The sequence below is a fragment of the Ambystoma mexicanum genome, chromosome 2p (assembly GCF_040938575.1).
Source record: "Ambystoma mexicanum isolate Mex_15411 chromosome 2p, UKY_AmexF1_1, whole genome shotgun sequence".
Taxonomy (NCBI): Eukaryota; Metazoa; Chordata; class Amphibia; order Caudata; family Ambystomatidae; genus Ambystoma; species Ambystoma mexicanum.
Genome location: NC_090923.1, coordinates 1,285,415,971 through 1,285,488,059, shown reverse-complemented (window position 1 = coordinate 1,285,488,059; position 72,089 = coordinate 1,285,415,971).

The following is a 72,089-nucleotide window of genomic DNA, read 5'->3' as shown; positions in this document are numbered from 1 at the left end:
ATCCAGTCTAACCTACGGATCTGCCTTGCCTGATGTTTGGTGCCTTTTTGACCTGCTGTTATCGACCCCGGTCTGCTCTACTGATTCCCTTGCCTAACGTCTGTTTCCTCTGGTCTTTGCTGTTGCCAACTCAGACTGCCTTCCGGATTCCACGTTCTCTCCCAGGTACACGTTTAGACCTCTCTGTACCGATTCAGTCCACTCACGGACCTCCTGATTCCTTTCATGTGTTGGGGTTCACGATCCTCGCGTTGTTGCACATCTTGACCCAGCGCTCCTTGCCATACCACGTACCATCAACTTCCTTTATACATCTTCCATTCCTGAATCAAGCACTCCTCCTTTTTGTGCCTACCTTCAACTGAACTCACCTTTGGACTCCACAAAGAGACTTCTTCCCTGAATACTTCAATTGGACTACCTATCAGGAGTAAGTGCATTGAGAGACGCTCTGCAGTTACATGCACCAACCCGGCTGTAGTGCGACGCTCGTGCTGCCCGGGTAACCACCTTACTAACTTCCCTGTTTGTTATTTTCTCCTGTCGTTGTTACCTGAACTCATACACACCTTCCAGTTGCTCTTTTTCTCTTCTGAAGTGCTAAGATTGTATTCCTTTTTCTTGCGTAAACCGTATCCCCCTTCCTAGTGTAAGGGATTCATTCTGGTTATCAATTGCCCCTATAGGAGATCCAAACTCCTCCAAGCCCGCCTTATCTCATCAAGTGGGAAGAAGGTAATTACCAACGGGGTAGAATAGTAAGAAGGAAGTAAAAGTCCATTGCCCATCATTTGACCTTTTGTTTTCTTTCATTACAGCCTGGTCTCTGGCGGTGCGTGTGTTCCCTGCTCTTTTATTTGATTTACTCCTCTATCTGTTTTCACTACCACAGCAGAAGGCATATCATACAAAAGAGCTCCCTCAAGTTGAGGAGGCTTTGGTTTAGGAAACCTCGGCTCGCTGATCTGATACCAAGGACTGTCGGCTCTCTCATCAATCCATCCATTCGGGCTGGTGAGTACCATGAAATGAGGGTTCAGCTTTACAGTAACCCATAAAGGTCAGGGAAGGGTAAGATTGGTCGTCAACAGGAAAAGCGGGATACCATGTCTCGCCTGTGTGCACCCAACTCCCAGGCCCCAAAGGATCCTCCACCCAGGTGATCCTCCCTCACACCTCCACCTCCAGGGGCGGGATCCAAGAGTGATGGCCTTTCCCTGGCCATCTGAGCAGAGGGTCCAGGGGTATCAGGTAATAATGTCCCCATACATAATGTCCCCATACAAAATGTCGCCGGGAAAAGCCATTGGTGACATTATGTATGGGGACGGGTTGAGGGGATGTTCCCTGCTCCCACATGTTCAATGTAATAATGTCTCTGCAAAAAAGGGCTACTTTTTTGTCAGGAGACATTTATGCGGGGACATTATTACATTGAACCTGTCCAGGGGGTTAGAAGTGAGAATCAAGGGAAAAACAGATAGACTATCTTCAAGGCATGGTGCATTCAGATCGTGCAAGTGCGCAGACAGGTTCAGGAGAGGGGAGGGGGGACAGGTGCAGGGGATAGGGGGGAGGGGACCAAGTACACCCAGTCAGTCAGAAGCTGGGGTAACTGCTGAGAGATATCACTCTCAGGGGTCATTGACCAAGTGTAGTAACGATGAGGCAAGTGCAAGGCCCGGAGGCAAGTGCGAGAGGACCTGAGAGACTCTGGGGTACACCAGATGGCCAGTCAGCAGGCTGCATGGAAAAGGAGAAAGAGAGGGATAGAGCGGAGAGAAAGGTTAGCAGGGTAGAGGGAGAGAGAAGGAAGAGGAGAAGAGGAATGTCTTAAGGAGTTTCCAGAACTTAAGCAGATGAGGCTCAAGACGGAGTGCGGCAGGGAGGCTATTCCAGAGGGAGGCCCCTGCAGAGGATAAAGATCTCCCTCCAAATCTCTGCTTGGAGAACCGGCTCACTCGCAGAAGATTGGAGGTAGATGAGCGGAGGGCTTGGGAAGGAAGGACAGTGTTTAGGTAGGCAACATTGCAGCTAGGTAGGTCCCAGGCCCCAGAAAGCCTTGCGGACAATGCAGAGGGTTTTGAACTTGATTCTTGCAGCCATGGGGAGCCCTTGGAGGGATTTCAGCGCCAGAGAGATGATTTCCCTGGGCTTGAGGCCAAGGTTAAGTCTTGCAGTTCTGTTTTGGATGAGTTGCAGAGGGCGCAGAGCAGAGGGAGAGAGATTGAGAAAGAGGCTGTTGCAGTAGTCCAGCCTTGAGAGAACCACGGCTCTGGAGAGACTGAGCCACTGAGGGAAGGTGAGAAAAGGAAGAGTACCTTTAGTGATGTCCAAAATGTGAGTGGAGAAGGAGAGAGTGGAGTCGAAGATGACCGCAAGGTTTTTTGCCTCGCAGGTGTGTGCGGACACAGGGCAAAGGGAGGCCGGCCAGAGTGAGAGTGGGAAAGTGGGAGCAGGAGTCCCAATGCAAACAATCTCAGTCTTACTGCCGCTGAGGCAGAGGTCACTTGCAGCACACCATGACTGAGTTGCAGACAGACAGTCAGATATGAGCGAGGTAGAGGAGGTGGCTGAGTGTAGCCTGAATGAGAGTTGCGTGTCATATGCATAACACTGGAAGTTAGAGATGAAAGTGGCAATCACACGTGCAAGGGCAGCCATGTAGACATTGAAGAACCAGGGGGATAGGTTAGAATTCTGGGGAACGCCACAGGTTGAAAGTGTGATAGTAGAGAGTAAGGAAGCAAGTTCTACCTGGGATGGGCGGTTGCAAAGGAAGGAGGTTAACCAAGCCAGAGCCTGACCTGTGATTCCCAGGGAGTCATAAAGACATGGGATCAGGATGTTGTGGTTTACCATGTCAAAGGCAGAGGAGCAGTCAAGAATAATGAGGACAGAGGGAGTGTTAGTGTTGAGATTTGAGAGCAGGTCTTCACATGTGTTCAGAAGAGCAGTTTCCGTGCCTCTTGAAGCTCTGAAGGCAGACTGATGGTTGTGAAAGCAACCAGCAGTTTCAGTGTGGAGGGTGAGCTGAGAGATAGCCAGCTTCTCCGGGAGTTTGCCCAGGAAAGTGGTGATAGAGATAGGGCGGTAGTCTGCTGGAATGGAGGGGTCAGCAGAGGGTTTCTTAAGTAGATGGTGCACAAGGGTGTACTTAATAGAAGTTGGGAAAACTCCAGTGGCAAAAGAGAGATTGCAAGGCTGGAGCGGGAGACTCAATGTAGGCCTTAATGGTTTTGGAGGGCCAGTGGTCCAACTGTTTGGATGAAGCCTTTGTAGACCAGACTTGTCTGGTGACCTCATCGGGTGTGACGGGAGTGAGAGAAGAGAGGAGCAAAGGATGTCTTGGGTTTTTGCGGTGAAGTGTGCAGGCAAGGCCGAGCAAAGGTCCTGGGTGGGTGTGACAGAAGAGGAGGCTGCTGCAGGATTTGCCAGTTCCTTACACAGTGTATTTCTATACAGCCCATAGTTTTCCAATTAGATGGAAGAAGACTAACTTGTATAACAGAGATTTTACTTCCAGTGTCTAACTAGTCCCAAATTGTTCCACCCTGAAATACCACAGGTATTCTATAATTTGTTCTCTCTCCAGTACAAAACACATTATTTGAGTGATCTCCCTTCCTGTATTTAGACAAGACAACATACTATTTTCAGAGATTGCTTGTTTTCATTCTTCCCATGAATCTTTTAGGACAGTATACCAACCCTGAGGTCTAGATCCATACTCATGCTGCTCTAAACCTCCACATCGCAAAAATACCTTGACTCTGGAGATACATCTTTCTCAGAAAAACCTAGTTCTTTACAATGGGAAGTGTTTTCCTGTGAACATCTAGAATTAGATCTCTGAGATACATCAAAACCTGGAGGTAAGGTTCTATATTTCTCCTCATGTGTGGAAAATGTTTTAGTTACAGAGGAAGAAGCACAGCCATTTGATCTTCAATCACTAAATCTGATAGTCTCCTCAAAAGGGTTAAGGTTTTGCTCTTCTTCACCACTCCAAGCATCACTTGCTTGCTCATGAATAAGAGGTTCAAGTTCCGGGCAACTAGTTTCTTTCTCAAAACAGCATAACATGGTAGTCAGAGAATTTTCATTTTTTGTTTTATACAGTGGTTCAAGGTTAGGGCAAGACTCTCTTTCTTTAGACAATATAACATGGTGTTATGGTGATATTCCTGTTTGGACTTACTAGAAAAAGTGTCATAAAGTTCACAGTTACTAAAACATTTCTAGGGTCATTCACCGCATTTGCAGGTGGATTTTTCTCCTGATGCCATGATTCGCAAGATACATCATACATCAATCAGCTGAATCTATCTCCTCGGTGGATTTCAAGGCTATTGGTTGAAAAATTGAGAACATAAGTCTCAATTCCTTTCCACTAGATATATGAGGATAGATCTTAAATTTGGGTCCTGTCATGGATCAGCCCTGGAGATTCGTTCACTATTGGAAGTACTACTAACATGGCTGCCGGTTCCAAGTCAACGGTCTAGTTTATTTCAAAATGGCCGACGGAACCTATAACATGCAAACCAGACCAGCGCTCTGCGCGTTGTATTGTTTCACGTTACGTGCGCTACCAGTCTCTCAAAGCGACTAGCCTCTCAGCGTATCCCCCTTTTCCCATCTTTTTTCTAGCCTTAGTTCGACTTTCCGCTATCCTTACACTCGCGGTGCCTCTAGGTTTTCAGGTTAGGTGACCGGGATCCTTCTTACTGTACTTTCAGTCACAATGCATTACTTTCCATCAACTACGCGTCTTCCGTGTGTATGTGTCAGACTTCTATGGCTCTTGACCCCGTAGTGTAGCCGTAGAGTCTTCAGAATAATACTCTTCCCGAAAGAACAATATACTAGAACAATCTAGGAAGATTATTAAACAGAAGATGGACCTCAGTCTCGAGTTGGCGCGGAACAGGATGTACAAGACGACTTCCGAGACAAACACCAGAACAGGTCATCCCCTGCAGAAAAACACCAACAATCACTATGCAAAAATAGACTACCCTTGGAACAGGAAACAAGCTGACAGTCACCAACTAACCTGTGGAAAGCGTAAAACTACAGAGGAGCCAAGGTAATGCTGGCGGTTCAATGTAGGAGATGATAACTGCAATAAATATTTCAAAAGGTGAGTATCGAGTGATAGGAAAAGAAAAGAACGATATGTGCATAGAGCAAGTAGACTTACCAAAATCAGAATGCGTAGAAGTCCTTTACCGCACTGTGCTGAAGAAGTAACAAGACCCCTCCGAGGGAACGAGGACGCCTCCCCTGAGGTGGCGAGTCTCTAGTTCCAGGAAAGCCACCGGACCCGACGGCACGAGGACGCCTACCCTGAAGTGGCGAGTCTCTAGTCCCAGGTGCGCCACCGGACCCGACAGCACGAGGACGCCTATTGGAGGGGCTGTAGAGTGGATGACAACACAGAGAGTGGTAAGGTTCTGTTCCAAAGAAGAATTTGTTTAGCTCCTAGAACCAGAGAGTACCAGATACTGTGGCCGCAGACTTGGTGAGCAGAGATCCGTTCAGGCAGACAGATGGATGAAATCTGCTGGCAAAATATCAGGCAAGGGCAAGAACTAGGGAAATCCATGGAGCAAGCTGAGGTCTGGTAACCGGTGAGCAATAGAACCATTTGAGATACAAAAGCAGTCCAGGTAACAAAGCGTAGGTTCAGCAAGAATCAGAGAATAACCAGGACAGACAAGGGCTAGGCAGAAAACAGTAGTCAAAAGGCGTAATCCGTGGTCAAAACAGTAATACACAATCAAGGCACAAAAACCGTCAGATGCTTAATCAAAAGCACCGCGACCCATAAGCCGGCATCTTATGAGGCTGCTGCCACGTGACTTGATAGAGCGTGTCACGTGACCCGGAGATCCTGAACGCCGCATCAGTTTCCATGGCAACTGACTACGTTCCAGGAAACTGGTGCGTGCAGTGAGGAAAACCCTACGGGACATAAGAGCTGTCGAACGCTTTGCTTTCCATGACCGGACATGTAGAATATCATGGCCTCTTCTCAGATTCTTATGTGAGGAGGAAGGAGGAACTGAAGAGTGACAGCTTGCAGGTAGGCGTTTCCTAACAGTACCCTTCCCCAAAGAACGCCCCACTCTCCTGGCAGCCCAGAATTCAGAGATGAGTCTCGGAGCATGGACATTATCCACAGGTTCCCAGGAGCGATCCTCTGGACCATAACCAACCCAGTCAATCAGATATTGTCGTACTCCCCTGGAAACCCTGGTGTCCAATATCCACCGAACTTCGTATTCAGGAGAACCCTGCACCACTCTGGGACAAGGTTGCATAGACAAATGCATCAAAGAAGTACAAGGCTTAATCAAAGACACATGGAAGACAATATGAACATTCCACTGCACTGGAAGCTGTAGACGAACGGTCACAGGGTTAAGCACCTCCGTAACTGGAAAAGGACCCATAAAACGGGGCTGAAGAGTCTTCCGGCCCGGCATCTTCAGATGTTTGGTGGACAACCAGACCTTCAAACTTACTAGATACACGGGAGAAGGAGACCGGTGAGTATCTGCCAAGGCCTTGGCACTGGCCTGTGCGTGTAGTAAGTGTTGTTTGACATCGTCACACAACTTAACCAGGTCACGGATGCAAACAGAAGCTGCAGGAGTGACCAACGGAGGAACGGGCGACAGTGGAAGGGACCGAGGGTGAAAGCCATACAGAGCATGAAAAGGGGATGACTGAGTAGAAGAATGCAGGGTACTATTATAGGCAAATTCTGCCATACCCAGAATTGAAAGCCAGGTGCCATAATATTGCAATGTAAGACAACAAAGGTATTGCTCCAGGGTAGCATTAAGCCGCTCGGTTTGCCCGTCCATTTGTGGATGACAGGCCGTAGAAAATCTGTCATCAATACCCAGAGCAGAAGTGACAGCTCTCCAGAACTTGGAGGTGAATTGCGTTCCCCTATCAGATATTAAAATAGTAGGCAAGCCATAAGAACGCAATACGTTCTGGAGAAACAAATCCGCCAAAACCAGAGCCGAAGGTAGGCCTCAACAAGGCACAAAGCGGGCCATTTTCGTAAAATAATCAATTACGATCCAGAGAGTGTCATAACCCCTAATAGCGGGCAGTTCAACAATAAAATCCATTGAGATCATGGTCCAAGGTACATCAGGAATTGGAAGTGGACGAAGAAGACCCACAGGCTTACTATGGGACGACTTTCCTTGAGCACAGATGGCACAAGAAGTGGCATAGGTATGCACATCTTTGCTCATGGAGGGCCACCAACACCACCCAGTCCTGCAACATTGTTTTCATAGAGGGTTGCAATATACATCCACAGACAACTTGGTGAGGAAGCACAAATTTGCTTTCAACGTCAGTATGTGGATTCAGTTCATGAATACGGGATAAGGCGTCCGCCTTGGAATTCTGCGGGTCTGGACGGTAGGTTATAACAAAATTATAGGTGGAAAAAAATTCATGCCATCTGGCATGGCGGGCAGTATTGCACTTCACTGAACGTAGGGCCACAGGATTTCTGTGGTCAGTAAAGACTTGAACAGGTGAGGAGGTACCCAGTAGATGATGTCGCCAAACAAGGAAAGCATCCTGAACAGCAAGAAGTTCCTTTTCCGTAACAGAATAGTTTTTCTCATAAGAACTCAACTTACGGGAATGGAAAGTGACTGGATGCAGAATACCGGAATCACGACAAGCCTGTGAAAGAATAGCACCGAGTGCTACATCCGAGGCATCAGCCTCCACTATGAAAGGCAGATTGCGATCTGGATGCTGAAGAATCGGAGCAGTGGTGAAGGCTTTCTTCAAAAAGTCAAAAGAATCCTGAGCCGCCTCATCTCACTCGAAACGTCGCTTACTGTTTGTCAAAGCAGTTAATGGGGCAACAATAGTAGAAAAAGAACGTATAAAACGTCTATACAAATTTGAGAATCCTAGGAAGGATTGCAAGGACTTCAGATTTTTCGGAACTGGCCAGTCCAGAACCACCTGAACTTTGGCATTACTCATCCTTATGCCTTTGTTGGTAATAACATATCCCAAGAATTCCACTGAGGAGGTGTGGAAAATACACTTCTCCAGTTTTGCATATAGGCGATTATCCAGAAGTCGCTGCAAAACAGAACGTACATGGTGGACAATGGATTCAAAATCAGGTGAAAATACAAGAATGTCATCTAAATAAATGACCACGAAGACATCCAACATGTCCCTGAAAACGTCATTAATGAAATGTTGGAAAGTTGCAGGAGCATTACATAGCCCAAATGGCATTACACAGTATTCAAATAAGCCATAGCGTGTTTTGAGGGCTGTTTTCCACTCATCCCCTTGGCAAATTCTTACAAGGTTATAAGCCCCTCGTAGATCCAACTTGGTAAAGATCTGTGATGACCCGAGCTGGTCGAGTAGGACAGAGATCAATGGTATCGGGTACTGGTTCCTTACTGTGACTGCATTTAACTCACGGTAATCTATACATGGTCTCAAGTCCCCCTCCTTCTTAGGTACAAAGAACATTGGAGAGGCCGCAGGGGAACTAGAGGGATGAATGAACCCAGATTTCAGAGATTTCTGTATATATTCCTTCAAAAGGGCATCTTCCTTAACTGTAAGCGAATAAACTCGACCTGAGGGCAGTTTAGCTCCCGGAACCAGATCGATAGGGCAATCATAAGGGCGGTGAGGTGGTAATATTTCTGCTCCGATGGGATCAAACACATCTCGATATGAGGCATAGACGTCCGGCAGATCAGTCATGGAAACAGCACCTATCACTGAAGCCGTACTTAGAAGAAGTCGGCACGGGTTAGCAGAGATAGGTGAGAGAGACATACAATTCTCCTCACAATATGTAGAAACAAAAAACACATCTCCAGACTGCCAATTAATATTAGGGTTGTGTTGAACCAACCATGGTAACCCCAGGATGACCCTGAACTGAGGGGCCGCGATGACATCAAATACGATGATTTCGCTGTGACCTGAGTCTGTATTCATATACAAAGGGATTGTTTGTTCAACCACTAACCCGGATAGGAGCGTGGTTCCATCCACAGCGTTAACATGTTCTGGTCTGGATTTAGAGACTAAATGGATACCCAGATTCCGAACATACTGCATATCCAAATAATTTCCTATGGCACCAGGATCGAGCACAGCCTTAACTGTACATGCAGAACCATTAGGCTGTTTCAACTGGACTGGGATGGTATAGGCCACAGAGACCATAGGGTCCTCAGAATTTGAGCACGGCAAGCGGACCCCTTCTATTGCCGGGCTTTCGCGTTTCCCTGTTTCTTTGGTTTTCGAGGACAGAGCCGTAATATATGGTCGGGAGAACCGCAATAAAAACATAGATTGTCTTTTTTGCGTCGCTCCCTCTCATCAAGAGTCAAAGGACCTCGAACTGCACCAATCTGCGTGGGCTCGGAACCTGCAGCTGCAGTAACTGGGATTTGTACTGGCACAGGGACATGAGTTTTCTTTTCCCCTTTCCGCTCGGAACGCCTAGCGTCTATTTGTAAGACCAAATCAAGAAGGTCAGGGAAAGGGGTGGGAAGAACAGGAACCGTGGACAAAATGTCCTTTAAAGAATCGGATAAACACTTGTAAAACAAATAGGACTTCTTCTCTTCCGGCCAGTTTGTTTCGGCCGATAACTGGCTGAACTTGGCTAGATAGGAAAACAAAGGGGCATCCCCTTGAATTCTAAGTCAGTGGCTTGTGACTTGTATATAGTGTCAAAAACTCGACTCATCGCTGACAGGAGCGCGTCACAGTCATACAACATATGACTCCCCTCCTCAAGTAAAGGGTTAGCCCAAGCTGCCGCGGTACCACCAAGATGTGAGAGGACAAATGCGGCCTTGGTTGTTGAATCCGGAAATGAGTTAGGACGACATAAAAAATGTAAACAACATTGATTTACAAACGTCCTAAACACCTTAGGGTCCCCCATGAACCTTTCAGGTGGAGCCAGAGGAAACTGCGCTGTTAAATAAACAAGCCCCTGCCCTGGGCTTATAGGTGCTGGGCCAGGAGTGGCTGCTCCAGATGCCCCAGTGACTGCGGGACTGGTGGTGGGTATGGCTGCCTGAAGTTCGTCCATACGCCGTTGTGTGGCGTTATGAGCTGCAGCCATATTTGTACGTAAATCTGCCACGAGTTGCATGATTCCCGCAAGGTTTCACTGAGGTCCATGGTAAGGCTTCTGATTTTGTCAGACTTCTATGGCTCTTGACCCCGTAGTGTAGCCGTAGAGTCTTCAGAATAACACTCTTTCCGAAAGAACAATATACTAGAACAATCTAGGAAGATTATCAAACAGAAGATGGACCTCAGTGTCACGACTCGCTCCCTTCGCTCCCGTTCCCGCCACTTGGGGGCATGTTTTGGGGCTTATTCCCTGCTGGACATTTCCTCCGAACCTAATGCCACAGTGCTGCAATGAACTGGGAGCGCAAAATCCCTATTTTCCAAACTACTTCCCTTCCGGATCCATTCCAGGTTTTTGGCAGCCAGCATGCTTCTTTAACCAAATGACTGTGCTTCCCAGAATGCCTGGCCCACTGCTCCACCTCCACCCTTGCAGGACAAGGTTGGGTGGAGGATAGGCAACACCTGTGGCTGCAGGTGCAGCAGTCAGCACACCTGAGGCGTGTGCTCGTTAACAGCTTTAAAAGCCTCAGTCTCACTTCAGTCCAGCGCTGGTCATCGTCTGCAGTGTTCCTGTTTTGACTAGTCCCTGGTTCCTTGTTCCTTGCCTTTTGTACCTACTTTCTTGTTCCTGTTTTCTTGTTTCCTCCGCCCTGAATTTCGGATTCATGAGCTAATTGATTTCTGCTCCCTTGATTTCCCTTTTTGTCTTCCTCTGTTTGCAGGCAGCATTTCTCAGTGCTTTCCCCTTTTAGATGCAGCCCAGTTTGTCTGTGTTCTATATTTCTTTGACTCTGTCCTTTGCTGCTGTTACCCATTTACCTTAGCCTTCCTCTTAGTTTAGTTTCCTGTCTTTTCCTTGGAGGGGTAGGGAAAAGTTTGCATTGGTTATTTAGCTTTTTCCCTGCTCCTGATCCTTACTTCTATTGGGATCCATTTCAGGTTTTCCTTAGCTCTTCTGCATTTATTTTCCCTTTTGATTTTAGGTGTGGTGTGCGGTTGTTAGCTAGCTCCTGTGTGAATGCTTATGTTTTCCTCACTATTTGTTATCACTATTTCAACTTAGGTATTTAGTTTTCTGCAGCGGATCACGCTCGGCTGCCTTCCAGCCTTCACCCTTGCCCTGCCGGGCTCCTCACATTACAGCGGATCACGCTCTGCTGCCTTCCAGCCTCCGCCCTTGTCCTCTGGGCTCCCTGCCCTGCAGCCTGCCTCGCTCCGGTTACCTTCAGCCCTTGTCCTCTTGGGCCCCCTGTTCTACAGTCTACCTCTCCCTGGCAACCTACAGCCCTTGCCCTCTTGGGCCCCCTGTTCTACAGTCTACCTCTCCCTGGCAACCTACAGCCCTTGCCCTCTTGGGCCCCCTGTTCTACAGTCTACCTCTCCCTGGCAACCTACAGCCCTTGCCCTCTTGGGCCCCCTGTTCTACAGTCTACCTCTCCCTGGCAACCTACAGCCCTTGCCCTCTTGGGCCCCCTGTTCTACAGTCTACCTCTCCCTGGCAACCTACAGCCCTTGCCCTCTGGACCTTCCTACTTCTCCCATTGCTGTTCTAGCCTCTCGGGGTCCCAGTTTCATCAACAGGATTCGTGGGCTAGCTGACATTCAAGAGGTATATCTCGTCCTTGTGAGTACAGTTCTTTAGTTCCCTTATTTGATTCCATCAGAGTGTTAGTTCACAGATCCTGTCATTGCTTGCCCTCCACGTGGGTTTAGCGCTGTCAGTACCTGTAACAGTAATTGGGGGTAAGGCGCTTGCCGACTTTCCTCGCGGTCAGGTGCTTACCCCACATCCCTTTTCATATATTGGGTTTAAAATCACACTCTGTTTGCACTCCTGGCTTCTGGCATACATGAGTCATTGTTCCTATGTGCACATTTCCCTTGCCATATTCGCTGCCTTAGTATTCGCAGGACTAATCCTGACAGTATCCTGACAGTATGACCAGCCCAAAATTCCCATTGAATATGGCAAGTTTAAGAAAGAAAGGCAGCAAAGCCTCTAACAAGTTAGTACAGAAAGCTTCCCCTACATTTACCTGTGTCAATCAAATCACTAGTCTTGGTTTAAATGAACTCCTTGTCACGAATGGGCATTTACGAGCAAAGTATTTTTCCCATAGGATGGCACATCCTACATTGCCTGATCCTAGTTCGATCTTTTGTTCTGATCCCGATTCTATGTCAGCGCAAGCCTTAGCCGCAGAAAACAACACACTGTTAGACTTATTATCCAAGAGTACCTCTGTGGTTGAACCCCATGATTCCAGTTGTGCTTCATCTCAGATAGAACAGTTCCATGGTACAAACATAACGAATGGAGGGGTTCCTTGCATAACTTCAATTTTCTACTCTCAGCCCAAATACTTCTTTGCACAAGTACATACGGTAGTCCCTAATGTCAAGAGGTCTAAGGTCAATAGATTACTTAAGGGTAACACAGACCAAGTTAGTATGAGAAAGTATAAATCTCAGAACCTGAAAGCAGTTGAGGACAATGCACAATCGGTGCACATCCAGATTGCTAGTGCAGGATCCAGCCCTGATGCCACAATGCCTCCCCCTGTGCCTACTGATAGTGATGTACAGCTAATGCAGGGCATGCTAAGAGCTAAGCTTGAGGAGTTAACACAAGAATTCATTTCTTTACAAGAGGAGAATAAGATCTTGCACGCATTCCTGAATACACCTCAGACTTTATCCATTGATGTTGATGAAGTGAACACAGTTCAGCCCCTGAGTGCAGAGACTTTGGTAAACCATGATAATTGCCAATATGTTAGATCTATTGGAAGTGAAAATCTTTCTTCTAGCACAGCGCTCAATCTGGGCACAGTTTCTAACAATTGTTCTGCTGATTGTCAGGAATTGCAGTTAGCTGAAGATTTACAAGCCACTCCTTTACCTAAAGTTTCCTGTGTAGCAGTCTGTCATAATTCTGAGCTAGCACACATACATACTTCTGATCTCCAAACACAATACACAAAGGTGACATACACAGATTCAGTCACTACAGTAGGCTTAGGTCCTGCTCTTGATACAGCTGCTGAGACTGAAGTAGATGTTAAAGCTGATGTGGAAAACGATCTTACCTCTGGGTTCACTCTTCCTTCTGCCAATCCTGATCAATACGAACAGTCAGAGACAGTACAGATTTCATGTTCTGATGAACTCATTCCACAGTATACAGAACCAAAAGACCAGCAGGCGATTCCTGAACTATTGATTGTTAATCTGCCTCTTTCAGAAGCTAAGACAGAGGAATGGACAATTGACGAAATCCTGATTAACAGAGACTTTACTATGGTGATTCCACTGGTTGATTTTGACTTCCACAAAGAAAGAGACTCTGTGTCACCCACTAAAGAAAAGGTCTGCAAGAGTACAGTTCAGTCCTTGGTTACTGGAGCCAAGGAGTCTAATGCCCTAAAGGTGCCCTCCATTCCTGAGTCACCAATGTGTCTATCAACTTCTGAGACTTCTGGGTGTCCTCCTACAACCATTGACTCTTCTATGATCCAATCCACAGCCCTGCAGTCATCTTTGGTACACGTGTCTTCTATCAATGAACCGCTGCCATGTCTGCCATTTAATCAAGAGCCTCCACCATGCACGGGGTCAGTCCCAAAGACCCTGACATGTTTGGATTCAGCTACCGAGATGGCTCCAACTTGCATGCCTTCAGCTTCAAAGTTTCCTCTGGCCTGCCTGTCTTCAGCTACAGTGACTCATCCAGAAGATCATCCTTCAGCCAGAGAGCCTCCGATAGTCCATCATATGTGCATGTCTTCAGTTCCAGAGTCTATTGCTTGTTTGCCTTCAGTTCATGAGACACCGGTATCCTGCTTAGCCTCGCTTCCAACATCAGAGGTATACCTGTCTACACCATCAGATCCTGCTGTATTTTCTACTGCTCCAGACAGTCCTCCTGAACCCCAAACATCTACTGTCGATGAACGTTTAGATTGCCTTTCTTTTGCTTCAGGAGGAGCACCAGAATGCCTGCCTTTTCCACAAGACGATTCTTCCAACTGCTTCACTTTAGCATCAGAGCTTCCTAAAAATGCAGCATCAGAGTTTGAGACTTTTGCCAGCTCCCGCTTCAGAGTCATCAAGCTGGACCAAGTGGTGAGTCAGAACCACTCACCTGGGTATGCACAGGGGGTGGTGCAGACCGGCGTAGTACCTACAGAACTTGTGCAACAGAATTCCGCCAAGAAGCACCAGTTGGGTGCTAGTAGCCAAAGGAAGGGAATGTCTGCTGCAGTTCAAGATGTGTCTGTTATCGCTCCTTCTGCGAGTGTGCCTGAAGTACCAAGTGCTGTGTCTATCACTCCTATCAGTATGCCAAACGTTCCTGCTGTTGTATCCAACGTGCAACAAAGTAGCTACACGACGGTCACCAGGAGTACCAGCCTTGTACAACCCATTGGACTTCCAGGCATCCAAGGTGTAGAACATGTGCAGTCAAACCTTAATCATTTTCAACCACAAGCTTTTTCCCAGATGGATGACAGAAAAAGATCTGAACCTCTACCTCAGCCGCCACCTTCTCTAATGGCTGAACATGAACATTTCCTGAAGCCAGCAACTTCCTCACCTCCCGCATGTCCGCTCTCGGCAGAAAGGCTAACAGAACTTCTACCATTGTCTAAGGCAAGTTGCACCAGTCTGCCTCCCTCCTCAAAGACTTACAAGGGTCCACTCCCAGTGACTGAGCTTCCTGGACCTTTCAACGTTGCTTCAGGTCTTGCAAGTCCTTCATGCCCTTCTTCGAACCATGAGTCTCTTCCTCACCAGAAACCACCGTTTCCATCAGTATCACCTCCAAAGACAAAGCACTCCTATCATGGAAGCCCATCTGCCTTTGCCCACAAGCCACCATTTCCATCAGTGCCACCTCCAAAGAAAAAGCACTCCCATCATGGAAAGAAGAAGTCTCGTGCGGGTGGCGGGCACCCGAAGAGGGCCGTAGGAGGGGGTATACTGTCACGACTCGCTCCCTTCGCTCCCGTTCCCGCCACTTGGGGGCATGTTTTGGGGCTTATTCCCTGCTGGACATTTCCTCCGAACCTAATGCCACAGTGCTGCAATGAACTGGGAGCGCAAAATCCCTATTTTCCAAACTACTTCCCTTCCGGATCCATTCCAGGTTTTTGGCAGCCAGCATGCTTCTTTAACCAAATGACTGTGCTTCCCAGAATGCCTGGCCCACTGCTCCACCTCCACCCTTGCAGGACAAGGTTGGGTGGAGGATAGGCAACACCTGTGGCTGCAGGTGCAGCAGTCAGCACACCTGAGGCGTGTGCTCGTTAACAGCTTTAAAAGCCTCAGTCTCACTTCAGTCCAGCGCTGGTCATCGTCTGCAGTGTTCCTGTTTTGACTAGTCCCTGGTTCCTTGTTCCTTGCCTTTTGTACCTACTTTCTTGTTCCTGTTTTCTTGTTTCCTCCGCCCTGAATTTCGGATTCATGAGCTAATTGATTTCTGCTCCCTTGATTTCCCTTTTTGTCTTCCTCTGTTTGCAGGCAGCATTTCTCAGTGCTTTCCCCTTTTAGATGCAGCCCAGTTTGTCTGTGTTCTATATTTCTTTGACTCTGTCCTTTGCTGCTGTTACCCATTTACCTTAGCCTTCCTCTTAGTTTAGTTTCCTGTCTTTTCCTTGGAGGGGTAGGGAAAAGTTTGCATTGGTTATTTAGCTTTTTCCCTGCTCCTGATCCTTACTTCTATTGGGATCCATTTCAGGTTTTCCTTAGCTCTTCTGCATTTATTTTCCCTTTTGATTTTAGGTGTGGTGTGCGGTTGTTAGCTAGCTCCTGTGTGAATGCTTATGTTTTCCTCACTATTTGTTATCACTATTTCAACTTAGGTATTTAGTTTTCTGCAGCGGATCACGCTCGGCTGCCTTCCAGCCTTCACCCTTGCCCTGCCGGGCTCCTCACATTACAGCGGATCACGCTCTGCTGCCTTCCAGCCTCCGCCCTTGTCCTCTGGGCTCCCTGCCCTGCAGCCTGCCTCGCTCCGGTTACCTTCAGCCCTTGTCCTCTTGGGCCCCCTGTTCTACAGTCTACCTCTCCCTGGCAACCTACAGCCCTTGCCCTCTTGGGCCCCCTGTTCTACAGTCTACCTCTCCCTGGCAACCTACAGCCCTTGCCCTCTTGGGCCCCCTGTTCTACAGTCTACCTCTCCCTGGCAACCTACAGCCCTTGCCCTCTTGGGCCCCCTGTTCTACAGTCTACCTCTCCCTGGCAACCTACAGCCCTTGCCCTCTTGGGCCCCCTGTTCTACAGTCTACCTCTCCCTGGCAACCTACAGCCCTTGCCCTCTGGACCTTCCTACTTCTCCCATTGCTGTTCTAGCCTCTCGGGGTCCCAGTTTCATCAACAGGATTCGTGGGCTAGCTGACATTCAAGAGGTATATCTCGTCCTTGTGAGTACAGTTCTTTAGTTCCCTTATTTGATTCCATCAGAGTGTTAGTTCACAGATCCTGTCATTGCTTGCCCTCCACGTGGGTTTAGCGCTGTCAGTACCTGTAACAGTAATTGGGGGTAAGGCGCTTGCCGACTTTCCTCGCGGTCAGGTGCTTACCCCACATCCCTTTTCATATATTGGGTTTAAAATCACACTCTGTTTGCACTCCTGGCTTCTGGCATACATGAGTCATTGTTCCTATGTGCACATTTCCCTTGCCATATTCGCTGCCTTAGTATTCGCAGGACTAATCCTGACAGTATCCTGACACTCAGTCTCGAGTTGGCGCGGAACAGGATGTACAAGACGACTTCCGAGACAAACACCAGAACAGGTCATCCCCTGCAGAAAAACACCAACAATCACTATGCAAAAATAGACTACCCTTGGAACAGGAAACAAGCTGACAGTCACCAACTAACCTGTGGAAAGCGTGAAACTACAGAGGAGCCAAGGTAATGCTGGCGGTTCAATGTAGGAGATGATAACTGCAATAAATATTTCAACAGGTGAGTATCGAGTGATAGGAAAAGAAAAGAACGATATGTGCATAGAACAAGTAGACTTACCAAAATCAGAATGCGTAGAAGTCCTTTACCGCACTGTGCTGAAGAAGTAACAAGACCCCTCCGAGGGCACGAGGACACCTCCCCTGAGTTGGCGAGTCTCTAGTTCCAGGAAAGCCACCGGACCCGACGGCACGAGGACGCCTACCCTGAAGTGGCAAGTCTCTAGTCCCAGGTGCGCCACCGGACCCGATGGCACGAGGACGCCTATTGGAGGGGCTGTAGAGTGGATGACAACACAGACAGTGGTAAGGTTCTGTTCCAAAGAAGAATTTGTTTAGCTCCTAGAACCGGAGAGTACTGGATACTGTGGCCGGAGGCTTGGTGAGCAGGGATCCGTTCAGGCAGACAGATGGATGAAATCCGCAGGCAAAATATCAGGCAAGGGCAAGAACTAGGGAAATCCGTGGAGCAAGCCGAGGTCTGGTAACCGGTGAGCAATAGAACCATTTGAGATACAGACGCAGTCCAGGTAACGAAGCGTAGGTTCAGCAAGAATCAGAGAATAACAAGGACAGACAAGGGCTAGGCAGAAAACAGTAGTCAAAAGATGTAATCCGTGGTCAAAACAGTAACACACAATCAAGGCACAAAAACCGTCAGATGCTTAATCAGAAGCACCGCGACCCGTAAGCCGGTGGCTTATGAGGCTGCTACCACGTGACTTGATAGAGCGTGTCACGTGACCTGGAGATCCTGAACGCCGCACCAGTTTCCATGGCAACCGACTACGTTCCACTGGTGCGTGCAGTGAGGAAAACCCTACGGGACATAAGAGCGGTCAAACGCTTTGCTTTCCATGACCGGACACGTAGAATATCATGGCCTCTTCTCAGATTCTTATGTGAGGAGGAAGGAGGAACTGAAGAATGACAGCTTGCAGGTAGGCGTTTCCTAACAGTATGTCTATCTCGGCTACTTCTCTCAGCCTAAGCGATTGACATTAATGTACGCCTTCGCAGTTTGTTCGTTTCTAAGATCTGTACTTACCTGTTTTTTCCTAATACCTCAGTTTCCTTTTCTGTGCTGTTTACCTGTTATCCTGATCGAAACTTCTCACCTTCGTTCCGTTGGGTCACTCTGTTCCTAATTTCCTGTTTGTGGTTCTACCCGGAAGACTGTGAGACCGCACTAACACTTAAGGTCTTAATTCCTTCCTGTCTACCTTACTGGAGGAACAATTAGAACAAGTTGCCGGTTTTCCTCCACACTTCTTCCGTGTTCTGCAGCAGTGGGAATCGTCAGTCCAGACCATCTTGAAACAGCAGGACTCCTTTCCAAAGATGGACTGAATTCAGATTGGGGTTTTTTGCCTGTTGGCTTTTTCCCCGCTTTAGGGCGTGCTCCTCGGGTGTCCCCCGGGTCTGCAGTTATTTCAGATTACAAAGGCCACTGAGGGAGCGCTTCCCTACCTACGTCAAAAAAAAGAGAAGATACCAGGTGAAGGAGTAAAGATCAAGAAGAAGAAGGGTGCAGCCAGGTTGGAGGAAGTACCTGAAGAGACAGGTGAGGAGGAGTTAGGGGAGGAGGAAATTCATTCTGACAGTATACAACGCCCAAGAAAACCCATGGCGTCTCCAGAGCAGATCCAAGAGATGTGTAACGCCATACAGAGCCTTAGAGCGGACATGCAGTCTCTTCACACCGAGAACCTTCTTCTTCGCCAGCAAGCCGCAGCCAGGGAAGCTGGCAGGGATGATCTACCACCAATGCCATTCGCATATAGAAAATATGATGGCAACCCCAAGTCTATTAAGGAATTCCTCGATGCTTGCGCGGTTTACTTTTCCTTTAGGCCTCGAGCCTTTGAGTCCGGAAGGGCTCGAGTTGGGTTTGGCATAGCCAATTTGACTGGAAGCGCCCTGGCATGGGCTACCCCTCTGGTCACAAACCAAGACCCCTTGGTGAATGACTACACTCTATTTGTACGGGGTTTCAAGAACCGGTTTGAGCGTCCAGAGGTACAGTATTCAAAGTATGAGGCCTTTCTCGATGTTAGGCAAGGGAATCAGGACCTGCAAGGTTATATTGCCCAATTCCAAGCGCTGGCGGTGTCAGCTGGATGGCCAGATACGGCACAACAAACCATTTTCCGAAGAGGGTTAAACGAAGATCTTAAGGATGAGCTGGCTAGAGTAGTTCGTCCTAACAGCTTCCAAGAACTGGTTACTCTAGTCCTACAGATAGACTACCGTCTACAGGAAAGACGGGCGGAAAGGAGAAGAGGAAGAGGATCAGCGCCTCGGTACAGCCCCCCTCAAGGACAAAGGGAACTACCCACATTGGAAGAACCTATGCAGATAGGATCTACTGGGGGACCTCTAACCAAGGTCGTAAGGAGAAGAAGACAGGATTTGAACCTTTGTATGTACTGTGGTTCTTCTAAACATACCCTCAAGGATTGTCCTGACATTCCCTCTAAGCAACAGGGAAACAACAGACCCCAGGTGTTTGCAAGGGAGACCATGGGGACGACCGCTCAAACCCTTGCAACCTTACCAGACCCACTAATGAAGGAATAGATGACAATCGTTTGATGGTGTTCCAGGTATCCTTTTCCTACAAGCCGAAGCAGAACCTCTTGGTATTGGCTATGCTCGACTGCGGAGCTGCAGAAAACTTCATCGATGTGACCTGGGCCCAGGAGATTCAGATCCCACTTAGGGAGAAAGATAGACCTGTACCTGTAGAGGGCGTCAATGGTCGTCCGCTCTCATCCGGACCCATTACTATGAAAACGGTTCCTGTAACAGTAGAGATGGATCATAATGTCGAAATCCTCAGCTTTGATGTTATCAGGGCGGCTCATTTCCTGTTAATATTGGGTATTTCATGGTTAAGAAGACGCAATCCCAAGATTGACTGGACTAATAACAAGCTAAGTTTCGACTCAGAATTCTGCGGAGAACACTGCATGAGCACAAGGGGTTCTCAGAGTGAGGTCCAATCCAGTCTAGCAAAAGCTCAGCACAGCCTCTCAGTATCCTCCATACCTGGGCAGTATCGGCCTTTTGCAAGAGTGTTTGAAGAAATGAACCCTAGACTCCTCCCACCTCACCGTAACGAGGACTGTAACATAGACCTCAAGGAGGAGGCCTCTCTTCCATTTGGACGAATGTATCCGTTATCCTTAACTGAAAGGGAAGCATTGAAATAGTATCTCGCAGCTAACTTGGAAAATGGGCTCATTCGACCATCAAAATCATCAGGAGGGGCATCATTGTTTTTCATATCCAAGAAGGACTCTAAAGAACTGCGCCCGTGTATAGATTACAGGGGCTTGAACAGCATAACCATCCGAGACAGATATCCAATGCCGCTTATCAGAGACATTCTCGAAGCAGTCAGAGATTCCAAGGTATTCACCAAACTCGATCTCCGTGGAGCCTATCATTTGTTAAGAATCAAGAACGGGGACGAATGGAAGACCGCATTTAGAACACTGCTGGGATTGTTCGAATATTGCGTGATGCCTTTCGGACTGGTGAACGCCCCAGCGGTGTTCCAGAGATTTGTGGACAGGATCTTCGCTGACATGTTGTGCGTTTCTGTAGTTGTATATCTTGATGATATACTGATCTTGTCCCCTTCCGTGGAGGAACATCGTGTCCATGTGTGCAAGGTTCTCCGTAGGTTATTAGATAATCATCTCTTTGCCAAACCAGAGAAGTGCCTTTTTCGAAGCCTCTGAGGTACCCTACCTGGGATTCATTTTGTCAGCGAAGGGGATTCGTATGGACCCGAACAAGATTCTAGCGATAGACCGATGGCCAGAACCCTCTTCAGTCAAGGAGATTTAACGTTTCCTAGGTTTGGCTAATTTTTATTGCCGGTTCATACCTAAATTCCCTGATCTCGTTTTACCCATCACAGCACTCCTCATGAAGGTTGTGGTTTTCCATTGGGGATCTGCAGCTCAAGAGTCATTTAAGGCCTTGAAAGGACATTTCACCTCTGCCCCAGTTCTGGTCCAGCCGGATTAGAATAGACCTTTTGTTCTGGAGACTGATGCCTCAGGGGGCGCCTTAGGAGCGGTTTTGTTACAAGAAGGAAGTAATGGTGTTGAACAACCTATCGCTTACTACTCTCGCACCTTGACTGGAAGTGAAAGAAAATATTCGGTACTTGAGAGAGAACTATTAGCAATACGAGCTGCTTGTCAAGAATGGAGACATCTTCTACAGGGAGCCTCACATCAGTTCACCATCCGCACAGATCATAGGAACCTGAAGGTTCTCCAACAGATGGAGTGCAGGAACTCAAGGCATGCACGCTGGGCCTACTATTGTTCCAACTTTGATTTCCAGATCACTTACATACCGGGATCTCAAAACAGTGTGGCTGATGCCTTGTCCCGAAGCTGGTTAGAGGAAGATCTATCAGAAGTTAAAAAGTATAAGATTCTACCTATGCACCATTTCCACATGATTGCTAACCTTTTCCTTCAAAGGGTTCAAGGTGAACTTATTAATTGTTCTCAGGAGGAAAAGCAGTCCTGCCAACTGCAGGAACGCGAAGGATTGTGGTTTCATCACTCGGCCCTGTTTCTTCCCACAGCTGCTGTTCGAAGGCAAGCCATCAGTTTTTGTCACGATCTTCCCCTAGCAGGACATAAGGGAGAAAAGGCAACATTCAACCTAGTTTCCAGGAGTTTTTAGTGGCAGTCGATGCGTAGAGACATCACCTCGTATGTGTCTACTTGTCCCACCTGTGCCATTAACAAGACCTCTCGTCACTGACCACTCAGGCTCCTACATCAGGCTAAAGCACCTACATGCTCCTGGGAGGATCTTTCATTGGACTTTATCGTAGTCTCCCAGTTTCTTAAGAGAGAACGGTGATCTTAGTGACGATTGATTCTTTCACTAAATTGGCTCATTTTATAGCCCTACCAGGAGTTCCCTCTGCCTCGGAAACTGCTACTGTCTTCCTCCGCGAGAGAGTAAGGTTACATGGCTTACCACAGACAATTACCTCTGACAGGGGCACGCAATTCACCTCCAAGTTTTGGGACTCACTATGCAACCAATCAGGTATACAGAAGGCTCTGTCCTCTGGGTATCACCCACAATCAAATGGACAGACCGAAAGACTGAATGCCAATTTGGAACAGTACCTTTGCTGTTTTTGCAACAAGGAGCAAGATAATTGGGCCGCCTTGCTACCAATGGCAGAGTTTGCATATAATAATACATATCACACTGCTATCAAGATGAGTCCTTTCAAGTGTACCTATGGATACAACCCACACCACCCACCTGGAGCCTTATCCTTCGGAAGTCAGACCACAACTCCCGCCATAGAAAGGGTGCTAATGGATCTCAAGGTTACACACAAGGAAGCCTTACAAACATTAGAAGACAGCCACCAAAAATATAAGACATGTGCAGATATCAGACGCTGTCCTGCTCGCCTCTGGAAACCAGGTGATTTTGTCTGGTTGTCCACAAGATACCTACCCCACTGGGCTCATATGGGGAAATTTACAGCAAGGTATATAGGTCCATAGCGAATCCTGTCCCAGATCAATCCAGTAGCCTTCAAACTAAAACTACCCCACACCTTGCGGCGAATACACCCTCATTCCTCGTTACTCAAGACGCATCAAGAAGATCCATACAAAAGACCTCAGCGAAGAACCGTTATTACCCCTCTCAAGGAACCTGAGGAATATGAGGTGGACAGAATTGTGGATTCCCGTTACAGGAGAGGAACTCTTCAATATCTGATCCATTGGAAGGGCTACCCTATTGCAGAAAGAACGTGGGAACCAAGATCCCATGTGCATGCTCCCAGACTTGTACAGTGTAGAACTCCTTGTTCCCCCCACAGATGACCATGACCTCAGGTGAAGTTCCATTAACTTCTTTATTTAGTTCCAGTATATTATGATGGTCATATAATGTCAGGTACATCTGGGTTCAGGGCAACATACACCTGCATCCTCACAGGTAGGCTTACATCTCCCAACTGACCATATAGAACCCCAGTCACACATAAACATTCTAACCCTTAACACTCCATTATCAATCAATACACTGACCAAAGGTTCCATTAGGATGCAGGATAATACCAAATCCCTACATATCTCCCTTCCTTAGGGACATAAAAACACAAGTAGATAACTTAACCATAATGGCTAATAACAACACGCACACAAACAACCCCACGTTCAATGCACTTGCCTCATCACTCCTAACTGAGAACATTCTGCTAGTCTCATTACATATTCCAAAATAGTCCACACAGCCGTGGGACACAATTACAATCAATGCCCCTTCCTCTTTCTACCAAGTGAGGAAAAGGTACCCAACTGCTCAAACATCCTTACTAAAACTTTTACAAATAGAGGCACCCATACCTCTCTTCCTAAACTTGACTTCATCGTCCCACAAAAGAACACACACACATCTCCCTCACACCCAACAATGCAAACCGGTATGTACCTAAATACACACCACCTCCAACTAGACTGAGTATCCCAGATACCCGGGTAAATACTTCACTTCTTGTGACACCATTACCCCTAAATTGCCCATGTTGAAAGTATTCCTAAATACAATACAGCTCCCATTAGGGAAAACCACACTTCATTCACACCAGCATCATACCAACATCAATGACTCTACTATAGTCTTTGCTGTATCATCATGAAACTCTGAATGGTTTCTAAACCAAACAACCAAACAAAAAACTTTGTTTGACACTTAGCACTTTAAACTTTAGCATTAAATAAGGTCTTAATACATCTGCATTACAAAAGTCCCACCTGTGGAAATAAAACATTAGTGCACATAACTAAACTTCAGATTCCACATACCAAACTCTAGCAATGTTGTCAATGCAACCTATATTTCATTAAATGTCCATCTGTGGAAGGAAAAGCGTGTTAGTTAAACATGACCGTACCACAATTTTTTCCTTTGCATCATAACATTACCATGTATTTGTTGACAGAGGTAACAGAGGCCACGACTTTTACACACCATCCGTGCACACCTATCAAACATGCTAACTACCACTTGCAAGATACCGCTCATACCAATGTACCTACAACATAAATACCAAATAGCATTTCAGAAAACACTATTACTACGCATATCTCAATCTCTTTCTACTAATATGCAACTTTAACCTACTTAATAAAACCTCACATTTGGATCACTTAATCCCTTGGTTGACTAATTACAAACACCCTTGAGACCTAAATCCAATCTAAAAAACTATAAACTTTGTTCTCTGCTCTTAAGCTTCAACAACTTCCATGAAGTACCCCTATTACAGGACAACTTATCCCACAAGAAACTACACCTGACAACATACAGGTTCACGCTCTCATGCACTCACGCTGTCCAAATGCCATTCAGGCCTCACATGACAACAGATTCTGAATCAATAACTAATTATAACTACTTAACCAATTCAATGAAGGCAAGACCAAATTGCTTCCTTTACTTATGCTCGTGAAAGCATCATCTCTTAACTTAAAAGTACCTATGTTATTCATTCCGGCAATTAAGATCATTCACAACGTAAGCTTTTTGAAAAAAAATTCCAACGGGCGGAAATGCAGCCGCCCGCAACAGAAATGGATTTACCAATCCATCTGCCACACTTCCTTTTGTAAATATCACCTCCCGAAGGGTTCCTTTCCTGGTATGTTCATAATGCTGCTTTTCATTGCTGCCAGCCGCCTGCTATAAAAATTGTACTCCCTTTGCCTCCTACCGCATCTCTCAGTTCTTAAGTAGGCTCCAAGCCCCTCAGGAACTACTGACAACATGCCCTCAAAGATCCTCATCACCTCATATAAGTGATAGCTCCTACATGCACCTCCTTAGCGCTGCTGCAAATGGGCCCTTGCCCCTCCAGGCACTACACATGTTGTCTTGGGCAATATTCTTTCATCTCTGCACATGGGCTCTAAGCCCCTAAGGTGCAGGCACGGGCTACAAGTCTCTTAGGTGCAGGTATGGGCTCCAAGCCCCCTCAAACGCTGGAATGGCCCCCCAGGACCCTCCTCTGCTCCAGGCGCTTTTCACATTCGCCACCAATCTTCTATTTAACATATAGGCGCAGCTTAGGTTCCCAACCTCTTCTATTGCTGCTGCCCCAACTCCAGGCCTCAAGCTGTACAACATCACTCCTCCTTGTTTCTTTTCCAGGCGCAGCTTAGGCTCCAAGCCTCTCCTGTTGCTACTGCCTTGGGCTTATAGCCCTCAGTTGCACAGCATGCCTCCTCATTGCTTAATTTCCAGGCGCAGCTTAGGCTCCAAGCCTCTCCTGTTGCTACTGCCTTGGCTATATCCCTCAGCTGCCCAGCATGGCTTCCTCATAATTTCCAGGCGTAACTAGACCCCAGGCCTCTTCAAATTGCTACTGCCATGGGCACCAAGCCCTCCATGCTGCAGCCAGTGGTCCCAGACCCCTTAAGCCATCAGTCTCTGGGCCCTCAGCCCCTCCTCAGTCTCTTGCTTTCCTCTTTGTCTGACCTGTCTTGCTAGCGACAGGCCATCTGGCCCCTGGCTCTGGCGCAGCCCCTTCCTTTCTGCCCCTGAGCTCCATGCGCTGGGCCCTTCTGCGCCTACAGCTTTAAGCGCTCGCCCTACCTGGGAGGTCTTCTTCTTGGGTTGGGGGGAGGTGTATGTGCCATCTTCAATGCTGTCCCCCCAGCACAGCCAGCATCCTTGTCGCCAATGTAGAACTCCTTGTTCCCCCCACAGATGACCATGACCTCAGGTGAAGTTCCATTAACTTCTTTATTTAGTTCCAGTATATTATGATGGTCATATAATGTCAGGTACATCTGGGTTCAGGGCAACATACACCTGCATCCTCCCAGGTAGGCTTACATCTCCCAACTGACCACATAGAACCCCAGTCACACATAAACATTCTAACCCTTAACACTCCATTGTCAATCAATACACTGACCAAAGGTTCCATTAGGATGCAGGATAATACCAAATCCCTACATACAGCTTTTCCATAGACTATATCCGGGGAAGCCAGGAGGGTGCAGGTATCGAAGGGGGCATACTGTCATGCACTGTCATGCACTAGCTCTGGAGATTCGTTCACCATTGAAGTACTACTAACATGGCTGCCGGTTCCAAGTTAACGGTCTACTTTATTTCTGAATGGCCGACGGAACCTATAACATGCAAACCAGACTGCGCGTTGTATCGCTTCACGTTACGTGCTCTGCCAGTCTCTCATAGCGACTAGCCTCTCAGCGTATCCCCCTTTTCCCATCTTTTTTCTAGCCTTAGTTCGCCTTTCCGCTATCCTTACACTCGCAGTGCCTCTAGGTTTTCAGGTAAGGTGACCGGGATCTTTCTTACTGTACATTCAGTCACGACGCATTACTTTCCAGCAACTACGCGTCTTCCGTGTGTATGTCTATCTCGGCTACTTCTCTCAGCCTAAGCGATTGGCATTAATGTACGCCTTCGGAGTTTGTTCGTTTCTATGATCTGTACTTACCTGTTTTTTCCTAATACCTCTGTTTCCTTTTCTGTGCTGTTTACCTGTTATCCTGGTCGGAACTTCTCACCTTCATTCCGTTGGGTCACTCTGTTCCTAATTTCCTGTTTGTGGTTCTACCTGGAAGACTGTGAGGCCGCACTAACATTTAAGGTCTTAATTCCTTCCTGTCTACCTTACTGGAGGAACAATTAGAACAAGTTGCCGGTTTTCCTCCACACGTCTTCCGTGTTCCCGCAGCAGTGGGAATCGTCAGTCCAGACCATCTTCAAGCAGCAGGACTCCTTTCCAAAGACAGACTGAATTCAGATTGGGGTTTTTTGCCTGTTGGCTTTTTCCCCGCTTTAGGGCGTGTTCCTTGGGTATCCCCCGGGTCTGCAGTTATTTCAGATCACGGAGGCATCCGAGGGAGCGCGTCCCTTCCTACGTGAAAAAAAAGAGAAGATACCAAGTGAAGGAGTAAAGATCAAGAAGAAGAAGGGTGCAGCCAGGTTGGAGGAAGTACCTTAAGAGACAGGTGAGGAGGAGTTAGGGGAGGAGGAGATTCATTCTGACAGGTCCTTGGTCAGGTATAATATAGGCAGATATATGAATGGGAAACTCTACCTCTAGTAGCAAAGACACTATCAATTTGTCCTTTCCTGGTATCACATGATTGTGAGGGAGATATAGATGACACACATTCCCTTCAACATATTTGGTCTCATCACAAGATTGGTGGTAAATTAGCGCAGTTACTGCTGGGTGCAAATAGCGATACTGCCAGGTCATGCGGCGCAATTTGTGCCGTATCACAACCTGCAGTGCATGCGCCCCTGACACCGACGGTAACACTACCAATGCCTTGTGGTAATTGCGCTGGAATAAAGGCTACCGCCAAGGTAGCAGCGCTAATCTGCCACCACTGGCAACCCGTCGCTATTAGCGCCTGTGGAATCTGCGCCATCGTCGGAACGGGAAGCATTGCAGCAGCCATTTTGAAAAACACAATCCATTGAATATCTCCACAACCTGCAAATTTGTCACAGGAGAGGTTACGAGGCCAGGGGGCCGAGCATTGTCTGAGAAAGCTGAAATTTATTGAGGGGGAGCTTGTGGTCCTGATGTCTGATGTCCCAACATCGCCATGAGCGCCTGGCGACAGGAGGAGGCACTGTCAAGCCACTGCTGGCCCTCACCGCCTGGGAGGAGAAATACAGCACAGTGCTGGACCTCGAGGGATAGAGGGAGTCTGCAGTGCAGTGGTGAGAGCCATGAGGCAGGAGGTGAGTGATCCCACCACCCAAACAAAATGCCTGCACAAATGACAACCCAGCATAAGAAGCAACCTCAGCAGACCCCGAAGCTGAGCATGTCGACAGGGTATAGTGACGGGATGGCACATCAACAACCCTCCACAACAGCCATGGGGCATGGCACCTAGGGCACCCCTGAGCGCCACAGCAGCGTGAAGGGCTGGCAAGTGAACAAAACAAATGCCATGCGCACCACACCCCTGCTGGCGCACCCTGTGCCAGTGGGACTGAGGTGCGTGAATTACAATGACACTGTGCAGCAGTCACCCCAGCAAGAAGCTGTCCCAGTAGGTGTGAGGAAATTGGGACTGGTTATGTATCATGGTGCTGTGGGGGATAAAAAGACAGGGAAATGCTGTTCGTGGGCCGTGAGGCCCAAAGGACTTCAACTCCCATGACCACATGGGGGCTTGGAGTGCACGCGTCTGCATGCTGTTTCTTATATAAAGACTCCTCCCGGCCCGTGCAGCTTGTTGGTGATTTTGGGCGTTGCAGGCACGGGCCGGAGGAGAGTATGGCAGTGAACCAGAGGAATGGGGTCTGAAAGAAGTCTGAGGCTGGAGGGTGTTAGACGGGCACGAAAGGACCCTATAGGCACCAGCTTTTGCCTCCAGCCTCCAATGCGTGACGTCGTTGCCATAGCTACGGTTTTACCACCTCTTACAACTTTGGTACTCAGACGGGGTACTCACGGCTCTTCGGACTCTAAGTTCAGACGTGAAGAGGTAAGAGGTGTCCTCCCGGGGGTCCAGAGGCCAGATAATCTGTGCTCTGTGCTCCCCAGGGGGCCGCCCCCTGGGAAACCCTCTTGGGGAAGAAAACCCAGACTCTGCAGGTGTAGAGGAGGATCAGATGCACAATGTCTGTAGTGTCAGGTAGAAGGACGAAGAATATCCCAATCCAATCGGTGCAAAAATGGCTGAAGATTCTTGAATGCAGTAGAATACATGGACGGCTGTAGCAAGAAGGTAAGGAAGGGGGCAGCAGAATAAAGGGACAGAGGAGAGACAGAAGAATGAAAGGAGAGAGAGAAAGACAGCTAGATCCGTGAAGAAGAACAGTTAGGTAAGTCAAAGCTGAGACGGGTGAAAGGTAAGCGCAGAAGGAAGCCGCGAGCGGCTGCAACAACAGAAGCTGCAAGCGGAGGCTAACCGAAGCCAGAGGAAAAGAAATGCCGAGGGCGGCAGAAAAGGTAAGCAATGGAAGTAGCCGCGAACGGCTGGAAAGAACAGGGGCCGCAAGCAGCGGCGAATAGGAGACGGAAGGATAGGATGCCAAGGGCGGCAGTAAAGACAGAGAGCAGATAACAGTGCCGAGAACGGCTAATAGTGGACAGGCTCCTAACAGAGGAGTCGGAAGCGGGATGAAAAGAATAAGAAGAAACCAAAGTGACGGTGACTTGCGAAGGAAGGGAAAAGGAGGAGGAAAGAGGGAGGACTCAGAAGGAGGTCTGAGTGAGAGCAGGTACCAAAAGATACGAGCGAACAACAACAAGGGAGCAATGCTATGAACAGAGTAGCAACGCAGTTACCAGTTTGTTCGCGGGGAATAAGTACGAACAATTGGTAGAAAGAGAAGAAGGACAAAGTGGAAGAAAAAGACTAGACCTGCATTGTTAGTGAATAGAGATGTTATCAAGGAGCCGCCATCTTGGATTCCACTGAGTATATCGTGGTTGATGTAACTTCCAGTGTCTCCATAGGCTTCTAGGAGTTCTTCTAACATACGGACGTCGCCTTTCCGCGTTCCTTGCCGAACTTGCAGTGGAGTTACGAGCACGGTTTGCTCACAGCACACAGCTGACCCTCCTGCCTCACAGGTGTCCGTGTACACCGGAGCTTTACTCTCCGCTTCGCCAGGTACTTCCTAAATCCACTATTCACCGCTAGGTCGTGATTTTGACAGGTCCACTTCATGGCTCATATTCTTTTCTTTTTCTTGTTTCTTTCATTTCCTGTCCCAGAACCACGATTCCAGAACGCCACCATGGGGACTTTTTCCGCTGGAGGACTCTGATGCAGCCTTCATACGGCACAAGATACAGAATATTCTGTTCTTTTTTAAGGCAGGCTAATTTTCCAAACTGTTACACAGCAGAAACGCACACAGGTAATCCCTCAGGGCTACCTCGTTCAGCCGTCTACTTTTACGTGCCCTTTTTCCTGACCAGCTCCAACATGCACTATTACTCATTATCACTCTTTACATGTTGTTTCCTTAGGATTCAGATTATTACATAATTTCTGAACACAGACATCTCTCCTAGTCTTCGACTACTCCCCAACCATTACATCCTATTGGCGGCATGGGAACTGTCCATTCTTCAGCGGTTCCATTTTGCATTACCACATAGGTAAGCAGCTCATTGCCTGATACTACAGAGCATTTTCCAGTTACCTTAGAGACCCCCACCTCCATTTCCTGCACTCCTTCTCCGCCTCCCTCTACTTCCTTGCACCGGTGGGTTGTTAGGAACCGCATAAGGCTATCTGGGACCCAGGTGATTCATAGTTGAAGGGAACAATGTGCCATTATTTTCTTTACCCCACAGGCACTCATCTGAACCTTGTCAGAGAATCCCTGGTTTATAGGTCATTATTACATGGCACCGAGCAGTGCTCTGCAGACATGACCATGGTCTTCGATCTGCACTCAGATGAAAGCACCTTATCTACATCAAAAAATTATTTTTGTATATAATTGTATATAGCTTTCTACACTCCATTTTTCTTGTTAGTACATTATTTTTTACTTTCTCGACACCTTCATAAATCTTCTTTCCTTCCTCCTTTTTTCATAAAACAGGGTCCTGCTACTTATTGCCCTGATGAAGGCGGAACACTCTTTCCAACTGTGAAGATTACTTTTTCCACTTCGTTCTCACCGCCGAAACACATTTTTGATTAAAGGGAACTGGAGGTCCTCCATAAAACACCTTAGCCAGCTTGGACCCAGAACCTGTTCTTCAGTCCTCCATTTCAAAGGACACTCCTCTTTTTTGAAGCCTCTCTTGGGTTCTTATTTTCCCTTGGATGCGTTGGCAGACCCAATCCCAGTTTTTCAATATTTTCATTTTGGGATTTTATTTCTAATCAATATGACCATATATTGGAAACAGGTTTTTGTTACATTTGATGTTTACAATTTGTTGTAACAATACAGTCAGAAATACTGTATTGATTTCCTGAGCAACTTTACTGTATTTTTCTGTTCTGATTTGCATAGGAAGAATTGAATACCTAAGTGATAAGGAATTCTTGTTCATGTCTTTTTGTTTTTCTCTATTTCTCCTAAATTCAACGCTTTTGATATATGGTTTGAAAGATTTTATATCCACTGTTAAGAATGTGTTAACTATCTTGTTAATTGCATGTTTGACTTTATTATATGCACAAACCTTTCTACATTAAATGTGTTTTCAATCTTTACGAATGGTTATGACTCTGTTATATACAATTAGATGTAGTCTTTTATAACCAATGTGGTTACACAGGGATTGAACCGATCAAATGGTATTAATTCATTTACTCCTTTTATGGGCCAACCCTTGACGGACCAGTACTCTCCCTTCTGTTAATATTAGTCTTATTTGCCCCTTACTGGTACGCCACCCCCAGGGCAGACCACTGCCACAATAAAGTGGCTTTTTCCTTTTTTTGGTATATGGGCACGAAAGGAAAGGCAGCCGGTGAATTACATTTTGCTTTCCGCACCGCAGGAGCATGGAACGCTGCTGAGACTCTGAATATGGCAAGTTCAACTTCACCTGGGGTGGTGCCACCGAGCCCTCTCCAGGTCTCAGTTAAGTAGAATGTGTGGCATGAGTGAGGTTGGGGAAGAACAGGAGAACAGAAGGAGACAGTTAACATTATTGGCAACGCAGATTCCAAGATGGCCGCACACTGCTGAGGACGTTGCATCCTGGGCTCCCGACCCGCTAAAGCCTGAAATGCTGCCCGCAACAGCATTAGCCCTCCCCAGCACCTCGGGCATGCGGAGCGGGTCCGCTGGAGCGGGGAGAGACGTCTGGATTCCGGCGTCTGCCTCTGGGGAGGCGGAGCGGGTAGCGGCGTGGGAGCTGTAGCGGCTCTGCCATGGAGGACCCGGGCCTTGTCCGTGTGGTGCAGCGGCCGTTTGCGGGGGGCGCTCCAGGGGATCGCCGTGTGCCGGCAAAGACAGCCTGCAGGGGGGAGACTCGGCGGGCCCCGGTCCAGGGACTGTTGCCTGGTTTGTGGGCCCCCTCTGAGGCCCAAGAAGGAGGGTGTGCGGTCCGCCCCGGCCTGCCGGGGTGGGGAAACGCCCAGTGAGCGCAGCATCGGACGCAACAGGAACGCTGAAGGTACAAAGGGCGCCCTGGTGGAGGGTCAGGAGGAGGTGCGCAGCGCTGGTGGTTTTCCCCACCCACCAGGGACCCCCTTGGAGTGGAGGTAGCGCGCAGTAATTTTTCACTCCCCAACGGCCAATTAACATACTGGAACTTGTCTGCCATCTCACTGAGACAGAAGCAGCCCGCACGCTCTAGCTCATATTTCCACCTTCCACCGCTGCAGCTACGAGCAACCTAAGGAGTATAATTTAACGGCTCCCTGGGTGCACCCAACTCAGTGCGAGCGGCGTAGCCCCTGGGAGAGAAAACTCAGGACGAGCGCCACTCAGGAGCTGGGACTGGCCTGACTCCCCGGGGAAGAGCTTTGAATAACCTGAGTGGCCCTTGACAAGGCCTGGAGATTTGGGGACCACCTGGCTGGCGGGACAGTGTTGACGGCTCCGGGGGTTTCCTGGGGTGCTCGCCGCGTTTCCGAGGGAGGAGACGCCTTGGGCATCACCAAAGGTGCACCCCGGCGTACATGGGGGGCCACCCAACCGGGCGCACCTGCGGGGGGCAGCATAGTCGCCCGCGTTCCAGAACTACACGAGAGTGAAGCAGTGGTCATCAAAACAGAGGGAGAGCGCCCGGGCCCCCTCGATTAGTGTCCTGCTGGCACCCATGCTCCTTGGGGGCCCCCACGGCGGTGGGTCGGTCCCCTTTCCCCTTTCCCCGTCGGAAGGCACTTCACCAGTGGAATATACTTCCTACAATCCAGCATTCGCCGCCCCTAAGCTCCCCCTCTTTGAGATGTCCAGAAATAAGGGTAAAGACATTTCAGCTCCGGGGAATGGCCCCAGAAAAGGGAGAGATGGCTCACTCACTAAAATATAGGCAAAAGACTCTGAGACGCCAGAGGCCCATGGAATGGGACTCGCTTCAGAGGATAATGAGGCACCACCCTCCCGGGATGACCAAGATAGGCCAGTCTCTCAGGCAATGCTCTCGCAATTCATGGGGGAGCTGGTGGAAAAAATCCCAGCAGCAGGGCAGAGCGTATGGACAAGCTGCAAGAAGATCTGGCGGAAGGCCTAAGAGAAATTAAAAGGGACATCAACAAGGTGGAAGAAAGAGTGGATATTAATGAGTGGGCCATCCAAGAATTGACAGAGGACGCAAGGAAGGTCGACAATCTGCTGGAAACCCTGGCTGCAGCTAGACAAAACCTGGAGCTACAGGCTGAAGATTTGGAGAACCGATCAAGAAGGGCGAACATCAGAGTTAAATCCCTACCTGAGGACATTACTGATCAGGACCTGTCCCAAACGCTGAAAGGGATATTTACAGCTCTGCTACATTCAGAGTCGGACCCAGAGATGCAATTTGACAGAGTTCACAGGGTGGGTCCGCCAAGGCAGGAGCAGGGATCAAGGCCGTGGGACGTGTTGGTGGCCTTCCACAAGTATGCAGTAAAGGAGAAAGTTCTGGAAAAGGCTAGAAGGGCCACGAGCATCACCCACAATGGCCATCCTCTACCAGGATCTGGCGCAGATGACGCTCATCAAGAGGCGGCGGATGGGCCCAGTATTGTCTTATTTGCGATCTCAGCATATCCGATATAGGTGGTCCCACCCGTTCGGGCTCACTTTTGTCTGGCAGGCTCCCGCCGGAAGATCACAACCTGCAAGCAGGGGATGGCCCTGTTGGGTCTGGAAGAGCAGACCCGAACCCCCCGGAGGGGGCGAGGGCACAGTCAGTGGGTCTCAAGCCATGGGAATGGTCCACGGTCAGGCCCAAGTGAGTGAGGAAGAGTGGGGAGGGCCCTGCCACCAGGAAACCCACCAACAATGCTGACGTTGATTGCTCAACGGCAGCGGGTGGACCCTGAGCAACTGAAAAGATGTTTGTGGCCTACAACTGAGCCCGGGGAGGGCACCAGCCACTGATGAAGTGTAATTGGTTGCAGGTGGTTCAGTAGAAGCTGTAACGAGCAGCGGGGAGGGGGGGGGAGGCCTGGGTGTTATGCTCACCTGCTCCCACAGAGGCGTTGATCTGAACTGGACAGCTGCGGGCCGAGATGACGGACTGGACTGGCCCACCTAGCTTCGTATGCTTGGCCTGTAGGAATATTCTTCTGCAAATGGAGAAAGGGAATTAACCACCCGTGGAGTTGAGTGTAAATCCCCCCACCGCCCCCGCTGTTCTCCCCACGGATCACCTTTGATGTCCCCTCTTATGGTCTCACCTGATGGTTTGAAAAGATGAGCTCTTCATCCTGCATTGAGCGCAGGGGCGCGTTGATAACCAGTTGCTTCACTGGCTCGAAGGAATTGGTGAGTTCCAGAACAATATTGACTCCGAAAAGTATGTAGTTCATAAGAGTTCAAATGCCTGACTTTCACTCTTGTCCGATTCCTTGCAGATTGCAGCTTGACCCTAGTGAAGAGTTCCTCGTGGCAACCGGTAATATTCTGGTAAGGATTTGTATTTCCAACACAGTTCGATAAATAATGTCAATATGTAACCTGTTGCTTTCTCCCTTATTCAGGCACTGAGAGAAAGTATGAAGTCTCGGGGAATAATACCTCCGGCGGTAAAATCAGCTAAGTCTAATGTGGTGAGGAGGGTTCCCCTTGATAGTCCCTTTGTTTCACCTTGCTGTCCTTTTGTTTCCCCTTAGGGGCCGGGGTTCGGCGAAGATGCAGTGGAAGCTGCGCCGACCCGTGAAGAGGAATAGTACCCCCGGTGGTAAAATCAGGTAAGTCTATGGGGGGGTTACTAATATTCCTCTGTGTAGTCCCTTGGCTCACCTTGCTGTTCTTGTCTACTCCTTAGGTGTTGGAATGCGGCGGGAACATGCAGGAGGATGCGGTGGAATGTGAAAATGCTGCGAAGGCCGGTGAGTTCAGCGCGGCGCTGCAGCAGGCGAGGCGACTCGCATAAAATAACTTCTTTCTTCCAGCTCGAAGGCGCGATGGATCGGGAATTCAGGTAAGGATCAAAGGTATTGCTCTTGTTCTAACCATTTCTCCTTCTTTCTCCCTTTTTCTAGGAGCTCCAAACTCGAGGTGGGCGTGGCAGAAGGCTGGATGCAGACTTGCAGGCACGGTGAGCGTTACGCTGCTGGATGCAGAATAACACAAAGCATGTGCTGCTCTTTGGGCGTGGTTTAAATAGCCTCCAAAGTAGTCCCAGGTAAGTATTCCTCCCCAACCCCGCCCGAGTAAAAAATAGTCCCTAGGTAAAATAGTCCCTTCCAGGCCTCATTTGGCTTGGAGCTCTTGCAGCAAGGTCTGCATCAGGTAGGCTTGCAGTATGATCTGCATCAGGTAAGTTCTACTCTATGAGCCTGGCGCCTATGGCGCCAGGAGTGACTCTCCATATGAGCCTGGCGCCACAGGCATCAGGACTGCTCCCAAACAGCCCCTAGCAGGGGTTTTTGGGTTTGCCCAAAATAACTTGATGCCTGCTTCCGGGGTTGCTGGACCTGGTCTGGATCCCCGGGGGTAGTCATCATGACAGCACTCCCCCCCAAGGCCCCTCCTAAAGTCGTTCTTCCCCGTGGTTTTGGTTTGTCTGGGAAATTTCGATGGAATCTTTTCACCAATCGAGGTGCATGCACGTGGTCACTAGGTTCCCAAGACCTTTCCTGTGGTCCGTAACCTTTCCAGTCGATTAAATAAAAAAGTTTTGACTTCACCATCTTGGAGTCCAGGATGTCTTTAACCTCAAATTCGGGTTCCCCGTCTATAAGGATGGGGTCTGGTGGCTTGGTTAGTCTTGTCCCTGGTTGCACTGGCTTCAAAAGTGACACCTGAAAGACGGGGTGAATTTGCATATTAGCAGGTAAGTCCAACTTGACGGCCACCGGGTTGATAATGGCCTTAATAGAGTAAGGTCCCAAATATCTAGGGTTAAAGGTCCGCGTTCCCTTGAGAGGTATGTGTTTTGTGGCCAACCATACTTGATCCCATATCTGGTACTGTGGAGTATCACTTCTATGCCGATCAGCATCTTTCTTATTTTTCTCCTTTGCTTGTTTTAAATGTGCAGTTGCCTCCTTAAAGGCCTGTGTAAGCGTAGCGTGTAGATGGTCCACTGCGGGCATTTCTAAGTGTTGGGGTGAGTCAAGGTCTGAGGTTCGAGGATGGTGCCCGTATAGGGTATAAAAGGGGCTTTGTCCAGTTCCATAATGTACTGAATTATTGTATGCATATTCTGCGATCCAAAGAATGTCCTTCCAATTACTCTCAGTTTGATGTAACATACAACGCAGGTATTGTTCAAGAGTCTGGTTGGTCCTCTCCGTTTGACCATCGGACTGGGGGTGGTGACTGGTCGATAATCTCACGTCGATTTGCGCCAATTGACATTTCTTCCAAAAATGTGAAATGAATTGACTGCCCCGGTCAGAGACCAACACGGACGGAAATCCATGTATGCGAACAATGTTTTCAAGGAATTCTTTGGCCAGGATTGAGGCTGAAGGTAATCCTTTTAAAGGAATAAAGTGGGCCATCTTGGAAAAAAGATCCACAATAACTAGAATGGTGTTAAATCCATTACAAGGAGGTAGATCAGTAATAAAGTCTAACGATAAGGTGTGCCATGGTGTAGGCGGAATGTCTAAAGGTTGTAAGAGTCCAGCTGGTTTTTTCTTTTGACTTTTGTTTTTGGCGCAAATGCCACAAGACATCACAAATGATTTAATATCCTTTCGCCAGGTGGGCCACCAGAATTGTCTTTTAATTTTAGCTTCAGTTTTTGCAATACCTGGGTCCCCCTCCATTAGGGTATCATGATAACGGGAAATGACTAGCTCTTGTAGTTCCTTGGGTGGCAGAAATAGCCGCCCTTGGTAATAAGACAGATCATTGGTGACAGAGTAGTCCGGGCCTTTCTTTACCCAGTCCTGCAGGGCTGTAGGATCAAAGAGTTGCTGGATCTTTACCTGAATGTCCTCTATTGTCTGTAGAGTAGTCATGCCAAGAATCCTTTGTTCGGAAATTATAGGTACTGGTTCTGGGTTCACTTCTGCCTCTCCCATCCCTATTCGGGATAAGGCGTCTGCTTTACCATTCTTACAACCTGGTCGATAGGTTATCACGAAATCGAACTCGGCAAAGTTGACGTGACGATTGGGCCTTGGCTGTTTTTAAATACTGTAAGTTCCGGTGATCGGTGATCACAGTAATGGTATGCCTGGCACCGAGAAGATAGTGCCGCCAAGCCTTGAAGGCGGATTTAATGGCTAATAACTCCTTGTCGGTAACCGCATAGTTTAACTCGGTGCCGAGAACTTTCTGGACCAAAATGCTACTGGGTGAAGCTGGCCAGTTTCAGGGTCCTTTTGAGACAGGACAGCTCCCATGGCTAGACTGGATGCATCAGTTTCCACTATGTATGGAAGGTCAAGGCGCGGGTGCTTTAATACAGATGCAGATGTGAATTTTGCTTTCAGCTTTTGGAAGGCATTTTCAGCTTCTTCAGTCCACATAAAGCGTTTATTTTTTCGCAAGAGTGCTGTGATGGGATGTACGACATGTGAAAAATCTGGGATGAATCTGCGGTAGAAATTGGCAAAGCCGAGCATGCTTTGTACTCCTTTAACTGAACTTGGTGATGGCCACTTAAGGATTGCGTCCACCTTTCGTGAGTCCATTCGGACTCCCTTTGGGGTCAGGATAAACCCAAGGAATTCAACTTCTGTGGCATGAAAAACGCATTTTTCTAGTTTTGCATATAGTTTGTGCTGGCGCAATTTCTCAAGGACTGCTGAGACGTGCTTCACATGGTCAGATTCTGAAGAGGAGTATACTAGAATATCATCGATATATACGACAACACAAACGTCAATGTGTTCACGAAGGACATCGTTCATGAAGTATTGGAAAGCTGCTGGTGCACTGCACAACCCAAAAGGCATCACCTGGTATTCAAATAACCCATACTTAGTGCGAAAAGCAGTCTTCCATTTGTCGCCCTCTTTTACACATACCAGATGGTATGCCCCCCGGAGATCTAATTTGGTGTATATACAAGCGTCCTTCACTTGGTCTAGTAGTTCAGGGATCAGAGGCAATGGGTATCGGTTCTTAACAGTTATCTGGTTCAATGCGCGGTAGTCTATGCACGTTCTGAGGTCACCTTCCTTTTTGGGCACGAAGAACAAAGCGGAAGATGCAGGGGACTTGGATGGGTGAATAAAGCCATTGTCAAGGTACTGGTCTAAGTATTGTCGTAGGTGAAGGTTCTCAGGTTCCGTAAGGGCATAAATCCTGCTACAAGGGGGTTGTACACCGGGTATGAGATCGATTTGACAATCGTACGATCTGTGAGGAGGTAAGGTGTTTGCCTGTTCTTTTTGGAAGACATCCTGGAATTCTTGGTATTCTGGAGGTAGTTGCATGATTGCTGTGGTTACTGTGGCCAGGCCTGCGTTCTGAATTTTCTTTGGGTAACAGGTTTGTGCACAATCCGGGAAGGTTATTCTCTTCTCTCGCCAATCAATACAAGGATTATGTGTTTCCAACCAAGGTATCCCCAGTATTATTTGGAACTGTGGGGCTTTGATTAGATCAAACACAATAGTCTCTCGATGCCCATCCTGACCCAATAGTGTCATCTCTGCGGTTGAATGAGTTACAGGCCCAGAGGCGATTTCAGTTCCATCGACTGTGGTGATGACATTTGAGGTGGTTTTTCAGCAGAGAGGTAGATTCATCCTGGTAGCCAATTCATAGTCCACATTGTTTCCTATGGCCCCGCTATCAATGTATGCCCTTACTGCGTACATACGCGATGGCTCCCCTGGATCTACGAGGACCATTGGTTTGATGAAATGCGAGGTCTGAGTATCCTTCTTCAAGCTCGGCAAGCAGACCTCTGCACTTGTCGGGCGTGGTCGTTTTCCGAGTCTGACTCCATATAGCTTTTATCAGCAGCTCCTACCACCTTCTTGGGTGGTTTTACAGGGCAATCCCGTAGAAAATGCCCAGAAGTTCCACAATATAGACACAATTGCATTTGACGTCTCCTTTCTTTTTCCTTCTGGGTTAAGGGTCCTTTAACCCCTCCAATTTGCATGGGTTCTGAAGCATCTGCTACTTTGGGGTTAGCATGGGTTTTGACCAACACCCGATTCTCAAACTTGGCTCGATCAGCTTTTCTGTTCTGAAGTCTGTGATCTAACTGGACCACTAAGTCAATATATTCAGCGCAGTCTTGAGGTGGGTTCATGACTTGAGCCAAGACATCCTTGAGTTCTCCTCGAAGCCCTTGATGAAATAACGTGATTCGTTTTACCTCCGGCCATCCAGTTTCCACTATCAACCTATTAAAGGTCGCAATGTAGGATAGAAGGTCCTGGTTACTGTCATGATGCCTACCCCCGGGGAACCAGACGAGGTCCAGCAGCCCCGGGAGCAGGCATCACGTTCCCGGGGAAAGGCCCAGCAACCCCTGTTAGGGGCCATCTGGACACAGTCCTGGCGCCTTTGGTGCCAGGCTCATATGAGACTTCAGTCCTGGCGCCATAGACGCCAGGCTCATAAGGGGAAAACTTACCTGGACTTACCTGATGCAGACCATGCTGCAAGGGATCCAAGCCCTCAAGAGGCCTAGAAGGGACTACTTTACCTAGGGACTCTTTTGCCACTCGGGTGTGGCGGTGGAAGAATACTTACCTGGAACTACTTTGGAGGCTATTTAACCCCTATTTATTCTGCATCCAGCAGCGTAACGCTCACCGTGCCTGCAGCAGCATCCAGACTTCAGCCAGGCCCGCCTCAAACCCAGAGTACCTAGAAACAAGAGAAAGAAGGAGAAAGGTTAGAACCAGAACATTTACCAGCTTCTTACCTGATTCCAGAGCCATCGCATCGTCGAACCAAAGGAAAGACTTTATTTTTAAACACGTTGCATCGCCAGCAGCAGCGCTGCGCTGCACTCACCATTCCTCGCAGCATCTTCACGTTTAACCGCAGCCTCCTGCATGTTCCCGCCGCATTCTGGCACCTAGGGGGAGATAAAGACAATAAGGTGAGCCAAGGTAAAATATAGAGGAATACTGATTACCACCCTAAAACCTACCTGATTTACCATCGGGGGAACCATTCCTCTCCTCGGGTCGGCGCAGCTCCCACTGCACCATCGCCGTACCCCGGCCCCTAAGGGGAAACAAAAGCACAACAGGGTGAATCAAAAGGACGATCAAGGGGAGCCACCTCCCGCCATAGACTTACCTAATTTTACCGCCAGGAGGTATAACTCCTCGACTCTGGTTTTCTCTCAGCACCTGAATAAAGGAGAAGACCACAGATTACGGGATTGGATAGGAGTGATGGTCAGGCATTTGAACTCTTACGAACTGCATACATACGGCGTCTTGCCGGGAGAGTCAAAATAGCCCTGGAACTCACAAATTCCTTCGACCAGTGGAGCAACTGGTCCATCACGCGCCCCTGTGCTCGAAGCAGGATGGAGAGCTCACCCCTTCAAACCATAAGGTGAGACTTTAGAGGGGACATCGGAGGTTGTCAGTGGGGAGAACAACGGGGGTGGGGGGAATTTACGCTCAACTCCACAGGTGGTTAATTCCCCTTTCTCCATTCACAGAAGAGTACTCCTACCGGCCAGACAAACGACACATCTCGGCCCTACGCATTACGCTGGAGGAGGCCGCAGCAGCCCAGATCAGACCGGCGCCTCTGTGGGAGTCAGGTGAGCGTAACAGTTACCCTGTCGTAGGGACAAAAGTTTGTTATCCAGGACCTGTCCTTGGGAGTGCCGGGCAAATAGTCTTTCCATGCTCGTTTGAAAGCCCTGAAAATCCCAAAGAATTGGGTTATCCTGAGTAACTAGTGGAATTGACCAATCAGCTGCACTGCCGCTGAGATATGACAATACAAAGGCTACCTTGGCTTGATCGTTTGGGAAGGCTCCAGGTCTGCATAAAAAGTGCAAGCGGCATTGTTTCATAAACACAGCAAACCTTTTGGGATCTCCGGCAAAGCGTTCGGGTGGAGCTAATGGAATATTTCCTGGTAGTTTTATTTGCACAGGGTTACCCGATAACACAGGAGCTGGATTTCCCCCAGACCAGGTAGGGGTGCTTGTCCAGCCTGGCTTTGCAATAGTTGCCTAGCAAGGTCATCAGTTTGCTCCTTTGACAAAATCAGTTCTCTCCTAAGAGCATTGGTTTCGTGACGGGCGGAATGCACTTCTGCCCTCAATTCCCCTAGTAATTGGGCCAATTGGTCAGTCTCTGAGGTATCCATAACGCCCGGGTGGGCATTTGTGGGTAGGCTTCGTGTTCTGTTACGCTCACCTGGCTCCCACAGAGGCGTCGATCTGAACTGAACAGCTGCGGTCTCCACCAATGTGACGCGTAGGGCCGAGATGACGGACTGGACTGGCCCACCTTGCTTCGTTTGCTTGGCCTGTAGGAATATTCTTCTGCAAATGGAGAAAGGGAATTAACGACCCGTGGAGTTGAGTGTAAATCCCCCCGCCACCCCCGCTGTAGTCCCTTTATTTCACCTTGCTGTCCTTTTGTTTCCCCTTAGGGGCCGGGGTTCGGCGAAGATGCAGTGGAAGCTGCGCCGACCCGTGAAGAGGAATAGTACCCCCGGTGGTAAAATCAGGTAAGTCTATGGGGGGGTTACTAATATTCCTCTGTGTATTCCCTTGGCTCACCTTGCTGTTCTTGTCTACTCCTTAGGTGCGGAATGCGGCGGGAACATGCAGGAGGATGCGGTGGAATGTGAAGATGCTGCGAAGGCCGGTGAGTTCAGCGCGGCGCTGCAGCAGGCGAGGCGACGCGCATAAAATAACTTCTTTCTTCCAGCTCGAAGGCGCGATGGATCGGGAATTCAGGTAAGGATCAAAGGTATTGCTCTTGTTCTAACCTTTTTTCCTTCTTTCTCCCTTTTTCTAGGAGCTCCAAACTCGAGGCGGGCGTGGCAGAAGGCTGGATGCAGACTTGCAGGCACGGTGAGCGTTACGCTGCTGGATGCAGAATAACACGAAGCATGTGCTGCTCTTTGGGCGTGGTTTAAATAGCCCTCAAAGTAGTCCCAGGTAAGTATTCCTCCCCAGCCCCGCCCGAGTAAAAAATAGTCCCTAGGTAAAATAGTCCCTTCCAAGCCTCATTTGGCTTGGAGCTCTTGCAGCAAGGTCTGCATCAGGTAACTTTGCAGCATGGTCTGCATCAGGTAAGTTCTACTCTATGAGCCTGGCGCCTATGGCGCCAGGACTGACTCTCCATATGAGCCTGGCGCCATAGGCGCCAGGACCGCACCCAAACAGCCCCTAGCAGGGGTTTTTGGACTTCCTCAAAATAACTTGATGCCTGCTTCCGGGGTTGCTGGACCTGGTCTGGATCCCCGGGGATAGGCATCATGACACTGGGGTCTTGGAATGGGATTGGGAAATCCTGCGTGGCGTGATTCAGGGTTACTTATTGAGTTCTGCTCTCGTTTGGGTAACACAAGGGGGGCCTGGTGCCAGCCGGATTCGCCTGGAAGGAGTAGTTAGGGGGAGAGAGAGAGGGTGAGGGAGGAGGGGCGATCCAAGGTCCAAGACTTGGGGGCTCGGCCAGCAGGTCACAGAATGAGATCCCACTTCAAGGGGCAGATGTCGTGCGGACGTTGGCCGTGCGCTGGGTCAAAAGAGAACCCCACAAACTCTTCATATGCCTAGCATGGAATCGTTGAAGGTGCTTTCATTAAATGTTAACAGGCGTAATTCACCTATTAAAAGGAAGAAGGTGGAGAGGTTTCTTGCGAGGGAACAACCAGTAACGCTGAAGGAGACCTATGTGCACACTAGGGACACGCATAGGATAAAATTCTGGGGCTACTCGAGGGTGTTTCAGGCCCCACAAGCGAGTAAAAAGGGGGGCGTTTTGATCGCGCTGAAGGATGGGCTCGACCTGGCCATTAAGGACATGCAGAAGGATAATTAGGGGAGGTACATGGCGGTGATCCTGGAGGGGAAGGCTGAGTCCTATACGGTAGCAACACTGTATGCACCCAATCAGGCCCAGGACTCCTTTATACAAAATATTCTCACCCGGCTAGTGTAATTTGCCAAGGCTAATATCCTGCTCACGGGGGACTTTAATTTAGCCTGGGACCCCTCGAAGGACAGAAGCTCTACCTCTTGGGAGGCGCAAGGGGGACCATCTGAGGACCTGGTCAAGAAGATGCAGGATTTGGCCTTGGTTGATGCGTGGCGGGAACTCCACGGCGAGGCAGAGGGCTACACCTTTTATTCACACGCACACAGGTCACATTCACGTATCGACTATGTCTGGCTTTCAAAACCTCTGGTGGGGAGAGCCATGGCCTTGGACATAGGGGCAATTGCCCTCGCTGACCACGCTCCACTTATCCTTTCGATAGCTAGATCAAGGGGTCCCCGAGGGATATGGAAATGGTGATACATAGCTTCACTTTTCAAAGATCCTACTCTTGTTAAAGAGATAGAGGCAGAAGCCGTTGAATATGCCACCCACAACAATTGGGATCACATGGTCCCATAACTTTGGTGGGACACCATCAAGGCGACAATCAGAGGGAGCATTATAGCTATCAGGGTTAGGAGGGAGCGGGAGTTGAGATTGGAGGAGCAACAGCTAGAAGCCAGACTCAAAGACATCATGGCCCGTATGGGCAGTAAAATGTCAGCAGCAACCAAAAGGGAATACAGGGCGGTGAGAGGGCAGTTGAACCTTATTCAAACAAGGGCGGCCGAGGGTACTCTCCTCCGGCTGCGCCAAAGGTACTATGTTAAAGCGAACAAATCAGATCGCCTTCGGGTCAGAAAGCTAAGGAAGGAGACAGGAGACAAGACAATATTGAAAATAAAGGGGGAGGGAGCAAACCTCTCTACACCAAGAACTCGGACATAGAGGGTGAATTTTGCAAATTCTACACTGACCTCTATAGGTCAGCCGACCCTATATCTACAGATCAGGAGGCTTATCTAAACAAAACAGTCTGTCGCAGGATGAAAGAGAGGCCCTGGAAGTTGAGATAACTACCGATGCAGTTAGGAGGGTAATTAACAATCTACCTTCCAGAAAAGCCCCTGGCCCGGATGGCATTGTATCCGAATTTTACAAGATACATAAAGAAATCTTGATCCCCATCCTCACCAAATTGGTTAATTGTATAGGGTCCTCCAGGGTACTCCCCCACTCTATGAATGAAGCCAAAGTGATCCTGATTCACAAGAAGGGTAAAGACCCGACCGACTGTGGGTCCTACCGCCCAGTAGCTTTAATAAATGTGGACGCTAAAATTCATACCAAAGTTCTCACCAACCGCCTGGAACCAATCCTTCCTAAATTAATACACCTCGACCAGTCGGGTTTCATTAGAGGCAGGCAAACATCTGATAATATTAGAAGATCGGCCCACCTGATTGAAAAGGCACAGAAAAGGAATATCCCAGCCCTTCTGTTGGCGATCGATGCTGACAAGGCATTTGATCGGGTCGAGTGGGGATACCTGTTTACTGCCATGGCAGGATGGGATTTGGCCCAGGTTTTATCACCCGAGTTAGGGCGAATTACCGAAATCCAATAATTCGCCTAGCTATAAATGGCTGAATTTCAGCCCCTGTTCAGGTAGGAAGAGGCACAAAACAGGTTTGCCCAATGTCACCTCTTCTGTATGCGCTTCACCTAGAACCATTTCTGACTGCACTAAGAGCTGCCGAAGATATACAAGGGGTCCCATTCGGAGACGATGTACACAAGGTAGCTGCCTTCGCTGCCGATAACATTCTGTCATTAACCCACCCAGTCACCTCCTTGCGGGCAGTTGCTAGGGAGTTGGATAGGTTCGGCCGGGTTGCGGGGCTAAAAGCCAACGTTCACAAATCTGAAGTGCTACCTCTCTCCTGACAACCAGCGCCGTGCAGGACCTCAGGAGGGCCTACAAGTACAGATGGGTCGACACTTCGCTAAAGTATCTGGGTGTTCAACTGACTAAGACCATAGAGGATCTCTACAAGGAAAATTACCCTCCGCTCCTCGAGAAGATTAAGTCCAAATTGGTGGAGATTTTCTGGCTGGGTCGAATTAACGCCTTCAAAATGATGATCTTGCCCCTGCTCCTGTATAATTTTTCAGCTCTCCCTGTCCCAGTCCCGACGACCTTCTTCAAGGCTATCCAGACAATAACCAATCGTTTTGTTTGGAAGTGTAAATGCCCGAGGGTATTAGCCTCCCTCATGAAAGCTCTCCCAGCTCGGGGAGGTGTGGGGATGCCAGACTTTACGGTTTACTATTTGGCAGCACAGATTCAGGTCATTAGAGACTGGCAAAGGAATGACAGAGGGAAAGTGTGGAGACCGATGGATAGGGCGGTGGCGGGAGGGAACCTAGAAGGGGTTCTGTGGCTGCCGAGGCCTGATAGACCTTCCCAAATGTACTGCAGTGGTATAACAACGACCACGGACAGAGGCTTGGGATCAAGCCGTTAAAAGGGTGAACACTACCTCTTTCCCATCTCCGTATACCCCCCTGCATGGTAATCCACAAATTACTCCAGCGCTTACCAATGCGTGGGCTTTTGACCCTTGGTTTCACGGGGGCTGCCGGATGGTGCAGGACATGTTGGTTGGGGGTGAAGTTAAACATTTTGAGCAATGTAAGAAGGATTTCGGCATAGGGGAGAGTCAGAGATTTTCCTACCTCCAGATCAGGCATTGGGTTTCACAGCCGGGGGTTAGGCAAGGGGAGTCTTGTTCTCTCACCCCGTTCGAAAAGTACTTAGATACTGTCACGGGAGACAACGGTGTTGTAGCTTCCATCTATAAACTTATTAAATTGGAGGAAACCCTGCCGGCCAGAATATATATGGTCAAATGGGAGCAGGACGTGGGGACGACCATAGAGGAACAGGCATGGGTGAGTCTGTGGTCTCAGATTCCGAAACTTACAAGATCTATCCAGATCCGCGAGATGTGGCTGGAACTGATACTACAATGGCACCTGACCCCAGCCAAGCTAAATAAACTATACCCCAATGTCTCAAGGTGGTGTTGGAGGGAGTGCGGTGCAGTGGGTTCTTGGGCTCACATCTGGTGGGAGTGTCCAAAAATCGATCAGTTCTGGTCTCAGGTTCAGCAGGCGGTAGCCCAGGTGTTGGGAGTCATGGTGGGTCAAAACAGAGGGCTTGATATATTGGGCCTCAACGGGATTCTGGCATATCTTGCTACCAAGGCAGACCGCAAACTATATGTGATGATGATGTTATCAGCAGCCCAGGTGTTGGTCCGAAAGTGGAAGTTAAAGGCCCCTCCACAAGAACATGAATGGATTGCTAAAATCTGGTCGTTGAAGGCATTGGAGTGGCTTACTTACTCCATTCAAGGGGATCATTTGAGGTTCATTTCAGACTGGTCCAACTTATTAGCATACCTAAGAGTAGGAGCCCAACGAGCCTGGTGCCCCAAGGCTATGGAGGTACTGGGCATAATTAGTCCCCAGGATGAGTCGGACTTGGAAGCATTACCGCAGCGCCCCTCCCAAGGAGCCCACCTAATAAAGTAGCTTAACGAACTGGCTTAGTAGCCCGGCCGGTCAAGCATGTAATGTGTTACTATTTTATATCTCTAAGCCTAATACTATGAAGGGAGCTCTTGGATCTGGGGGGGATGGGAGGGGAGGGAAGGTCGGGGTGTTGTTGGGGCAAGGGCAATGTTTGCTTGATTTATTTTTCTCTGAAAAATGTTAATATAAACCTATTGGAAAAAAAACATTATTGGCAACGCATACACTACAAAAGAAACATGGCGAAAGGGTATTAATGCTGAATGAGGACACGTGGAGAGATGCAAGCCATGTTTGTTTGTCGCTGCTTTCTGCATGTCCTCTGCTGAACCAAGAGGAGTTTGTAACTGTGGCAATCGCTCTTTGGCAGGCATTTATGGAATTGGGGGGGGGGGCTAAGCTTAATATCTATGTGCTCATGTTGGTACTGTTGCACCCTTTGCTAAATCCAGGTTACTGGGTACTATGTGCTCATATTAGTACTGTATGAACCTTTGCTTAATCCGGATTTACTGGATTCTATGTGCTTATGTTAGTTCTGTTTGCTCAGTCCAGGTCACTGGATGCTATGTGCTTATGTTAGTCGTTTGCATGGTATGTAAGGTACATTGAATATGAGAATATCATGGGAGCCTAATCCTAATCAAGAAGGAGCTTGTTCAAAAGGAACAGGAGAGTGCTACTGGGGTACTAAGGATCCAAGTGCCGAAGAGGTTATCACTGCAATCTCATGATTATGTTATGTATGTTTTTTCCCTTTTAAACCCTCTACCTATCCATTACACAAATCCTAACCCTCTAGCCGGTTACCCTAAGCACCCCCTTCCCTATCCACAACTTCTCACTAACCTTCTTCCCCCCATTGGCTACCTCAAGGTTACCTGTTATCACGAACCAGGAACCCATGCCAACCAAGGTGGGAGGAGTCAACTACATTTGGCTTCCGTGGTCAGGACGGAGTTGTGAGATACTCCAGGGATGTGACAGTAGGCTTGCCCCATGAGGGCATGGCCGACAAGCCACATGGAAGTACATGTGCCCCACACAAACATGTGCCCAGCCTGGCAATCACTGTCCACCACAACAGCCCTGCTGGCAGCGCAGCATTGCCCCATGAAGCCATGACAGTGCCATGGAACAAGCCACCCCCCTAACCCCATCATGTCAGTGCCACCCGGAGAGGTGATGTGGGGCTATGAAGGTCCACAAGCATGCATGTGAGACATAAGCTGGCCCAGCATGCACTGTCATGATCCGCAGAACACGCCCCTTTTGGACCTTATGGTCCTTGTCACAACAGGGCTTGCACTCCTTGACTCCCAACATGGCCGTCTAACGTGCAACATCTTCCTTGTCCTTACGTCAGACGTAGCATATTAACAAATAGGCCGCGCCCCCGCGGGCCCGTGTGTCTCAATGCATGCTACTGCAAGCAGCGACTAGACGTGTGCTCCGTAGTTCGCTACACTGTTGTCCTTGTTCCTGGACCTCCTAATTCCATTCCCATTACCCTCTTCCTTCCTCCTTGTTTCCCGGACTCGTGTGCTGTGTGCTTACCCTCTTCGTTCCTGGATCCCGGAGTGTCTGAACCCCGGAGCTCTGAACGTACGCTGGAGCCAGAAGAGGCTCGCGCAGGCTTATACAAGACCAGGTCCGTGCGTAAGAAGACACCGCCCAGGAAATCCTACAAGGATCGCTCCCAGGTGAGAAAGGGGGAATTCCGTGACATGCACATCCTGCCCTACACAAACACAGGCCAATGTCCAACAGACCATGGGTCTCGCACCCATCACCACAAGCAACCCCATGACGGTAGTCCCACATGCATTCTCCCATGGCCAACCAAGCCCATTCGCCCATATGTGTGTGGTCACACACTGTACCATTGCAATTGTGTCTTGCATGCCAACACATGTGGGTAAACCATACTGGATGACATTTCCTATGTCCCCTACAGGTACTCACTCATAGCCAGAGGCCTTGGAGGAGGTCGCAGGCCCATCAGGGAGTGGCTCTATAAGGCTCTCAAGGTCTGCCATCACCACCCCACGAAGGCTCACACGATTGCCGCCTAGGTGCACGGACCGCCGTGCAATGCCTGCAGCAAGCAAGGCCAAAACAACCGGTGGCACTGCGTCAACACCAGCAGCCACCAGGAGCAGTGCAGGTCAAGCTGCACCCACACCTGCAGCCATATGCACAGACACAGAGCCAACACCTGCTGTGCCACTGAGCAGCCACAGGGGGACACCAGCTCGGAGTCTACACGCAGCCAAGGCCTACACTCCCCAGGTAGCCCTCCAAGTCACCACCGCAAGGGAACACCAGAGCCAGATGACGACAGTCAAGGCTGGATGATATGGAGTGCAGACAGTGCGAGATGGGCACACTCACTCCGGCCACCCGCAGGGTGGTGTGGCAAATGGTGTGGAACAGGGCAGAGATGAGTGCCACCACCTCTGCCCTGACACTCTATGCAAAAAGTGTCAGAGAGATGATGGAGGGTGTCTCTGCCCTAGTGGAAGCCATCCGGCAGGCCAATGAGTTGCAGCGACAGCAGAACATGGTGACAGGCTCTTCTCCATCCACCTCTGCAACACCCAAGAAGGGGTCGCAGCAGGGCACGCTGCAACAACAGTCCCGGCACCTTCTGAGCGCAAAGTCACCAGGGAAGCCAGGGGGGGGGAGAGGCCCCGACTGTGAATGACTCCGGGACACTGGCCCCCATGAGTGGCCATGCTGGGGAGATGGAGGTGGGGTGGGAGTTAGTGTGTAGTGTGCTGGGGAGTTAGTGGTGGGAGGGGGGATAGTGTGCTAGGGAGTTTTTTTCTGGGAGGGGTGAGGGGGGATAGTGTGCTGGGGAGTTGTCTAAGGGGGATTGTTTGGGCATTTAATTCCATAAAAACCATAAGAATTCTTCAATCCGAGGACATTCATGATTGTGCCTTAGTCGTGTTTATTGATTTGGTGCTGCCACGCAGTGGTGCATGGCTTGTGCCATGTGACAGTGTCAAAAGGAATGGTCTATCCGTCCCTGGCGTGCCATTCTCCCATCTCTCACGTCATCTCTGGTAATCCTCATCCTCTGGGGGTGGAATGTCCACGTCAGGGGTAGGGGCACATTTCTCTTCAGACAGATATTGTGCAAAATTGCACACACAATCACAATTTTGCTGACTTTCTCTGGAGCGTACATCAGGATCCCATCGGTATGGTCGAGGCAGCGGAAACGTGCCTTCAGGAGGGCAAAGGTGCGCTGAATGCACACACAGGTCCGGCTGTGAGCGTGGTTGTAGGCATTCTCTTCAGGTGTTTGTGTATCATGCACAGGGGCCATTAGCCAGGGCAGCTGTGGGTATCATGAGTCACCTGCATGGGTGGAGGCAGAGGTATTAGTCACGTTGTAAGATGTGGGGGTGGACTTACACAATGTATGGTCAATGGACTATTTGTGCATGCAGATGGGCCTCCATTTCACGGCATGTGTCTATTCTATGTCTGTGCCATGCATTGTTTGTGCTTCACATGCACCCTGTTCCCTGTGCAGCATATGTTACGTAGGGTGTCTGTCGGTGACATGTGCTGTGGACAAGGTGGCTGTCATGTGGCTGAGTCTTCACACAGTGCATGTGGAATGCTGCTTTTCCGTGCAGATAAGTCCGACATGTGCATGCTCCCTGGTCTGTACCGTGTGGTCACTGCGGGGGTGGAGGGAGGGAAGGGTTGTTTAAGTGCAGATTTCCCATTTGCTTGTCATGCCATCTTTTGTGTGGTCATTCGCACCGCCCCCCTAATCCTCCTTTTGGGCATGTGACCCGCAGCTCATGTGTGCTAGCTTTCCTACTTACCCACTATCCAGATCTGCTTTCCTTTGTGCCACTCCATGTACCCTGGCAGTGTGCTGTTCTGTAGGACTATTACATGATGAGTGGAACCAGCGTAGCAGGTACATCAGTGGGTCACGATGAGGTTCGGGTCGCAGGTCACCTGCACATTCAGGGAGTGGTAGTGCTTGCGGTTTCAGTACACTGCCTTGCGGGCCTGGGGGGCCACCAGCACAATATGGGTACAGTCCAGGGCAGCTATCACATTTGGGCAACGGCATAGAACTGTGCCTTCATGGCATTGAACTGTACTGGGGTAGAAACATTTTATTTCATTTTTTTTTGTCTGAGGGGGCCCCCCTCCCAGGACATGCAGGGGCCTCCGCTACGCCAATGGTTCCATCCATCTATTGTTCCAACCCTGCCTCCATCTATCTTCCAAACCATCGTTCCATCCATCTAGCATTCCATCTTTCTGTCCATTGCTACCCCCATTGATTCAGCCATTGTTTCATTCGCCATCCATCATTCCATCCATCTTTCCATCCTTTAATCTATCTTTTAATACATTGTTTCATCCATCATTCTATCCATCATTTGTTCATTCGAGTCATCCTTTCACCATTCATCCACCCATCTTTGCATTGATCTTTCCATCCATCATTCCATTAATCCATCTTTCCTCCCAGCCATTGTTCCATCCATCGTTCCATCCCTTCCTCTCTCTATCTTCCCATCCATTGTTCCATTTATCCATTGTTCCCTCCATTTTTCACTATATCCATCTTGCATTCAATCATTCTGTCCCCAGCTCCCTCATCCATTCATTCATCCATCATTCCATTCACCCATCTATCGAGCCATCATTCCATCCATCCATCCTTTGATACTTCTTTGATACTTCTTTCCATCCATCTTTTAAACCATTGTTCCATCTTCCATCTATCTGCCAATCCATTGTTGGTTGCATTCATCACTCTATCCATCAGTCATTCATTCCAGTTATCTTTCCATTAATCATTGCATCAATCATTCCATTCATCGAGCGTTCAATTGATCCATCCATCTTTCCATCCATGTATCGTTTCACCCAACCTTCAGTCCATCCATCCATGGTTCCATACATGAATCCTTCATTCCATTAATCATTCCATACAACATCAATCCATACATTTTACCATAAATACATTTTTTCCATCCTTCCATCCATTGTTACATCGATACATCATTCAATACATACATCGTTCCATCCATTTATTGTTCCATTCATCCATCATTCCATCATCCAGTAATCCTTTGTTCTATCCATCCATCTCCCCTCCCATCCATTGTTCCATCCATCGATCATTCCTTACATCCACCTATTGTTACATCCCTCCCACCATCTATTTTCCCATCCATCCGTCATTCCATTTATCCATTGTTCACTCCATCCATTATTCCATCATTCCATTCATCCACTGATCGGTCCATCATTCCATCCATGCATCCATCGTTCCATCCATACATTGTTCCACCCATCGTTCCATCCATACATTGTTCCACCTATCATTCCATCTATCCATCCTTCAATCCATCTTCCATCCTTTTGTCCATCTTTTTATCCATTGTTCCATCCTCCTTCTGAACCTTCTCAACCATTGTTGCATTTATCATTTTATCCATCCATCCTTCCACTCATCCATCGTTCCATCATTGCATCATTCTTTCCATGCTCATTCCAACCATCTTTCGTTCCAATCATTCCATCCATCTGTCCTTTGTTCATTTCATCCACCCATTCATCTTTCGTTCCATCCATCTTCCATCCCATCCATTGTTCCATTCATTGTTTGTTCCATCCATCCATCCATCCATCCATCCATCCATCCATCCATCCATCCATCCATCCATCCATCCATCCATTTATCATTAGATAATTTAATTAATCATTCCATCTACCCAAACATCCATCCATCTCTCCATACATCATGTCATCCAGCTGTTTGTCTTTCTATTAATTCATCTGTCCATCTTACAATCATCATTCCATTCATCACTCCATCCATCCGCCCATATGGATGGATGGATGGATGCTGTATAAGCGTTAGGAAAGATCCAGTTTCTGGGAACACCACCCTCAGGGATCATAAGGCAATAAGGAGAGCAACAAGGGGAGAGGTGGTGACCCTGTGACCTTGAAACCACAGTCAGGTGAATGGTGTGTCTGTCGCCGGAACACTCGTTAATTTATTCTAAAGGAGTACTAAAAAAGTTGAGTGTGATAGTCTTGGATTGAAAATACAAATAGCAGTGTTAGCATATTTCATCAAACTCTAAGGAGAAGAGTTAAGAGAAAACAACCAGTTGATAATAGCAAAAAACTGATTTTTATTTTTAATCATAAAATACATCTTAAAAATTCCATAAAACGAATACACATTATGACTGTAGCAAAAGCATTTTCCATCAGAGTTGAATAGTAAAAAAAAAAAATATTTTTTAGTGGGGTTAGTACGTGAAAAACAAAGAGTCTTGTGTGAGCACTCAATGTGCAGCATCAAACAATTAGAAAAAGAGCATTATTTAGTTGAACTAGCTCTATCGCACAGGGAAAACCTGTTAGATATCTTAGGTTTGGTTTTGTGGAGGTCGACATGTTTCGGCTAATAACACCAAAACGTTGTCTGTTGGTGCAGGTATAGCCGTCTTCAGGACAAAGGGAATAAGATAATATGGCAGTTTGGTAGTGTTGAATACTTCTTAGTCGTCGTATTGTTTTTAAAAAAAAACACAGAACTCACTCCAAGATAAACAAACATGAACATGTCACAAATGAGCCAAAAAAGTAAAACAAGCTTTAATAAAGTGGTTGATAAAAACAATTGTTTAAGACATTAACAGTGTTTACAGAGGAAGAACTCCCAATAACAGTACACATCATTATTATCATCACTGACTGAGGTCAAGGTACATAGAACGAAGAAAGTGGTGATTGATTTACCATGCAATCTATCTAGAAGCATGTTTATTTTAACCTTCCAGCTTTTAAATTAATGCAAAGTTTTTTGAAAACATGATGATTTTTTATCAGTTTAAGGTGGGGAGGCTCACCTATGTGTAGAATGCGGGCAAAAGCCGCAGAAAAAGACTTCACATAAGTTCAGCACGGACCGAATATCGATGTAATATTGATACTCAATCGAGATCTATTAATGAAAAACACTTAAAGGTCAGTGTGGGATTCCCGAGAGAGAAATCACAATTTTGCACTTAGTGTTTCATAGTCAACAGGTGAAAATGCTCACCAATATTCGACATGAGCAGTCTTCGTAAGAGGTGACCACATGGGGAGTCTTTTGGTGTTAATTAGTCCCGAAACGTGGTCTTTTATAAGGATAGGCGTTTCAAGTCTGAAGAGGGACGACAGTTGTTCAAAAGTCATAGATTGAAAGTTTCGTGAAGTATGCAAGCTACATAATTGCGCACGGGAGAAACAGAAAGAGTATTACCTTTAAAGTATCCAAGGGGTGGATACATTTGAAAAAGTGGTTATAATTGGCTCCGACACGGTCGCTTTAACAGGACCTAGTTCAGGAGAAATAGCAGAGTTGGAATAGCAGAGTTACATGCTGGGTTTAGGCAAAGTCGCACGAAAGCGTGGAGTGATGGCGTCTGCTTACCTGAAAGTTGAAAGGGACAGAGTCTGATCCGAGTGGGCTAGCCAGAGCTTCGTTCGCAGGTGTATCTGAAGCCGGGAACGTCCTCAAGGTCGTGGTTTGCTGGAAAACTGAAGCCGTGTCAATCGGCTGGTCGAGCATGCGTGCTGGCGTGAGCAGCTATAAACACAGAGGGCTGGATATTTATGTGGTTGATGCGATGACGTAGCTCGCGTTTGTTAAAAACTGTAGCCATGGCAATCAGCAAGTGGAGCATGCGTATTGGCGTGCACGGCTGTCAAAGCAGGAGTCTAAGTGTTTTTATTACTGATGCAATGACGTTGCTCGCGTATATTGATATTTAAAGCAAACTAGTATTTCCGATAGAAACATGTCAAAACCGCAAGTGAACCATGTGCATTAGCATGGAAGAATAAAGAATGTTGATGTCGGTCAGATAAAGGTAACTTACCGTTAGGCGCACGCTCACGTTTAAATTAAATGAAGCCCGAGTGCTCAGCCTGCACCACTATATGTGCACAGAACAGATTTAGAACGTTCCCAGAGATGAACGAAAGAGAGATTTTTAATTTTTTAATTTTAAATTTTTTTAAATTTCTTAATTTTTTATTTCAGGAGCCCTCTCAGGATTTGAGGGAGAGCAAGAAGAAAAACTTTTTTAAAAAAAGGGACGAACTTAATAAGATCTTGACCAGCCAACATATAGTTGTATGGGTCATGGCGCGTGTTAGTGCGATGGTGTCTGCAGGCAGTGTTTTATGGTTGATTGTTATTCTTTTAGATTCTTTTCAGGGCCCATATAGATTATGTCAGCGTGGGGAAGTGAAAGCCCTATAAAAAAGAGATGAAAGCCCCTAGAAAAAGAGAGACCACTCCACTGTGGTGTTTAAACCCCGTTTCACAGTGTCCAAATTGAAAATCCATTTTTGTTCCTGTTTGGTGAGGAGTAGATCTCTATTACCCCCTTGTGCAGGTGTTGGAATAGTTTGAATTACAAACCAGAGTAAATCATTGAAAGAATGTTTAAATTGGGTAAAATGTGCTACCATAGGTTTTTTCTCAATTTTGTTTTTAATACACGAGCAATGCTCGCATATCCTTTGTTTTACTGGACGTTTCGTTTTACCCACATATAGTAGATTGCAGGGGCATTTTATGCCATAAATGGCCCACAGAGTGTTACAATTAGAGAAACCTGTCAAAGTCCATTTAATTTCATATAGTTGGAGTGTTTTTAGATTTTTTGTTAGGGAGCAAACAGAATAGGAGCCGCACTTAAAATGACCTACTACAGGTGGGAGTGACCACAGAGTAGTTTGAGAGACTAGTGGCTTACTTGTGATGGGATACATATGTACAAGCTTATCTCTAAGATTGGATTGTCTTTTAAATGCAAAGTGTGGTGTCGCAGGTGCAAAATCAGGAGTTTTAATAACATGCCAATTCTTTATTATTATTTTTCTCAAAGAATTGCTAATCGGTGAAAAGGATGAGATACAGGTGATTCTATCTGCTGTGCTCCTCCTGGTAGGTGTTAGACAATTTTGTCTATTCGTATGTTTTGCTCTCTTATATCCTCGTGAGATGGTCTGGGATGCGTAGCCTCGATCAGATAGGCGAGATTTTAAAATCTTGCCATGATGTTCGAAATCAGAGATGTGGGTACAGTTTCTTCTAATTCTAAGAAATTGTCCAATAGGCACATTTTCTTTCAGACTGGCAGGATGGAAACAATCAAATCTTAATAAGGTGTTTTTAGCGGTGTCTTTTCGATATAGAGAGGTTTCCAAATGGTCATTAGAGGCTTTTTTGATAATTAGGTCCAAGCATGAAACTGAGCTTGAGTTATCAGCCCCTGTGAATTGTATGTGTGGATTTTGTCCATTGAGTGAACAAACTAAGGTCGCTAGAGGATCCTCTCCAGACCATGAAAATATCATCAATGTACCTATACCAACAAAGAATATTGTGTTTGTATGGGTTATCAGGATGGTAAATCGAATGCTCTTCTAAATTGGCCATAAACAGATTGGTCAGATCAGGGGCAAATGTGGCCCCCATACTCGTACCATGCTTTTGGTTGTAAAATGAGCCATTATAGAGGAAAAAATTCTCCATTAGTGCGATTCTGGTGCATTCTAGAAGAAAAGGAGTAGGTACAGAGTTCAAGGTCGATGTTCTTTGGTCGAGGTAGGATTCAATGACTTCAAGGCAATCAAGTTGGGTTATACTTGTGTATAACAAGCTTTTGCTACAGTCATAATGTGTATACGTTTTATGGAATTTTTTAGATGTATTTTATCATGATTAAAAATAAAAATCAGGTTTTTGCTATTATCAAGTGGTTGTTTTCTCTTAACTCTTCTCCTTAGAGTTTGATGAAATATGCTAACACTGCTATTTGTATTTTCAATCCAAGACCAGTTGAGCATGACTATCACACTCAACTTTTTTAGTACTCCTTTAGAATAAATTAACGAGTGTCCCAGTGGTTGTTCTCCCGGCGACAGACACACCATTCACCTGACTGTGGTTCCAAGGTCACAGGGTCACCACCTCTCCCCTTGTTGCTCTCCTTATTGGATGGATGGATGGATGGATGGACAGATGGAACCATGGATGGGAAGATAGATAGATGGTGCGAGATATGGAATAATAGATGATGGATAGAAGGAATAATGGATGTATGCATCCATCCATACATTCTTTATTCATCCATCTATCATCTAACAATGGACGGAAGAGGAGATGGATGGAAGGAATAATGGATGGATGGATGCATACATCTTCTGAACATCCGTGAAGACCTTGACTCTAACACTCCCTCTGTTCTGAACCTCCTTGATCTTTCTTCTGTCTTTGACACAGTTAACCACTCCATCCTCATAAACCGTCTCCATGATACTCTAGGCATCATGTACAGGGCACTGGTGTGGCTTACCTCCTTCCTTTCAAACAGACCTTCCGAAGTTCAAATGGGTTCTTTTCTCACCTCCACCACACTTTCTGCCAGTGGCATCGCTCAGGACTCTATCCTATCGCAATGGCTCTTCAACATCTACCTGGCACCTCTGGCCCACGTGATCTCCACTTTCTCCCATCATTTCCAGTGTTATGCAGATGACACACAGCTCCAGTTCCACATGGAAATTGGAAGCCATCCTCAGCAGTGTGGCCCATGATCCAATCCCTACACCATCTGCCTTAAGAGAGACATTTGACTAACTTTACCCAAGAGAGTAACTGAAAGGCAGGGCTAGGGTTTGGCGGGTAGAGGGAAAACTTCCCTCTCTTATCCACTGGTCATTTTGTATTCATCATCAGGGATGACCCGTCCTAGCACGTGTGGGGTCCTGGTCTAACTTGGGGTCGCCTACTGTTCAGCGATGTTAGGCAGACAGTATATGTGGTAGCCGCTCTATCCTATTTTCTGACATTTTGGGTTTTGTGGCAGTTTTTCTCCCAGTCAGCCTTCATCAAAAGCCTGACAGAGTGTAGCTCTGTGTTTTAGGGCTCTGCCTTAAGAGTCCTTTTGACTCCTAAGGTTTAGTTCACCCCAAAGGTACCCATTATGTCCCAGAGAGAGTACTTCTGGCCTTAGGGCAGTGGACAGTCACATGGCACCAACTAGGGACAGGGGCGCTTTATGAAGCACAGCCTACACACCTGTGAAGTGAATACGATGTGGGATCCGGCATATCAGGCTCTCCCCAAAGTACATTGCTTTTGCTTCTGCTGTAGGCGGTGGCTCTGTAGTTATTGGCCCTTTAAGGGAATTGAAAGGCAGTAGTCCAGCAGCGGCAGCATGTGCAAGTGCTGGAATGCCATCCAAAAGTTGGGACCCCAAATTAGGAGATCCTCCTTTCCGCCCACCCATAATGCTGCCACTGCCATAAAGATAGGAGCAGATAGGCTCAAGGAGTCCACCCAGGGGGGAGGGTTAGGGTGTGACACCCAGAAAGAAGAACGCCCAAGAGGGGGAACTAGCCAGCCCTAAGTCCCACATCAGAAATGAGAGTCATCCCCAAGGTTGGGGCCCACCTGTCTATCCCTACACCACATGGTACAAAATGGAATGGAGCTATTCAGCTCCTGTGTGTAGCCTAGGAGAGAATGGCTAGCTTGAAACACACAGCTATCAGGAGCTACCTTTGGCTACTCAGCACAACTGGTACCTTACAAACATGTATATGTGACATTAACTTTGAGTATTTGAGAATGTTCATAAAGAAGAATTATAACACATCTAACACACATTTAAACACAATGGGCCTCATTATAAGTTTGCCAGTGTGGAAACAAGGGTGCCGGTAAATTCACCGGCACCCTTGTTTCTGGACTGGCAAACTCTGTGTTTGCCTGCTGTGGCTGCTGTGCCTGACAGGTCTGACCCTGCCGGGCGCAGCGGACGGTAGGCAAACACTTCACGAAAGCGCCAGCAACATTAGCAACGGTGCTGGCGCTTCTGTGTCCCCACTTCCATACTTTATGGGAATGGGGACTTACATTTTGCTGAAACCTGACTTCCCGGGACGCCGGAGTTGTAATCTCCCGGTGGCACCAGGAAGTCAGGCGCTAGTAAAATGTCACGGGTCCGGCGGCAATCCTCCGGTAGCACTGGCAGGGTTACTGCCGGCCCCATAATGAGGCCCAATGCATCATATATAATGCGGTAGCTCCTGCCCACAGGTTAATGCCCAACACCCAGGAGCTGATTTTAGCTCCTCCTAATTGAATCTTAACTTTGAACCCTGCACCAGTTGCATACATAGACACACCAGTAATCCCTTTCCAAAGGGGAGACAGGACGAGGGCATGGCAGACAGAGAAAGGACCGTGCAAGGGGAGGGAGTCCCACAGCAGGGCTGCAAGTCATCCCAGAGGGCAGGTCCCAACAATCAATCCCCATCCCAGCTGACACAAATCCCTCTTCACCAGACACGCACTAGGAGCCAGGACCAAAGCCCTATAAAACCCAATGGGGTCCTTCACGTCAAGGAGGCTAGAACAGAGTTCCAGATGTTTGGGGAACATTGTAATCTGGGAGCTGGAGAGGAGACTCAGGAGACCAAATTGAAGAGCACTGATAGCTGGGGCTACTGGTAAGCAGTTAGAGGGTGTTGGCAGGCCTCCAGATAAGGCCTTTTTACACATGAAAATCTTGTAAATACGACCGCTTTATCATTTTACTGTGTACATTTACACACAAGTTTGGAGAAGAGGGCAGTGCAAAGGACTTGACAGAAACCAGAACGCTTCTTTTGATTTTTATCTGCATGGATGTAATTTCAAGCCATGGAGAAAAGCCTCTGAAACAAAATTTATTTCTTTGAAGCCTTTCAAAAAAAGAAACTGCACACTGTGATAAAAGGAACGGTTTATTTCCATTCAGCTTCTGCTGTGTGGTGTGTAGATGCTCATCGAGCAAACAGAAGTACTGTGCATATTTATTTTCATAGAATTTTAGGATTTTATAATTAATAATATGGAATACAAAGTTGCAATTGAGAATTCATCCTTTGTAACAAATTATGCTTTTTTTCCAATTAAAGCAAACCAGTATTGCACAATTGTATTTTTCAGAGTTCCTGTGCTGTGTGCATAATCATGCAGAGGCAGATCATTTTCACACTTATAATTTAATTTACACGCTAATTATAAAAACAGTGTGTAAAATGATGAGTATGCATGCTCTAGTTTACATCCATTCAACCTTGCAGTTAATGGGGTAAATTACTATAAATGGTCAGTGGCAACAGAGTCTTTGCTCATGGGTGAGTGATTGTCATTACACCAATCACAGATGTTATAACCTCTCACATCTTCAAGACTACAATTACAACATCCAAAACCTGACTCCGGGAAGTGTAAGCACTGTTCAAAAACAAACAAATGAGTTACATTTGTAATTGAAATAGAACCTCAGCAAAACCTGCCCCAGTGACAATCCAGATAGGTGTTTAACTTTTTTTTTTAAGGATTTTATTGAATTTTACAAACAACCAAACAATACAAACCAAACAAACAGTGCATGTTCCAACAGTTTCATTACACTTTCTTAACTTCTAACCACTACTTGCTCTAACCCACCCCCCTTTACGAGTCTATTGCATTAAACCTTCAGTTTCCGCATCCTGTGATTCGGTCCCCTCCTCTACAGGCTCCGCCGGGTCAGCTAATGACCCAAACAGTTCGGCTATCAGTGATTTCCAGGCCATCAGGGACTCATTCTCCTCCTCCCCCCCTGTGCTACTCGCTTCTTGCCATGGTTTCGGCTTCCGCCCATTTTTGCAAATCTTTCCACCACACCTCTATCTTTGGCACATGGCATGACTTCCATCCCACGGCAATCCTTCTTTTTACGTGCACATAAGCCAGATCCCTCAGCTTACTTACATGCCTGAGCTTCTGTGGTCTGGGGAACCCCCCCAGCAGAAAGGCCCACACTGTATCCACTACTATCTTGACCCCTTTTTCTTCCAGTTTCTCTTTCACTCCCCTCCAGAATCGCTCTATGATCGGGCATGACCAGAATATATGCACCATGCCCGCGTTCTCCTCATCACACTTGGGGCATGCTTGCCGCCCTGCATTTTCAAACCTCGATATCCTCCAAGGCGTCATAAAGGCCCTGTGTGTTATGTACAGCTGAATCTGTTTCAGCCTCGCGTTTCTAGACACCTTCTTATGATACCCCTGCGCCCGTTCCCACATCCCGTCTCCCATTGGGGCCCCGACCTCCATTTCCCAGTCGAGCCTCAACTGCGTGACCTCCTTCCCCACTTTAGACATCAACATTTCATACAGTCTGGAAATCTCGTGACCCCCCTCAGCTATGTCATATATCACGTCTATGGTGGCGTCTAATTCTTCCTCCAACACAGTTTCAGGCCATGTTCTCTTAATCCTCTGTACCACCCTATGATACGTAATGTACTGGCCCTCGTGCAACCCAGTTTCTTCCCGCAGCCCCTCAAAAGTAATACTAGAGCCCTCCTGCCAAATATCACCCATTGTTGCCACCCCAGCCGGTTCCCAGTGGTTCCTGAGTATCATTCGTAGCTGAGCATCTGCCTCTGTCAATACAACCAATGGTATCTGCGGTGAGCATGGGGACGGGTCCTCCATCATTTGACATGCCCTGCGCCACACCTTCCACCCCAGTAGCATCATTTTAGGGCGCCCCACTATTTCCGCCCTGGGCACCACATCATCTCTTTCAAATAAAAAGGTGCACAATCACGCCCAAACAACCTAAGTTCAGAGGTCTCATCATCAGAGAGCCATTTGGCAACATACTGCAACTGGCTTGCCACACAGTACGCCTCATAGTTGGGCAGCTTTATTCCTCCTTTGTCATGGAAGTTCTGAAGCTTCCATAACGCCACTCTGTTTCACGTGCCATGCCACAAAAAGCCCCTACACATGCTATTCAATTTGGTGAAGAACTTCTTAGGAATCAGGTACGGTATGTTCCCGAAATAGTGTAGGAGCCTCGGCAGGACCACCATCTTTAGCATTGCTCCCCGCCCCATCATCGCCAAGGGCAGCTTTGCCCAAAACTTCATTCACTTCTCGATTTTTTTGATGGCTACTTCTGTATTGCACCTATGCTCTTCCTCCACGGTGTGATATATGTCTATCCCCAGGTACAGAAATGTGCTAACCGCCCACGGCACCTGCAATACAGGTAACCGCTCCGCTGGAATCCCCATGTACCCCCCTAATGGGAACAAGCTAGACTTCTGGGGGTTCACCGCTATGCCGGACAGCACAGCGTATCTTCCGAGCACCTCTAGAATGTACTGGAGGTTTTCTTCTGGGAATCGCACGTACAGCAGCATGTCATCTGCATATAGGGAGATCAAATGCCGCTCCCCTTTCACCTCAATGCCTATGGTGTCATATTGCTGCCTCAGATATATTGCTAGAGGTTCCAGGGCCAGTATGTAGAGTATTGGAGACCACGTGCATCCCTGTATAGTACCCCTGCTGAACTGCCACCTCTCCGATATCACAGATCCTGTCTTAACTCTAGCCAGCGGTTCGCTATATACAATTTTCACCCACCTTACATATCCAGGCCCTAACCCATAGTGCTTCAGGGCTGCCAGCAGCCATGGCCATTTAACGGAGTCGAAGGCCTTGATCGCATCCAAGGACACAATTGCCATTTCCTCATCACTTTCTCTGCCAAACTCAATGATTCTCTGGAGTCGCCTATGATTATTGGTAATGTGTCTATGGGGGACATAGCCCGTTTGATCCGGATGTATTAATTTGCTAATAACTCTCTTCAGTCTATTTGCTAAAACAGCAGTTAATATCTTGCCGTCTTGATTCAGCATTGACAAGGGTCTATAGGAACCACATCTGTGCCCAGGTTTATTAGGTTTGGGGAGAGGTATTATGACAGCCTCTCTCAGTGACTCCGGTAAGAGTCCCATCTCGAACGCTTCGTTTATCATCTCTAGCAGTGGGGGGAGGACCTCTTCTATGTATACTTTGTAAAATTCACTTGGGAGCCCATCGGTCCCTGGGGTTTTACTAGTAGGCAGCTGCCTCACCACCTCCCCCAATTCTTCCAAGGTGATCGGGGTGTCTAGTTCCTCTCTCTCCTCCTTGCTTATCTTGGGCAACCCCATATCCTCAAGTGTTTCTTCCATCGTGGCGCGGGTACTTTCCCCATCATTTCCGTATATAATACTTTATAATAATCCACAAACGCTTGGTTAACTCCCTCCTGGGTGTCCTCTACGCTACCGTCTTCTCTCTCTCTATAGTTCTGATTGTGACTCTGGGGGTCTCACTCTTATATAACAACGCCAAAAGTCTCCCCGGTTTATCACCTCCCGCATGCTGTCTCTCTATGTATTTTTTCTAATTAAGGTTACACAATCTCTCCCAATATTCTGCACATTTTTGCTGTAGCCTAAGTATCAATTCTAGCTTCTCCGCTGTATCGTCTTTAAGGCCTCTTCTAATTTTTCTTCCGTCTCCTGCAGTTCAGCCAAAACCCCACCTTGTAGGCCCTTGGATTTCGCTATGGCCACTCCCCTCATGACAACTTTGAAGGCCTCCCATAGTGTTCCGCAGAGTCCACGCTCCCAGTATTTGTTTCAGAATAATTTACGATCTCCTCCCTCAAGTCCTCTCTAAAAAAGGGGTCCCGCAACGCCTCCGCTTGTAGGCGCCATGTCGGGATCCTCGCTCTCAGGGGGCAGTATTGCCATGCGAGAATCAGGGGTGAGTGGTCCGAGAGGACCCTGGCCTTATACTCTATATGTGCAATCTCCGCTATCATTTCAGGTGATGCGAAGACATAATCCAGCCTCGTTGATAACTGCTGTGGGGCAGAATAATGCGAATATTGCCTTTTCTGGGGGTGCCACACTCTCCATGCATCTTCCAACCCAAAGTCATCCAGCAATGTCTGTAACGCCCTAGCTGCAGGGGCCGGTCTATCCATCTTCCCATCCGATCTGTCCACCCTCGGGTTCAATACGCAGTTGAAGTCCCCTCCCCAGATCACCGCGCTTCCTACACATACGCTCAGGTTCGCACTCAATGTCCTAATGTACGCCGCTGTGTTCTGGTTCGGGGCATACGCGTTAGCAATGCTTATCTCCCTGTTCTCCACCAGTCCCCTCAGCATAACCATCCTCCCGTCTGTCTCAACCACCACTTGCAATTGCTGAAAAGGGACATGTGGGCCCACCCATATAAGCACTCCTCTTGCATAAGCAGAGTACGATGAGCCCACCAGCACCCCTTTCCACTTCCCTGCAATCGTGTTATCCTCTCTCGTGTAAGGTGGGTTTCCTGCAGCAATGCAATATCTATTTTCTGCCTGCGCAGGTACAACATAACTTTGTTCCTTTTTAAGTAGCTATTGAGCCCCCGCACGTTCCATGTAAGTATCTTAAGGTCCCCCATGGCCTGTTACAGTTCTGTTCCCTCTCCCACAGGTGCAGTTTGACTTTGAATTCCAATCCAATCTGTATAGGCTCGCGTCCCATTCTAAATTCCCTTTAACCAAAAACACACAAAACTTCCCGTTCCCCCTCCTTCCCGCCTCCCGTCCCTTCCCCAACATCACACCCCCAACTGTTGCCTAGCTCCATCCCGGGATCTCAGGCTCCCCCGCATCTAGCTCTTTCTGGCTCTCGCCTGTACTCGATGCTCCGCAGGGTGAGGCCGCCCTAGTGGCCAACCTACTACTACTACTAGAACTATAATTTGGGGGGTAGGGTGCTTTCGCCCTGCCGCTCCTATGGCACATTGGATTGACTACACATTGCTAAACAATTTGAATATATGTACACGCCACTATATTCCAGTCCTTCAAGTCCATTACAATCAGCGGTATTTTATCAAAATATCACCCTCCTACAGCCGCGCCCATTGTTCTTAGCCCACGTCTAGGCACTCCTGGGATGCTCACTCGACGCCTTCACAGTATGCATACCGTATCCCAGTCACTTATCGCGTCCATCTTGGGTCTCTTCTGTGTCTTGTTCCGGGCAGCCCTGCAGATCCAGCCACGTCGTTGCTTCTTCCGGAGTGTCAAAAAAATGCATTTTGCTCTTGTGCACCACCTTCAATTTCGCAGTGTACAGAAGCATATATTTTATCCCAGCCGCACGCAGCCTCCTTTTGATGGTCACATAGCTGTACCGTTGCCTCTGGACCAACATAGTATAGTCCGGATACGCCGTGATGGTGCTCGAGGCCCTTTCGATTGTTCCACCTTTTTCGGAAATACTCCAGTATTTTCTCGCGGTCTTTGTAGTTCAATATTTTGGCGATTATCGCCCGTGGAGGGGCCCCTGGTCTCGGTTTCCTCATAAGGGCTCTATGTGCACGCTCCACTGCAAATCCCTGCGAGAGTTTGGCAGCCCCAATTCCTTGTAGGAGTAGGCTCTCGACGTAGTCTGTCGGGTCCTGGCCCTCCTCACCCTCCGGCAAGCCCACCACGCGAATATTGTTTCTCCTCGCTCTCCATTCTGCTTCTTCTGCTCGAGACTCCAAGTTAGCCACCTGTTGTTTAAGGACATGGATCTCCTTTGCATTGTTAGTGCTGGTGTCCCTGTTAGTTTTCACCGCACCTTCCAGGCTGCTTGTTCGTTCCGCCAGCCCCCTGACATCTTGCCTCAGCAGGGAGACTTCAATGCCCACTGCTTCAATTTTAGCCTCCAAGAAAGTGCGCAGGTCCAACATCGCAACCCCCCCCAAGAGTCTTTCAGCTCCGTGATGGCCTCTAAAATCTGATGATTATCAGCCGCTGTGGTGCCCTCTGCTGGTACCATCGGGCCTTTGGGTGCGATGGCCGCAGGAGAATGTTGTGTTTTGGCAAAAGTATCCATTGTGGGTTGTTTATTCTTATTCTTGCCCACGGCCCCTCGTGCCGACATTTTGCAGCCTTCGTTGGGCCTCTCTATCGCGATTCAGCGTCCGCGTGCCTCCCTGACCGTCTTTTCCACCCTTATCGGCTGTTGTAGTGATCTTCAAGCAGTCGCACCATCCGCCGCCTCTCGCCACAGCTTGCTGCTCATCAATGCCGAGTGAACGCTTCCCATGCCTATCGTGGTGCAGCCTATTTGTTCGCACCCCTGCTGCCCCCGGGCTACTGCCTTCCGGGTCAGCACACAAGCCATCGCGACACAAGGCTCACCGCCACAGGGGTTTCGCTCCATCTCCACTTCGCCATCATCATTCTTTCCCCGCGGCTGCTGTCTCTATTCTGCCGCTTTGGGTGCTCCAGTTTCGTTTCCTTTGTTGTCGGCCATCTTGTGTGACAATGGACCGAGCAGCCGCCGTTGTTCGCCGAGCAATTCCTCCAGAATCCCACTTACGATTCTCTCGGTTTTTATACAGTGAGCAGAATACACGTTCTCATGCATGTGTGGTCAATCCTGGAACCAGTGGCGCGTTTTTAAAGGTAGTTTTCACGGATCATATGTCAGATCCTCCGGAGCTGCTCAGGAAACACGTCCTACTCTATGGCTGCCCAAGCCACCAGGTATTTAACTTTATGTAGCGCTTCATACATGGTTCGTCCAACATCTATGCAATGATTATTATACCTTAGTCGATACTCAATTAACCAACCTCTTAAGGATGTTAGCCAATAAGATAGCTCAGCCGGTTGAGCACGGCGATCTGTGCATGATCTGATAATTGCAGGTTTGAATCCTGCCAAAAACTCAGCCTTTCATCCTTTCAAGGTCGATAAAGGAGTACCGACTTCGGTTTGGTGATAATTGTGATAAATATGTTCTATGTACAGCACTTTGCCAAAAGCACTACACAAATAACCTTTTCACCATGAGATTAGGTATAGAATTTAGCATGTAGTCCTTGCCTCTCTGAACTGCTGTATCATAACATTGGCATACAATTAGGTGGTAATAGCGCCAGGAAATTAGGACTTTCATTAAACATCAAAAGACAATTCTGCTATTAAACCTCAAAACACACAATACAATTCATGTTTGCTTTACTATGTAATTGGCTAGGCTTTTGTGTTTTCAACATTTAAACCTATACCGGAGAGAACAAATGGCCCGACTTAAGAGAAATAATGCAAGGTGTATTCTGTCACAACGCAGAAAGCTGCAGCATGGTAATGATTTCCATACAGTTTTTGCACACGTCGGCTGGATGTCACATGTATGTAACTCTCTTGCAAAGGAGAAAAGTCATTTTTACTCTATTCAAATCACATTTACTCTCAAAGTTTAAAAATAGGGAGTAAAATGCTCCCACCTCAAAATCTTAACTGGAGCACTGGGTGGTGGTCAAAGATAGTAATGGTGACCTGAGAGGGGAAGGTGCCCAGAGGGGAAAAGAAGATGGGATATTTGTAAATTAGAGACGATCACTGAGGAGAGGGTTGGTGCCCAGCAGAGTGAAGACAATACAAGAAATACATCGGAATTGGAGAAGATATGTGAGGAGAGGGGTGGTGGAGGTGCAAGAGACAGTTAAGTTGGAGAAGGGCATTGAGAGGTCACATGGTGCCCACAAGGAAAAGAAGATGGAAAAGATAGCAAAGGCCTGGATAACACCGATAGCTAAGAACGTGCCTGAGAGGGGAGAAGAAGCTAGGAGAGATAGTGGCCATTTACACATTTAAGCCTGAGAAATGGAAAGTGCCCAAGGAAGAGAATAGAAATTGGGAAGAAGAATATAGCAATGAGAGGCGATTACAAAGTGAGAAGCAACTAGAGGAAAAGAATGAGGAGTTGATCAAGGAAGTGGTGGAATGGAGAGCAGGACAGCAATTAGAAAAACATGAAGAGATTTTGGTGCCAGATTAAAGACAAGAGGTAGAGAATTGGAAAGGTGGATATGGCTACCAAAGGAGTTAGGCGAGTTCTGGCTGAGGGCACTTGATGAGCAGCAACGTGGCGTATGAGCTGTGGAGGAGGTGGAAGCATAATGGAAAGGAACGATAGGATGGAGAGTTAAAGCAGTTTGGTCACCATCCTGTCTTGGTCAATATCCAGGGCTTTGTGACCTACCCTGCAAACTCCAAGCTTCCCATTCCCTGCTTAGCAAATGGGGCTCTCATGGAGTTGATCACTTAGTGGTGCATAGGGCAAAGAACTGGAAATGCAGGATGAGGGACCAGCATCCAGTGAGAACAGGACAAGACAGAAGAGGAGAAAGAACTGAGGGACGTCCCAGTGAAAATCAGTATTGCTGAGAACTAAGCACACACCTTGGAAGAAGTCAAGTGCCAGATACTGGGAAACAAGAGAATTTGTTTAAAAACCCATTCTTGTTCATACCAAACTGTTGACCTATAAAGGGAAATCTGGAACATTCTAAGACTGCATAAAAGCCAATTTTAGAATTTTTATTTGCCCTGCATATTTTTGGTAGAAATCACTTGACGTATTCAGACACCGTTTCAAGTGCATTTTATGCCATTTTAGTTAATTATTTTGTCCCTGCATTGTTATAGTTTTGTAAAAACACTTTGAACTCTAGGTTTTTGTGTTTGTCTGGTCACTGATCCCCATCATCTATGTGACAACTGGAATATGGCCTGACATTTCAGGCCCTCAAGAGAGATACTCTCTCTGCCCTTGACCAGAATCTACCCTATAAGGAACTCCTGCAGCAAGCAACTCTTGGATTTTCAGCAGGATGGTCATTCTTGGACTATGATCAAGTGATCACAGCAATACCAGCTCTGATGCTTTGAACATAAGTCCTAAAGCAACTAAATTGTTCCCTAGCAACACTTTCATTGGGACATTTATTCTGCACACTAACCTGGATTGTTACAATCTTGTCAGCTATTTCTTTTTTTATTCAAACGTGTTAGTTTGTTTGGGCAAACTTTTACGTTATGTTTGTTTCCTTGAATAGAGTTCCTGATTGAGTGTATGCTTGTATTAGTAAATTTCGCTATTTTGCTTATTCTTTAGACATGATGCAGATCCAGAATAGCGTAATGATGGTGATCAGTTTTTTGTCAGTTCCAGATGTTATTAGGAGCCACATTTCTTTGTCTCTGTGACCAAGTCTCTGTTGGTTCATCATGTTGGTGAACTGGTTTCTTCGTTCTGTCAACATGGGACATTTCATAACAATGTGGTGTATTGTTTCAGATGGCTTGTCGTTTTTGCAGAATCTGCAGAAGTTTTCTTCAGTTGTTATCTGTTTAGTCTCCGCTAAGTATTCTTTTGTGGGGAGAATATTCAGGCGTTATCTGAGGAATAAGTCGCAGATTGTTGTTGAGGGGAATTTTTCCAAGTAAGGTGGAAGTTCTTTTAGGGCTCTTGTTTCAATGTTGGAGATTATGTTCATTCTGTATGTTGCCTTTTCGTTACTTGTCTTTATCCAATCATTGGGCCTCATTATGACCCTGCCGGTCCGGAAACAACAGTGGCAGTAAACCCGCCGCCACTGTTGTTTCTGAACTGGCAGATTACGAGTTCTGCAGATAGGTGGTGTCACTCACGCCAGGTCTGACCTGGCGGGAGTAACGCCACCAGCCTGTAGACGGAAGTGGAAACTCTGGCTCCGTCATAGACGGAACCAGTGTTTCCATCGTCCTCATCCCCATGGAGTCGTACGGGACTCCATGGGAAGAACAAGTTACTTACCAACTGGTAACGTTCTTTCGACGTATTCCACATCTTTGACATGTAATGTCTACAGCTGTGTAGTTCGGAAACTTTTTCGGCAGAGGGCGTCCTGCTTCGATGGCGGCGGGCCGATGTCCCTCAAAAGCCTCTGTTGACGGCGACGTCATCAGATGTTATAAATAGGACGCACAGCGCCTGTAGCCTCAGTTTATGTTTTTTCCCCCATAACGTGTGGCATGCACATATCCAATGCCTTCTTGACTGCACATATCCTTGCGGAAACGTAAGCTGCAATCGCATAGGAAATTCTCCAGAGGGGCAGGCTCGGAGGGCGATGTGGAATACGTTGGAGGAAAATCCAGTCGAAAGAACGTTAACAGTTGGTAAGTAACCTGTTCTTCGAATGGATTGTGTACTCCAATGTATTCCACATCTTTGACAGACTCCCAAAGCCGTACCAGAAAATGGAGGAGGGAAAATAATTTAGAGTACCCAATCAGATGGCAGAATAAAGAACCACCTTACCAAAGGCCATATCTTGACCATGAAGTGTATCAAGGGAGTAATGTTTAACAAAGGTGTGGATAGAAGCCCATGTGGCTGCATCACAAGTGTTCCGAATAGGAACTCCCCCCTGCAGGTCTGTGGAAGTAGCCATGCCCCTAGTGGAATGAGCTTGCAACCCATCAGGAGGGTCCTTACCCGCCAAACGGTAACATTCAGTAATGGTGAGGATAATCCACCTGGATAAGGTCTGTTTTGTAATAGCCTGGCCCAATTGGTGACCAGCATACCCCACAAACAGTTAATCATCCACTCTGATCCTGGACATCCTAGAAATATAAAAGCTAAGTGGTCTCCTAGGATCCAACCCATGGAGTCACTCCTCATCCTTCTAAGGATTAGGAGGAGGAGGATAGAAAGAAGGAAGAACCACTTTCTAGCTCAAATGAAATTCAATCACTACCTTAGGTAGAAAGGATGGACGTACCCTCAGTACAACCCTATCCTTGTGGAACACAGTAAAGGGCAGCTTAGATGAAAGTGCCTGCAATTCACTCACTCTGTGAGCGGAAGTAATCGCAACCAGGAACACCGTCTTGAAAGACAATAACCTCCAAGGACAAGAGTGCAAAGGCTCAAACGGAGCACCCATAAGGAATTTCAAAACCAAATTCAGACCCCAAAACGGCACCTGGAAAGGGGACGGCGGGAACACATTAATGAGGCCTTTAAGAAATTGTGACACCAAAGGAATCTTAAAGTAGGAACATTCTTCAGACAAGCGCTTAAAGATATACAGCACCGCCAGGTAACCTTTAATGGTACCCAGGAAAGTAGTAAAGGCAAAACCATCGGAATGGAACACTGAAAAGGATCAACATTTTGTCCTCTGCACCAGTCACAGAATTTACGCCAACTCAACAGTACAGGGATTTTGTTGCTGGCCGCCTGGCTGAAAGCATCACCTCCATCACGTCATCCGGGAGGTCCCAATCCTTATACCTCAACCTTTCAGATACCAAGCGTGAAGTTGAGGGTCCTGAGCTCTGGATGGAGAACCTGACATCCCCTCACGCGAGAGCAGATCCTCTCGGTAGGGAAGACGGCATGGAGGGCAGATGGACATTGCTACAAGGTCCGGGTACCACGCTCTCCTGGCCCAATCCGCAGCAATGAGGATCATGTGGGGTCCGAATCTCTGTAACCTCCTTAACACTTAAGGAATGACGGGGAATGGAGGTAACGCGTACAGCAGTGGGAATGACCAATCCACCACGAATGTGTCTCCTAAGGCTCCTCTCGGAGGAAATTCCTTTGAGCAGAATCTCTCGCACTTCCGGTTGGAACTGGTGGCGAAGAGATCCACATGTGGGGTTCCCCAAAGGGCGAAGATCTCCAGAAGGACTTCCTGAGCCAACTCCCACCCGTGAGAGATTGTGCTCTGCCTGCTCAGAGCGTCCGCCGCCGCACTGTCCTCTCTGGCCAGATGAACTGCCGAGAGTGAAATTTCCTGCTGAATTGCCCAGAACCAGAGCTACATTGCCTCTCTGCACAACGGGAGTGACCCTACCCCCCCCTTTTTTTGTTGAGGTAATGCATGGCCACTGTGTTGTGCGTCATGATCAGGACGGTCTTCCCCTGCACAGACGGCAGAAAAGCCTTCAAGGACAGCCTGAAGGCCCTCAGCTCTAACAGGTTGATGTGGAATTTGGACTCCGACAGAGACCAACGACTGCTGGCGGACAACTTCTTGGCATGAGCTCCCCATCCTGTGAAGGAAGAGTCCGTCACTACAGTCACCTCTGGCCATGGTTGCCAAAACGGTTCCCCCTTCATCAGGTTCCCCTCGTTGGCCCACCACAGAAGATCCTGGGAGACCGAGCGTGGAATCAGAACGGGATCTGACATCTTGCCCGAGAACTGCGACCACTGCATCTTGAGGACCTATTGCAGGGATCTCATCCTCAGCCTGGCTTCTGGCACCAGAGAAATGCAGCATGCCATGAGGCCGAGCAACCTTAAGACTTCAAAAATCGGGAGACTCTGGGCATGTTAAAACTTGTACACCATCTGCACAATGTGATGAGCCCTTACCTTGGGAGGTGAGCACTTCCTCAAGGA